Source organism: Hemiscyllium ocellatum, chromosome 27, assembly GCF_020745735.1.
Source record: "Hemiscyllium ocellatum isolate sHemOce1 chromosome 27, sHemOce1.pat.X.cur, whole genome shotgun sequence".
NCBI lineage: Eukaryota > Metazoa > Chordata > Chondrichthyes > Orectolobiformes > Hemiscylliidae > Hemiscyllium > Hemiscyllium ocellatum.
Genome location: NC_083427.1, coordinates 6,365,114 through 6,437,202, shown reverse-complemented (window position 1 = coordinate 6,437,202; position 72,089 = coordinate 6,365,114).

Below are 72,089 nucleotides of genomic sequence, written 5' to 3'. Positions count from 1 at the left end.
GACATTGACTGACTGGGAGGGGGAGTTGACGTGCTCGTCAATGGTGAGGTTGGAACTGGATCCAGGTAGCTGGCACTGTGAGGCAGCAGTGCTAACCACTGAGTCACAGCGTTGCTGCACTGTAACTCTGAATAGTAGATGGAAGAAAATTGGAATTTTACTGCAAGTTAACACACTGACTTTTGTAGTCATGCAACATTCTTTGATAATTTCTAAATTCACCCCTTAAGCAATAACTGATGACACCGTCATGTAATGATATTAATTGAGATTACATTAGAATACTTACAGTGTGGGAACAGGCCCTTCAGCGCAACAAGTCCACACTGACCCGCGGAAGCACAACCCAACCAGACCCACTCCCGTATATTTACTTCTTCACCTAACACTACGGGCAATTTAGCATGGCCAATTCACCTAACCTGCACATGTTTTGGATTGTGGGAGGAAACCGGACCATCTGGAGGAAACCCATGCAAACACAGGTGTGTCAGAAAAAATGTTGCCTTGATTACTCCCTATCAATATTTGAATATTTTAATGAATAAGTTCGAAGTAAATCTCACTCCATGCTTTAGCTCATCTCTAATTTTAGTCTGTTTCACAGCATGAATATATGGGTTAATACAGGAGCTCGGTAACTGGAGCATATGTCTGGTTTGTTCCAAATAAAATGTGGAATTTCATAAAGTGGATCCTGAGGAATAATGTACTATTCTCAGCTTGAACATAAAGAATATTTCGGAAAAGTAACAAATACAAAAGAATAAAACTGCCAGAGATGGCAAAGAGTAAAATAATGGACTTTTTCCGCATCTCTGGGACAAAGTGATTCTCTCCATTTTTCTGAAGCTGGAGTCTTTTACGGGCTCTATTGGCCAAGAAAATGTGTCTGATGGTCAGCACATATAGTAGTAAAATTAGAATGAAAGGGAGACATGGACTCAAAAGAGAACAGATCTAGTCACATGGAGGCAAGCAGGTGATGTATAATATATATCCTTCATGCTACAAAACCAGGGTGTATTGTTAATTATGTTCCTAGGTTCAAATTGAAAATATAAGACACTGTTTTTCATGCAGCACAGCACAGACACTATTCTTATCACCCACGCTGCCACTATCCTAGTGCAATATTTTAGTTTCAGGATCTGTCAATGTATAGCCACAAATCGATCAAAGGTAAATACAACAGTTAACCAGGCGGAGTTGTCAATAACTGCCAAATTTAATGCAGCACGAAAACTGTGCAATGGTGTGATAGAAAGGAAACTGGATGGGAAATAGATTCCAACAATCCGATTTACTATCACAGCTGTGATCATGACGAGGAGACCTGTTACTGCCATTGACACCAAGTAGTAAGTAACGTATCTGGAGGGATCACAGCTTCGTTGAGACATGATTTCAACCACTGCCAGATTCGTTGTAAGGAATATAGAGAATGTGTTTTGATAGGAACATTTGTGCTTCTGATCACAGCCACGTTTTACAGGATTTTCTCAGAGATTGTAGGATTTGAGAAGAAAGTCATAATTGGACATTATTTCTCAAATGAAGGATAATTAATATTCGATTTAAATATTGAAATACAGATGAAGTAAAAACAAAATTAATGATGCGGCAAAGAAAAATATATAGCTGCGGCCCATCACAGAGAGAGAATACGTCTTAAAAATGCTTTTAATACATCACAAGCGTATGAATAGCAAACTAAAGCACAATCATACCAACAACGAAACATCAAATATGTTAATGGAGGTAATTTACAAAGCACCAATAATAAGATTGAAAGCAGTAATATACATTATACAGAATTTCTGGGTCACAAGAATCTAAATTTTAATCAAGTATTGCAATTATATTCACTGCTAGAAAAGTGGAAATTCAACTTGTTGAATATTCTATTGGAAACAAACTGACAACGAGTTACTCTCAAACTTCATGGAGTATATACTGAGATGGAGTCAACAACACAGTTGTTCACGTAACAATCTGTGTGATGTTTGGTGTCAGTGTAAACCATTGGAACTGGCTGGTGATGAGAGCTTGCTCTTGTTAAAATTTCATACAATGCAAAAATTCATCGGTGTTCTATTTCATTGACAGAGTAAATAACGAATTCTTTCTCATTTTCATGTTTTTAAATTAAGCCTTAACAAGGAAATGCAACTGATGACGGCAGGTCTATGGATTCACTCAGTACGTGTAGAAAAGAAAAACGAAAAACGGTTTAAGGCATTGGAGATTTTGAAATCAGGTAGACATTCAAAATCAGCAGCCATCACGTTAGAAACAGTGAATACAGAATGAAAGTACAATCCTAAAACAGGGAGCACCGGTGACTGAAAATAGTAAACTATGCTCTCTGTATTTGTGTTAAATTCCTATCTTCCGTCAAAGGAAAATAAAATATTGTTATATGCCTGTGAACGTTTCGAAAACTAATTATTCCCCTTCAATAAAATCAGTCATTAAATGCCGATGGAAAATTTTCAATCATTCAAGCATTAACTCAGTCATAGTTATTAATACTTAGTTTCAAAGAAAATTGCACAATAAATCTGCATGCTCGTCAGAATAACAGCGGAAATAACACCCCCAAATTATTTAAAATGTGATAATAACGTAAGGAGTCACCTGAATAAATAGCAATGCCACAATGGACCTATCAGTTAATTGACGCAATATCATGTTGCCAGTTCTCCAATGGCATTGTGTTGAAAGTGTGACAATATTTGTAACTCATTTGCATTATTATTACCTTTAACACAGATGGAATGCAGTACAAAAACTGCATACCTTCAATATATCACAATGTTGAAGTAAAATATTATATGCAGTTTATACTTGCAACATTTAACCTTGAAGATCAATAGCTGCAAGGACTGGATAGTAAATGGCAAAGACCAATCCTTTTGGTATTTCATGCATTTCTGACAGATATTCTGAGCACTTTCCATGAATCATTGAATCGTGCCTATATTTATATAGGGTTAGATATGCATTGCAGACTCCAAGGAGCTAATTAGTTACATTTATTTTTTCTGTAATTATTTTTGTTGCAATATGAAGATCAGTGCAGGTTCTGCTGGGCTCCCCTGTTTTTGGATTGGATGCTCATTTCATGAGACCTAAAATTGATCTAAAGTGGGAGCTGCAGTGATTACATGAGGGTCAAGATTTTATTTCGGCATCAGTCCAAAGCAGTGAGTTCTTCAAACGAATTTTTAAACGGATGCACAGTCGGATTCAACCACTTTTCCGTCCTTCGGGCCATGTTCAAATGCAACATGAATCTAGCCAATATTGATCCAGTAAAATATTTCTCCTTACAGATGCGTTAAGATTCCTTCAACTTTGTTAGATTCACTGTTCTTTGATGTCATTTCACTACAATTAATTTTCGTACAGCGACATTGGGCTCAATGAATGTATAATCAATATGTTGAGATGTGATACATAGAACATAGAACAATACAGCACAGAACAGGCCCTTTGGCCCACGATGTTGTGCCGAACATTTGTCCTAGCTTAAGCACCTATCCATGTACCTATCCAATTGACGCTTAAAGGTCAACAATGATGCTGAGTCTGCCACTCCCAAAGGCAGCGCAGTCCATGCCCTCACCACACTCTGGGTAAACAACCTACCCCTGATATCCCCCCATACCTTCCACCCTTCACATTAAATTTATGTCCCCTTGTAACACTCTGTTGTACTCTGACTGTCTACTCTATCTATTCCCCTGATCATCTTATAAACCTCTATCAAGTCACCCCTCATCCTTCGCCATTCCAATGTGAAAAGGCCTAGCACTCTCAACCTATCCTCGTACGACCTATTCTCCATTCCAGGCAATATCCTGGTACATCTCCTCTGCACCGTCTCCAAAGTTTCCACATCTTTCCTAAAGTGAGGCGACCAGAACTGCACACAGTACTCCAAATGTGGCCTTACCAATGTCCTGTACAGCTGCAACATCACCTCACGACTTTTGAATTCAATCCCTCTGCTAATGAACGCTGATACACCATAGACCTTTTTAAAAGCTCTATCCACCCGAGTGGCAACTTTCAAAGAGCTATGAACATAGACCCCAAGATCCCTCTTCTCCTCCACCTTATTAAGAACCCTACCATTAACCCTGTATTCCGCATTCTTATTTGTCCTTCCAAAATGGACAGCCTCACACTTGACAGGATTGAACTCCATCTGTCAATCCTCAGCCTAGCTCTGCATCATATCGAAGTCCCTTTGCAGCCGACAACAACCCTCCTCACTATCCACAACTCCACCAATTTTCGTATTGTCTGCAAATTTACTGACCTACCCTGGCGTGTAATTCTCGGGGTTATCCCTATTCCTTTTTTGAACGGGGCACAACATTCACCACTCTCCAGTCTCCTTGTACCACCCCCGTTGACAGTGAAGACGAAACGATCATTGCCAACCGCTCTGCAATTTCCTCTCTTGCTTCCCACATAATCCGAGGATATATCCCCTTAGGCCTGGGGGACTTGTCTATCCTCACGTTTTTCAAAATGCCCAACACATCTTCCTTCCTAACAAGTATCTCCTCTAGTTTACCAGTCCGTTTCAAACTCTCCTCTTCAACATTACGGTCCCTCTCGTTTGTAAATACTGAAGAAAAGTACTCATTCAAGACCTCTCCTATCTCTTCTGACTCAATACACAGTCTCCCATTACTGTCCTTGATCGGACCTACCCTCGTTCTCGTCATTCTCATGTTTCTCACGTACGCATAAAAGGCTTTGGTGTTAGCCTTGATCCTACCCGCCAAAGATTTTTCATGCCCTCTCTTAGCTCTCCTAATCCCTTTCTTCAGCTCCCTCCTGGCTATCCCGTATCCTTCCAACGCTCTGTCTGAACGTCGTTTCCTCAACCTTATGTAAGCCTCCTTCTTCCTCTTTACTGGACGTTCAACCGCCCTCGTCAACCAAGGTTCCCTCACACGACCATCTCTTTCCTGCCTCACAGGTAGATACATATCAAGGACACGTCGTATCTGTTCCTTGAAAAAGTTCCGCATTTCAACGACATCCTTCCCTGACAGCCTATGGTTCCAACTTATGCTCCTCAGATCCTGTCTTGCAGCATCGTATTTACACTTCCCCCAATTGTAAAACCTACCCTGTTGCACGCACCTATCTCTCTCCAAAACTAAGGTGAAAGTCACAGAATTGTGGTCACCATCACCAAAATGCTCACCCACTAACAAGCCCATCACTTGTCCCAGTTCGTTACCAAGTACCAAATCCAATATGGCCTCCCTTCTGGTCGGACAATTTACATACTGACTTAGAAAAGCTTACTGGACACACTTCACAAACACCGCCCCGACCAGCTCTGCGCTCTGATTTCACTTCCGCCCGGCTCCCGCTGCTCTCAGCTGCAAAAAGACCGTTGGCGTCGAGGTAAGTTTTTAAATAACAATCACTTACCTTCCCGACCAGCTCTGGCTCCGACTTCACTTCCGCCGCTCTCTGATGCAACATGATTAAGTTTAGCCCGGCCTGCTCCAGCATTAAAGTTCAAGAAAAGTTTAATAAATCTGCAAAGTTACACCTATTTAAGACATCATCAGAAGAGCAAATCTACATTTAGACTTGACGTGCGCTTCAGTTCGACAGACTAACGTGAAATGTGATTCACTACAAGTCAGCCAGTTGACATTCAGTGTCGCAAATTCCATCAAAAAATGATTGCATTCGTTGGACATAGGCTAGTACTGTAAAAATATTTTGCTTTGACAAAATCCAACTCAGCACGTTTCATTTCAGCTTACTAAGGCCAGCTTAATCGGAATTCTACAAAAATGTATTGGCTAACATTTGTGAGGTTTTAAGGGTCATCTGAATAGATGCAAGAAGAGATTAATGAATAGAAGACCTGGACCATGTCAAGGCTGAAATTCCTTCATTGGGACTGTTATTCAATCACCAAGTCACTAGTCTCCCCGACGGTATTATCGCATCTGGTTCACTTCCTCTATTTCTGCCTCTGAAATTGGTAGGGTCTTCTCTCTGACATTGGCATTCCTGATGCTTTGTCAGCGTTCTGCCCCCACCAGTGTCTCCCACCCCCACCCTCTCCCCTCACACACCCCATTTCTGGGAAATCAGTTTTACAAGATGCAGTCTCTGCTCCACCAACAACTACTGTCCTTGTAGTTGCGTGAGGGGTCGGCTGATAATCAAACAAGAACTGGGGCAGTTTGGTTTCGAGTGAAACTGTTCCAAAAGCCTACCTTCAAAGGTTGGGATGGCCTTTCCAATACATTATTTGACGATGGATTGCATGGACCTTCATAAAATGCCATTCGACTTTATGAAATACTCGAATCCTCTGCTGGTGAAGGATGGTCTGCTATCACAGACCAGAACATCCAGGTGTCCGACGATTGCAAATGATGCTCACTGCTTTTCAATCGTCGTCCCCGTGATTGATGAATGAACTCTATGCACCTGCAAACACAATACCTAAGAACATTGAACCTATGAAAGCATTGACGCAGTCGATGTGTGACCATCCATTACCACGAATGTATGGATGTTTTGGGACCTTTTTAGTCCTTGGCGGCACTCCTGGCACTTCCCCACAAATGTAGCTATTTCAGCATCCAATCCTGGCCTTCAGACACAACCTTTTGCCAAATTCTTCATATCAGGTCACTGAATGACCCAGTCTCGGCCAGCAATCTTTGATCAGGACAATCTGTTGCTCCCCATAATCCAATCTCTATAGTCAACTGGTGTCACCAGGTTCAGCGAGGATTCAGTTCCGACTGCAATGGCCCTTTGGTTTTCTCCAGCGATTTTAGCTGTTTCAGTTTTGCCAGCGCAGGATCTTTTTGGTTCTGCAGTCTGCAATTGTCAGCAGTTACCAGAAGGATAGAATTCCTACAGTGTGGGAAAAGACTATTGGGCCCACTAAGTCCACACCAACACTCCAAGGAGTATCCCATCCAAACCCATTCCCTGACCGTATTACTTTGCGTTTCCACTGACTAATGCACCTAACCTACAGATTCCTGAACTTTATAGGCAATTTAGCGTATCAATTCACCTAAACGGCACAAGTTTAGAATGTGGGAGGAAACGGGAGCAGCCAGTGGAAACCAACGCCGACAAGGAGAGAATGTGCAAACTCCACCATGACAGTCAGTCGAGGCTGGATTCGAATGTGTGTCTCTGGTGCTGTGAGGCAGCAGTGCTAAGCAGGGAATTATCATGCCACTCAGATTTCCAGGACGTTTAAAAGTAGAGCAGACTCTTCTAGTGGCTGAACCACCAATCGTGTATCCACCAGTATGAAGCACTCAAAGCATCTGCATTTGCCACTTGGCCTTGCGGATGGCATTCCAATTGTTAACTGAATGCTGTCAGAATGACAGCCCGACGCTGAATTTGACCTGAAGCTATGGGCAGCACTGTCCTATAGAGCTCGAGTGGGGGTTGTGCGCCGTTGCTATTGCAAAATCACATCTGTAAAGTTACTGGTGGAACTTTCTCACATCAAAGAGAACCGTCAAACTTTCCTTTTCTACCTTGGTCTAATTTCATTTGGCATCAGCCAAAATTCGAAAAATATGCAGAATCGGGCATTCCTCTCTGCTGGGTCACCGGTGAGCCAGCACAATCTTGATACAACACGAGGACCAATCACATGCAATGCTGATCTGGGTGTGCCAACAATCGCTGCTTCTTTTTTCCCCTAAAGTTTATACCATGACTACGAGGCCATTTTCAAGGCTGTCCCTTTTTCAACGTTAAAAGTATGGTTTCCAGCATGGGGGCCAAGTAATACATGGATTTTCCATAATGATTCACTAACTCGAGGAAAGATGTAAATGCCGAGAAACCTAAGAGCCTGGCCAGCTTTAATCGCTCTCACTTTAACTTCCAAACATGGGAAGACGGTCCTGAGGTCTGTATAGCCCAAGCAGGTCACATGGAGTACCTGGAAAACCCATCTTTACTTCCAAATTCATACCCACTCCTTGTAGAAATGCTTAAGAATTCTGTCCAAGTTCTTTAAATTCTCTTTATTGGTCTTCTCGGTTATTAGCACAACATCCAGAATACTGGTGACCAGTGGATAAATATTCTCCATCATCTGCTGTCAATTCTCATAGTCTGATCACACCCCAAAAAGCCGTCATGCATATTAGAAGGAACCCTGATGGATATTAATTGTAGCATACTTTTAGATATCCTTATGCAACTACAATTACATATATGCAAGGCTCATTTCCCGCTTCGTGAAGAATGGACCGCCGGAAAGTTTGTGTATAAGTCCTCTATGCAAGGGATTGGGTATATATCCAGCTTCAAAAACAGGTTTTCCATTTGCCGACGGCACCGATTCTGAACAAAATTTTGACAGCTAGTCAAATACTTGGCTTTGTTTTGGTTTTCCTGTGGGCTGACCGTGAGTCCTTCTGTTCAGGATATATCCTGAGTGGGGCTATGCAATTACATTCACTCAAATGGTGTGCCCCAAAGTCAGGCGGACTGGCGAGGATGTCCAGTTCCATCGGAAGGCACTCCAAATCATGTGCCTCAATTGCTTCATTTTCCGATTTTAAAGCCAGGTGTAGTGACTGTTTGAAGTCCAGTTGCGTTTTGATTTGTCGATACTTTTGCATGACAAACTGCGCTCTGGGAAGGTATGTGAACTGACATATTTTGGCAGTGGCTGCAGTCGCAAATCGTGAAGAGGACTGTCAGAGAATGCAGCAGAATATAGAGAGAAGGTCTGGAGCAGCACAGGCTTCAAGGGACGAGTGGCTTGTTCCTGTGCAGCAATTTTCTTTGTTCATTCTTCTTTCCACATACTGACCCGAGCCCTCTATAGCAGGATTGAATGATTCAAGCTTCACAAACAACAGCCTATGCCAGAAATGCTTACCCCTAATAAATGTTTACTGTTGCGAATGAATGTCTTCAGCAGCATGCTTTTTTCTCTCTCTCATTGAACGGAAATAGCTCGGTGGAGGGGAATATCCCATCACCAGGTCAACCTTTATTTACACGCGGAGAGTTCTTGACACTGATCCAGCTATTCAAATCCATCTCTCAGAATGAACAGATCCTCTGACTTTTCTATTTATCTTTTCCTCATTTCATAAACAGAAATAAAACAATCACTACAAACAAAAAAAAGGAAACAACAAAATCAAAAGCCTACCTGAAACAAGGAGAGAGACAAAAAAAAGAAAACGATCACTTCTGTTTGTATCTGTCAGCCAAGTCCCCCTGATTAGACCAGATTAACAATCCCAATCAGGAAACTTCTATTCTATGTTGCCCACCTGACTAACCTCGTTACATTCATTGCAGTATGTGGACGGAAATGCAATTTCAAAGGCAAAGCACTACCCTGTTGAACGCTGGGTCTCGGAATCCCCATTACTAACTTATTGCTAATGAAATTAACGGAGCTAGGAGTCACTGAATAACAGTCTTTAAAAGAAAGGGAGGTATCACGAAAGTTTTAAATGCACAATAATTTGCCAGCACATAAAAATAATAAATTAGAAATAACTCAGTGGTCTAACTCAAATCAAATAATAGATAAACATTTTATTTAAGATTTTCATAAATTCTGAGTGTCCGTTCCTAAAATGCTTTTGTACTTCTCCTTCACATCTATTCAATGAAGTGAATGTCTTTACATTCTTCATTGCACAACTATGCAACTATAATCACAATATACGCAGTCCTAATAATTTGTTGTTCTTCAAATGTGGTTCTTCCTATGTACTTAAAATGCATGTTTTGCTTGACGATGAATTTTAAATACTGTTGTGTTACAAAGCTACTCCTTAAACAAAGTTATGCCGTCCTTGTCTTTTTTTCAGAGTTCGTAAAGACATAGACTCTGAAAGGTCAAAGATTGAAGGATTTCGGGGCCAATTTGATTATACCTAACAGGCAAATTTTTAAAAAAATCTTTGAATAAATTGTAGCATGAAAGTGGAGTGGCCAGATCTGCCAACTCAGCTTTACTCTCATTAGGTTAGCATGCAGTCAGGCAGTTGGTAAAGCTGCTGGACCCAAAGAAACAAGTCCATGCTGTTCTCTGTCTGACTTCACTCCTGTAAGAGCATGTTCGATTTTACCTTTTGTGCCAAGGGGTGTAAATGGGATTGTTGCAAGTATTGGGAACAGTATCATTAAGTTTGTATAATCAGATAGGTTAAGCTTTTCGGTATTCTGTTCTCTTTTGTTCATGCTTCATTCCGTAATCCTGGAAATAAATGCTGCTTTGTTTAAAACTAAGTGGTTTGACTCGCTGCATCCTGCCTGAAATATCTGCATTGCATTTGCTTCAAACAACTACCAAAGCTAAAGCCTGGGCTGCTTTCTTGAAATGTTTTGAGGAGGTCTGGCCTGGTCCAGAACATAAATTTACAAAGTCTGTAACAGCATTTTAATATTCAGATCGCAAACGAGGTTAATCCCGTTGCCTCAAGCCAATTCGTATCTTTCTGACAGCAAAGGAATAGCGACCCAAACCACATCATTCTCTCTTTCAGTAGGATTACAGTACAGTGATAGTATAACATTCAGCTTTGAAAAATTGTTCGATTATTCCGAATCAGACATTATAATTAACAGATTTTGTCAGAAAGTTTTCAACTTAAACGAAAGAAGAAGATACAACGTTTGCACAATACAAATAAACTGCAAGGCAATTTAATTAATATCTATGATACAGACTCAGATTTCTTTGAATATAAAACCCCACTCACACATCCACCTGATGAAAATCACAGCTTTTGTTTCTAAAAGTAATTCGAATTTTACGGTTAAATAACTATTACAACGATGAAGAACAGGCCTTCATGAAATCTTTTGATGATGGGTAGCATTCCGAGCCGTGCATTTTACTTGAATTCTGAAGTCACTTGATTGCACAGAGAGCTGCTGAAGATTGGAGTTCTATTGTTAGAGCTTCCAATAAGTCGATAATAGGAGAAAAACTACAGACAAATAAAGAAAAATAATGTTTGCCAGTATGGCAGCTTCCAAAGCAAAGCTGTCTCCTGCTCAAAGCCCAGTCAACACCTGTTCATTCTTCATTTTCTCTTCATTTGCCAACATTTTCTCGATTTGACTGTTCATTATCAGTCCTCCTTTCATTGACCAACTCAATATCTAATCAGCTCACTGTTCCTGAGATTCCGAATATCTCAGTGCGTTTTTTTCCACTCTCTTTGCTTCTGAAAAAAATGTCGTTGCTACTCCAAGTTCAGTTTTCAATTTTGGAATGCAACTCACAGTTCCAAACAAAATGAAAAGAAAAATGATGATGGTCTTTGAAACATAACATCATTTAAATTGGCTTCTCAAGGATATATCGGAGAAAGTGAGGACTGCAGATGCTGCAGCTCAGAATCGAGACTTTAGTGCTGGAAAAGCATGGCTAGTCTGGCAGCATCCGAGGAGCAGGAGAATCGGCGTTTCAGGCATAAGCAATTCATCAGGAATTGATGAAGCTGAAGTAAGATTCGATGAGATAAATATATCTGTCTAATTGGATCTAGAATTTTCTGAGTGGCAGAAAGCAGAGGAGCCCAGAAAATTCGAGAGTAATTTTGTGTTTGGAAGCATGTACACAGTGGGTTCTCCAGAATTCAGTGTTGGGGCCCTTTGTTTCTGTTTTCCATATAAGTGATTTTGACCTGAATGCAGGAGGATTGATTTGTAAGTTCAACGGTGATGTGAAAAGTGGTGAGATGATGAAAAGTGAGGAAGATACACTAGATAACTTAAGGATATAGACAGACTGGTCAGATGGGTTGATCAGTGGAACTCAATCAGGAAACGGGTGATGTGATTCAGTGAGGTATGAAAACAGAACAATTAACACATGATGAAGATACGATTCTGGGAAATATCAATGATCAGAATATATCCAGCATGCATTTTAAAGGTTCTGCCAAACCAGACAAGAATTTCCAATGCATCATATTAATTATAGGACACAATAGAAACTAAAACACGTGGACCAGCTCATTATGATAAATCTTCAAACGAAAAAGACAGTGTTGGCGAAAGTCAGAAGAGCTGGCCTCTCTGTGGATAGATTTTTAAAAAATGCATGTTTCGAAGTCAGCATCATCCTCCCTCTAAAGAATTACTGAATATTAGCCATTTGGTTTCGAAATGTTTACTCTTTTCCTCTCTCCACAAATATTCCCACTCCTATTCTGTTTCTAATTTAATTTTAGTTCTCTAGCATGCATAGCACGTTTTTTTAAAAAATGGAAGTGGCTGTGTTAATTTAATTGCGTTGGTGGGAACTTTGTCACCTTTGGACATAACTGGATGGATATCGATGTATCTACGCTGCATTTTAGAACTGTGAGATGAATATGTCAGCACTTAATCATTCTGAAATGCACTAGCCCGTGAAGAAAGTATCTTTATTAATTTAATTGACCCTTTTAAACCTGAAAACGCATTATTGAATGATTCTGTCCACAGCTGACAAAACCATACTGAGCCAACAAAGTACACATTGATGTTCAATTTATTGAACATGATTTATCCACACAGAACTTTACTGAGGTCAAATATTTTTCACTGCTCTGAAGATCAATATAATGATTTGACCTTGGATCTCATGGTAAATACAATCATATTAAAATGAACGGAAGTACACTAAGTGCGGCATCATTCATTGAATCATACAGTAAAGGAGATGCCGTTTGGCTTTCCCTCTGCACTGACAAAAATGTATATAAAACTTACTACTTAGTCCTATCTCACATCAGGCCCGCAGCCTTCAACTTTACGATAACTGAAGTGCAAAACTAAGTGCTGTCAAAAAGATTGTGAGGTTTCCTACCTCAACGATATTCCCACGAAGTGAGTGCCAGACCAATTCCGTCCCACCCGAGGATGGAAACGTCTTTCCTCAAATCCAAACTAAACCTCTTGACTTTCACTTTAAAATGGTGCCCACTTATCATTGACATTTCGATTCACAGGAAGACCTGCTTTGTATTCACCCTGTCTATGACCCTCATAATATTGTGCACTTCAGTCAGGTCCCCCATCAAATTCTCTGCTTCAAAGAAAAAAAAGACCTTATCTAGCTTTGCTTCATAGCTGAAACATTCCATCCCAAGTATTCTGATGAGCATCCTCTGCATCACCAACAATGCAATGCCGTGTTTCGTCTCTTGCGGTGATTGGAACTGTACAGAGTCCTGCAGCTGTGAAATAAGCAAAATGGTGTTCGACGTCAACATGTCTCCATGCTCATAAAATCTACTCCAAAACTCATAACGTCAAGTTTCCTTTATGTCTTCTTTTATATCATCTTAATCTGTCCTGTGGCCTTCAGGGATCTGTGGACAAATATCCCAAGCTTCCTTTGTTCGTCGATCTTCCTCCACGTTGAATGTGAAATGTCTGCAATTATTTGAACCTTTTTTTGCAATCAATTTTGTCCTCACTGAACGCAAGCACAAGGATCAAAACCTATATATACGTATATCATTAGCTAAAAAACAAATTTGCACATTAAATTTGCATGTACCGATTACGGTATATTGACACTGAACAAGACTGTGTTGTCATCTGTCACGGTGAGCTAGCACTCTCCACTTTGGTCATGAGGAGGCCCCAAGATAAAGGTCAAAGCGAATATGTTCATAAAGAACTGAGCCTTTCTGCATTAAACGTGATTGTTTTTGACTGTACCTATCTGCAATAATTGCCGATATGTTTGCATTAACATTTTTGGAAATGGCGGAAACATTGATCACGTGGGGGCATAATGTGTTTGGAGGAAGACTTAAGAGATATGTCAGAGGTAGGTACTTACACAGAGAGTGCTGGCTGCGTGGAATGCACTGCCAGCATTGGTAACAGAGTCAGATACATTAGTCATATTTAAGCGACTCTTTAGCAGGCACATGGAAGATAGCACAATGAGGGGCATATAGGTTCATCCCATCTTAAAGTAGGATAAACGGTCGGCACAACATTGCGGGCAAAAAGACCTGTACTGCTAGAAAAAATGGTCTGAGCAAGATCTGGAAACATGTTGAGTTTAGGCAGCAATTATTGCGACAGAGAACTGACCTGAAGTGAGAAACTATTTAAGTCTCCTTCAGAATGTATTTACTTATCAAATGTGGTCAACCGTGAAAACCACTGATTTGACGTTGAACCAGTACATGAAAAGTTTGTATATTGCTGCGGTAATTCAGTCGTTTCTGTACTTTTCATGATAGGGCCAAGCTGTCTTCTCATGAAATGTTTAGCATTCCATTCAATCAAATCTTAAAATCCGCCGAGCATCAGCTGCACCAACATGTTTGTTGCAATGTTTTTAACTCATGCAAGAAAATCGAACCAAGTCCTCACATCCGAGGAGTCTTTAATGAGCTATAAAAAGGACTATTCTAGAGTGAAAGGTGGAATGCATACATAGTTGTTGATAAAAATGCACCAAGTGCCATCAGGCTTGCTACTTGACATTTACTATCCTGTAATTGCAGTAATTGGAGTTCCAGGTAGAATGCTGTAGATATTTGTCAGCGAAAACAACTTTTTGTTTCCATTTTGCAAGTAGCATATTGCACTTTGCTGATATCCGTCCTTCCTTTAAACTGGATGCAATGTCCTATTCACAAGTTTAATATCCATACTTTAAATGGCATTTCTTTCTTTCCTCTCTTATCATATCATTTTCATTATTTCATTGCATCAGTTCTTTCTACAATCTTATGGTATCTTCAATATTTTGACGTATTTTGTGGCACTAGATGTCGAATTCATTTCACTAAACATTCTAATTTCAGACGCTGGCCAAAATAACTCGTTGTGTCTAATTTGTCGCCTTTTTGTTTCAGTATTAATTATCATTTTATCGCATTGATGATGTATTCTTGTCACATTTGCAATCTGATTAGATTTGTTGTATTATTGGCATGATAAAACAAAACACTTGTTCTCACAGATATTTTAATTCCGTTGTGTTATAAACTATATTGTTGTGGTTGAATGTTAAAAATATCTAATGATATGCATATGGTTCTGAAGTAGCAATCATAAATTACTTGCGACTGAGTTTTTATGACAATATATGGATGTCGTTCTATTGTCAGGTTGCAATGTCTTTGTTGGTGAATTTTCACACATTGCACTGTATGTCTAGTTCCATTGCAGCGTGCACATTAATCTTGCTGGTGAATGGTGCTGTGTTATTTGATTGCAAGTGTATGCAATGCAATTGCTGGCAGTGGTACTGGCAGAATAATTCTCACAAATTAACACATCATTGAAGAATACTGGATCATTTTTCACTGATAAGCCCATTCTTTTCCAAATATGAATAGATTTTATCCCTCAGAGCTTTCTTCAGCAACTTTCCCACCACTGACGTCAGGCTCACTGGTGTGTAGGAATATCTCTCCTACCCTTCTTGATCAGGGGGACAACATGAGCAGCCCTCCAGTCCTCCGGCCCCTAACCTAATTACGAATGCTGCAAGGATATCTGTCAGGGCCCCAGCTATTTCCTCTCTCATCTCCCTCAGCAACCTGGGATAGATCCCATTCAATCCTGTGGATTTGTCCGCATCAATAACCTTTACAATATCCAACACATCTTCCCTACTTATGTCAACGTGATGCAGTCATTAAACTTCTATCTCTAATCTCAACATTCATCACGTCCCTCTCCTCAATGAACATCGATGGAAAAGGATTTAGGCCAGAGGTCTACTATGATATAATTGAAAGGCAGAACACGTTTGAGGGATTGAATGGGGATAACTTGTTCTTGTGTTCCTATGATGCATTTTATCTCCCAGATGTTTAATCTGTGTTGCTATTTCAAATTGAGTATTGTAATTGATGTGACGGTAAGGTGTAATTGTCAACTTAGCGTAATGACGAAAAAGTGAAGCTGACAGAGAAGTTTGCAAAACATTTAATTATGTTGCATTTGAAATAACAATATTCCAGTTCTGCTTGATAATTTTTCTAATGCACCTCTCACCTACTGCTGTCTCACTCTCTGCCGCAGCTAACTTTGCTGTGATCGTGATTTTGTCTCGAAGCCAATGTGGTCTCACTGGGTGTATCACGTATTGGCTGGTTTCTATGGCTGCGACAGATCTTCTGGTTATGATAACAGCTGTAAAACTAAACTGGATTGCTGGGATTTACTTCTCATCCAGTTTCCTTTCTATCACACCCAGTGTGCAGTATCCGTTCCGCCCTAAATATTGAAGCAATTGACAGTTGTGTCTGGTTAACGGTAGTCTTCACTGTTGATCGATTTATATCTATTGCCTGTCAGAAACTGAAATTAAAATATTTCACTCAGAAAGTGGAATCACGCATTATGGGAATTGTGTGCATGCTCAGCTGCGTAAAAATGTATTTAACCATTTTCAGTTTGGACCGAGATATATAATTGACAATATACCTTGGTTCTGCAACATACAACAAACACTTTATACCTTTCATACATGGATCGCTTATGACTGGCTGCATTCCATATTTACCGCTTTCCTCCCACTCATTCTGATTTTGCTGCTCATTGCTTTGACTGTCAGAGACATTAGAAAGGCCAATCGAGCCCGTAGGAGACTTCGGACCAAGAGCAATGGCATGAGTCTGATTGACCCAGAGATGGAAAAGCGGACAAAGTCCATTGTCTAATTCTTTGCTATCTAAGCCAGTTCCACTATGTTATATTTGTTGCCTTTTGTGACGATGCTTTATGTCCGAATTGCAAACACAACGTATTCCTCAGGTTCTGGTAATCGCAATTATATGTTCATTCTCCAACAATATGGGCATATGCTTCAATTATTGAGCTCCTGCGTCAATCCTTTTATTTATGCTGGAACACAGAGAAAATTCAGAGACGAGTTAAAGAATGGGGTGAGATACATCCTCAGGTGCTTTGTGAAACTCTTCATTTTTTTGCAAATAGAATAATCCGGATGGTTTTGCACAATATTCCACTTGTCTTCGAACGTAATATCCTGCTTTCAAGGCGCACTTACTTTATTCAGTGCTTTATTTGAAGACTGTAAGTGAAGAGGAAAGTAGATTGGAAGCATGGCGTCTGAGCTTTAAATGTGTTCCATCATTCCATTCGATTATAGCTGATTTATCCCAATGCCATTCTCCTGCCCTATTAATAGACCTTTTGAGTTGATCAATGTCTAGAAATCTATCAAAGAAATTATTGGAGAAATTCAGCAGTTCTGGCAGTCTGGGTGGAGAGAAAACTGAATTAACATATTGAGTTCAGTTACCCTTCTTCTGACGGCTCTCCACAGATGCTACCAGACCTGTGAAGTTTTACCAAGGGCCTTCAGTTTTTCTATTGGTTCAGATTTTGAGTATCTGCAGTTGCTTGCTTTGCTTACAGATATCCATCAATCTCTGTCTTGAATGTACTGAATAGTTGGTACATACAATCCTGCGTTAACATGGAAAGGTAAGCATACACAAATGATCCTCAAAATCTGTGTTAACTGGTTGAGTTGTCCATGGTTTGAAACTTTTAAAGTTTCTATGAAACCAACCAGGAACTTGGGCAGATATGCGCTGGCATATTGCATAGAATAGGTACTTAATGTCCAGTATTAGAAACATGCTCGTTCTCTGAGCAGCAAAATTGTCTTATAAAGAAGGTTTTTAAAAAAAGTTTATTGCTTTTCTTATTTCTTCAGTTGCCTTGTGTTCTTGTGTGATAAAAAAAACACAGAGTTACATGGAAGAGGAAAAACATGCAAAAAGATAATGAGTCTCACTGTCTTTAATTAAGGCTAGCATCCTGAAGAATCATTCTTTCTCTTTGTTTCCCACTTCTAGATGATTTTCTTTCTGTTTCCTCCTCTCTTTCTTATTTATCTCCTTCTCCTTTTCTGTCACCTCCCCCTCATGCTCAACCTGTGTGATTTTGGCATAAAAGCAGAAGGTTGACAGGATACAGATCCTCAGACATCATTTGGGGGAATAAAAAGTATCTAACTGAAGCATGAAAGAGTCCTAAAGATCTGTACTAAAGAAAAAGACATTTGATCAATTGCTTCCACGCTCCTCCAAAGGAATAAAGAGAGAAAAGTGGCATGGAACTCGTCATCCGCATATTGTGAAGGGATGATACATGAATTTTCAACATCTGCTTTTGTAGTGTCATCTAATTGAGAAATAATTGATAAAAGCTTATCATTGTATATCGTTTATATTTATGCTGTCACGGATAGAAAGAACAAAGAAGAGTGCAGCTCAGGATGCCCCCAAAGCCAGTTACAACGCATTTCTTCCTTCCACAATAAAACTTTGTTCAATTACAGGATCTGGTTCCTTCTATTACCTTCCTAATCATGCATTCTTCCGGGTGTTTCTTGAACACTGCTATTGTATCTGCTTCCACCAGCTTTTCTGGAAGCTCTATGCAGGCGCTCAACTCCCTTTCGCTGAAAAACCGACCTCGCATATCTATTTAAAACTCACTTTATCGGTCTCCCATAATAATTCACCCGTCCACTCATAGTTTTCAAACTATCCATGCCACTTATAGTCGTTTAGTCATCTCTCACTTCGCCCACCAACTTCTGCATTCGAATGTAAACAATCCCAGTTTATCCAATTTTTCTTCAAAGCTAAAATCCTCCATTTCAGGCACCACACTGGTAAAGCTTTTCTGAACCGTATTCAACGCATCCACATCCTTCTGATAATGTGGTGAGCAGAGGTATATGCGACATGAGGAATAATTAGAATTCTATAAAGCTGCATTATATAATAAACTTGCCTATCCTGATACTCAATGTTACTTCTCATGAAGGTAAGCATGTCATATGCCTTTGCAAAAATAACGTATCAACCTGAGCTACCACCTTCAGTGATCTGTGGACCTGCACCTCAGATCCCTCAGTATATCACTGCATCTCAGCATTGAACACTCACTGCAGAGTTTTCACCTGTACTTGACCTTCCAACATGCATCACCTCACATTTCCCTGGATTAAACTCTTTCTGCCATTTCTCTGCCCACACTGAAAATTAATCTACACCCTGCTATATTCACTGATAATTCTACTAACTATCTGCATCTACACTAAATTTGGCATCTTCCACAAGCCTGCTAATTAGGCGAGCTACATTTTCCTATAAATAATTAATGTAGACCACGAACAGCAGAAGTCCCAGCAGTGATGCACGTGGAACTCGATGTGTCACAACACTTCATTCCAAAAAGCAGCTTTCTACTGTTACCTTTACCTCCTATGATTAAACCAGTTGTGTATCCGATACCATATGAGTTCACCTGCCAGTCTGTCATGAAGGCTTTTGTCAAAGGCTTTACTGAAGCCCATGTAGATAGCATCAAACATGCATCCCTCATCAAACATCTATTTCCCCTCCTCAATACAACCCGCCAAGTCAGTGAGGCACGCCGTACCTGACATAAAATCATGTTGCATATCCCACTGCTTCTAAATGCGGAATTACTTTAGCCGTAAGAACCTATTCCAATTATTTCCCGATGACAAAGGTGAGGCTTATAGACCTGTAATTTCCTGACTTATTCCTTCGACCTGATTTAAGCAATTGACTGTTCTCCAATCCTTTCTGACCTCACCCGTGGCAAAAGAGAGTACGAAGATATCTGTCAATGTTCCATCAAGTATTCCCTTGCCTCCATCAATATTCCTGGATGATCTTATTTGGACCCCGGGGGCGGGGTGTTGGGGGGTGCGGTGTGGTACGGACATCTCTACCTTGATGCATTTTAATGCGAATCGTCTCTTCCCTTTCAATAGCCACTTTATTTCGAACTTAGTCATTCATTTACCTGAGGTCATCCTCCGACAATTCCTGCTCTTTCATGAATGCAGACACAAAATACTTATTTAAGACCTCACCCATTTCATTCAACAAATAGCGACAGAGCATTTCGTATAGTTCTTTAACTCGACAAGTTTTATAACCTACACACACAAGTTAATCATAACTTCGAGTGAGTCTATATTTCAATTTTAACTCATTAAAACAGATAAGATGAGATTTTAAAAAATGATGGAGAATGCAAATGCATTCATTTCACCTTATATTGAGAAAAACATTTAGCAGTTCAGGAACGATAGTGTACGAATTCTCGCAATTTAAACAATTTACGAATATGTGTTTCAATTTAAACAACTCACTGTGTTTTCGCACTGCCATTATTGCTTTCAAATCTGTGATCAGTGTTGTATTTCTTGAAAATCCGAGAAGAATATTCAAAGCGAACTGAGCCTCATCTCCACTTGCTCAGAAAGAGCTGTTTTACTGGAAAGGGATGTTAATTTCAATACCATGAAGATTGATATTCAATTAAAAAAATGCGTAGATGTTGATTAAACATTGCGTTTGGCCAGCTGTTTGAATAGCAGAAATGATCTTCACCAAATTGTGACTTTGCAACTCAACAAAGTTATGGAAAATGTGTAAGTTGGGCCTTTCAGTGTTCCAAGCTCTAAATGCTTGGTGCGCACTGGACGACACATACTGTAGACCGTGCCCTGTGAAATAAAAGGAGAGGTGGATTTGATGTGATTGTTCTGAGTAAGTACTCTCCTAAATATTGCCAAGTCTCTGTAACTTGATCATCATAAATGCCAGTAACATTGATGCTGCGAGACCTGCTGAGTTTTGGTTTCTAAGTAATTTCCCTTTCTGTTTCGGATTTCCAGCATCCACATTCATTTCAGTGCCCAACTTCTCCTCTATCTCTTCTCCCTCTTTAACTTCACCACATGTAAGTTATACGGCCAAATGTCTGTTATACATAAAATATAGCAATGCATTTCAATCCCTTCAATAAATTGCCAGATATTGCAATATTTTCACATGTCTTTTCAAGGTCACAAATTAACACATAAGTGGTAGTGAACATGATAAAAAAATCATTGATAATTTTTGTCAAACTTATTGTTTGTTCAATAACAAGTGGGAATACGGTAACAGTGAAATCAAGGAATTTTGATAGGATCTGAGGAAAATATCCAATACCTACAGGGTGGTTGTTTTCTGGAATGAAGGAAGGTGAGACTGTTATAGGTTATGGCATCTTTTTACCAATATAGACACGGTGGGCAGACGGATATCTTCTGTATTGTATGATTCGATGGTTCTGTAATACAGCCTTTGACGTGGACACATAACGCTCCGGAATGCCACACCAGCACTGCCGACCTTCCTGAACAGCTCTGAAAAGAGCCATTTTTTACATGAAGCATCTCAGTCTTGTAATGGTCGTTGTTGCAGTGTTAGCTTTGTTGCCATCTCAGAAAATCCATTTATTTCTTTCCAGAAACAGACGTTTTCTTGATTCTTTCAATACTGACATGTACGGGAATTGTGATGGACAATTTTACAACGTCCACATCAAACCGATAAGAGCCACGTTTTCCTGTTTTGTCCCCCTGTGTTTCTGATGCAGAGGTGGAATTGGGCTTCTCTGGCGTTTTGGAGAATTGTGAAATATATTGAACATTTTGCAATGTTAAAAATCATCAGAGAATTCTTGACATTTAGTTTTCAGTTCGGCAGTTGATATATATGATGAGAAATTTCCAATTAATAAGGAAAAAAATTCATCCTATCACAGGGATGATTGAAATTCTTTTGACTGAGGAAGTAACACTATATACGTTTCTTTACGTTGTACTTTCTACCAACATCTCACCTGCAAAATCATGGATGGCAAATGATGTACTTTTGCAAATATGCTGTTTGTTCTAATTTCGTATAAGTCATAGCCACCATGTACGCAGTAAACTTAGACAAATCAGAAGGGATAATTGATGTGCAATACGTTCAGAGTGATTGTTGATTGCAGTCTAAGTATTGGCTGAGTGACCACTTGCTGCCCTCTCCTCTGATAATCTTCAGAACAGATTCCAGGCTATCTTTGGCATCCAGCTGAGTACAAAGATATAGGCACATATCAATGGGTCTTCATCCGAACATGACAGAGGCAGGTTTGGTTTTATTTCAACTGCGAATTGGCAGGTTCAGGTGACTTGAACTCAAGTGGACTCAAGTTATTTTCTTTTTCATTTCAGTTAAATTCTAAAGTATGTTTCAGAATGGGGCATCCTGTGGCAGATAATATTGCGGGAATTCATTCTCTGTCATTTCTAAATGCCTAATTGTTTACCTCAAAATAAGTTGCACTTGATTGTAATTCATCAGCATTTACATTGTTATTGAAATTATTATATTTGCATTCTCCATCTTCTTAAAATTTGATCTTGTCTGTTTTAATGAGTTTAATATGGAAATAAACAGAGTCCATTGAAAGTTTATTTTTCAAAAAAATCACGTAATTCACTTTCCAGTATGAATTAATGGACTCGCTATATCGGACAACATTCAGATGTTTTATCAAAGAAGCAGAGAAGAAATTCCATGTGCAATTCTTTTGCTTTCGCATAACCCTCGAAGTACGTTTTTAAAACTGGTCAAGTTAAAGAATTCTACGAAGTGCCCTGTCGCTATTTATTGAATGAAATGGGTGAGGACTTAAATGAATACTTTGTGTCAGTATTCACCAAAGAAACAGAATTGCTGGAGGATGATTTAAGGGAAAAAAATGACGAATTTCTAAAACAAATTGTTATTGAAAGGGAAGACATGTTGAACATTAAAGAAGTGTTAAGGTCGATAAGTCCTCGGGTCTTAATGGGATCTATCTCAGAATATTGATGGAGGCAACAAAATACTTGTTGGAACATTTACAGACACCTTCGTATTCTCTTTGGCCGCAGGTGAAATTCCAGACGACTGGACAATAGTAACTTGTTTAAGAAGGGCAGCAGGAACAATCCAGGAAATTATAGACCTGTAAGCCTCACGTCTGTGATCAGAAAATTAGTGGAAAAGGTTCTTAAGGACAATATCTTTCCACTTTTAGAAGCAGATGGACTTTTTCAGCGATAGAAAATAATATTTTGTGTGGGTGAGGTCGTGCCTCCTTAACTTGATGGAATGTTTTAATGAGGGGACGAAGATATTTGATGAGTGAAAAGGTGTTTGATGTCGTCTATGTCGACTTCAGTAAATCGTTTGACAATTTCCGTCATGGCAGACAGACAGAAGGCGAACTCATTTGCTATCGGAGTGAGCTGAGAAGATTAAGTCATAGAAAATTAAGTGTTGCAGTGGAAAAATGCTTCTTCGAATGAAGGGTTGTGTTCCACAAGCATCTATTCTGGGACTTTTCCTGTTCGTGGTCAACATAATTGATTTCCAGTAAAACGTAGATGGCCTAATTAGAAAGTTTCCGGTGAATGTCAAGATCTGTCTTATGCAGATAGTGAGAAGGATTATCAGAGGATACAGCAGGTTGTAGATCAGCTGGAGGTATCGGCAGGAAAATGGTAGATTGAGTTTAATCCAGAGAAATGTGAGGTGATGCATTTTGGAAGCTCAAGTACAGGTGCTACAGTGTACTACACTGTAATACTACACTGTACTACTACAGGTAATACACTGTACTACAGTGAATGGCAGAACGCTTAGGTATATTGATATGAGGAGAGATCTGCGGTGGTGTCCACAGATCACTGAAGGTGTCAGCTCAGGTTGCTAAGTTAGTTAAAACAAAAACGCCTGTGGCATGTTTGCATTCATGCGAAGTATCACTGCGTATCAGGATAGGCGATTTATAATGCAGCTTCATAGAACTATAATTTGGCCACACGTCAAATACTGCATAGCGTTCTGGTCTCCACACTTCCAGAGGGACACGAGTGCTTTGAAGAAGATACAGAAAAGGTTTACTAGCATGTTGCCTGGTATAACGGATTTTAGCTATGAAGACAATTGGGATAAATTGGGTTTGTTTTCATTTGAATGCAAGAGTTGTAGGGTGACCTGATAGGTGTTTATACAATTATAAATGGGTAGAGTGAACAGTATGCGTACTGTTTTCCACGCTGGCAGGATTAATAATTAGGGGACAATGACTCAAGGTTGTGGGAGAGGGTGGAGATGAGTTTAAAATACATGTGCGAGGTAAGTCTTTCAGACAAAGGGTGGTGAGTGCGTGCATTGAGCTTCCAGACGAGGTAGTGGAAGCAGACACAATAGCATTGTACTGTAAGAATCTGGACAAATACATGAACAGGAAGGAAATACAATGATACAGATTTTGTAAATGTAAAAAGTTTTATTGTGGAAGGAGAAAATCTGTTAACGCAGGCTCGGAGGGCATCCTGAGCTGCACTGTTCTTTGTTCGTTGAATCCAAGACTGCATTAATGTAGCTGATTTGCAATTGAAGGCTTACATGATAACACAAAAGCAGACGTTGAAAATTCATTCAATATCCATTCACAATACACGGAACTCGATTTGCAAGCGGCTTTTCTCTCACTATTGTTTTGCACCAACATGATTGCAATTGTTCAAAGGCCTCTTTGCTTTGGTGCAGACTTCTATGATCCTTTATTGCCCAGTTAGACTTTCTTTTATTTTCGTTTTTGATATGTTAGGAGCTGCATTCGATCAAACTGATGCTTTTATGCGAGAATCATACAGAATGAGGATGAAGGGGAGGTGGCAAAAAAAGAGAAGGAAATGGAGATAACTAAGGAGGAGGGACAGAAGCAGGAAGAAAATGACCAGAAATGGACGAAGAATGTTCAAAACAACACACTGAAGAACAAGAAGTGGGGAAAAAGAAACAAAGCACAAGAACGATTCTTTGGGATTCTACCCTTAATTAAAGGCAGTGAGACTCATTGTCGTTTTGTATATTGTTTTACGCTTCCTTTTATCTCTGTATTTTATAACACAAGAACACAAGTCAAACCAAGAAATCAAAAGCATAAATTAAACAGAAAAACTGCTTGAAAGACTATTTTGTTGCTCAGACAACGAGCATGTTTCCAACTCTGGACATGAAGAGGTTATCCCACACAATATGCCAGTTCATATCCACCTAAGTTCCCGATTGGTATCATGTCAATTTTAAAAGACTCAAACCAGAGATGACTCAATCCACTAACACAGATTTTGAGCATCACTAATGACGGCTTCAGTTCCCTGCCAAGACAATGTTGTATATCATCATCTACTCAGTATATTCAAGACAGGAATTGACGGGTTTCTATAAGTAAAACCAAGAACTCAGAAATTGAAAATCTGAAACAAACGAAAAACTGGAAGGCCAAGAGAAACTCAGCAGGTCTGGCGGCATCTATGGAGAGATTTCAGAAGAAGGATCACTGAATTCGAAATGTTAATTCTGTTTTGTCTCCACCTAGACTGCCAGACCTGCTGACTTTCTCCGGGAATTTCTGTTGATAGATTTCGAGGTATAGAACAATTCAAAACGCAGGGCAAGGGAATGGCATTGTGATAGATCAGGTATAATCTAATGGAATGACCGAGCACATTTAAAGTTCCGAATCCATGCTTCCTCCCTTCTTTCCTCTTTTCGTACATTCTCCAAATCAAGCACTGTATAAAGTAAGTGCACCTTGAAAGGAGGATATTACGATAGAAGGCAAGTATGGAGTATGGTGCAAACGCAACAGGAGTTAATTATGGATTATTCTATTTGCAAGAATGAAATAGTTTGACAAAGTGTCTCAGGATGTATCTAACTCCATTCTTTAACTCTTCTCTGAATTTTCTCTGTGTTCCAGCATAAATAAAAGGATTGATGCAAGAGCTCAGTAATTGTAACATATACCCACATTGTTGGAGAATAAATATATAATTACTATTACCTGAACCTGAGGAATACGTTGTGTTTGCAATTCGGACGTAAAGCATCGTTACAAAAGATAATAAATACAATACAATGAAGTTAGCTGAGATCGCAATTAGCAAAACAATGGACTTTCTCCGCTTTTCCATCTCTGGGTCAATCAGATTCACTCCACCTCTCTTGGTCCAAAGTCTCGTCCGTGCTTGATTGGCCACTCGAATGTGTTTGACAGTCAGAGCATTGAGCAGCAAAATCAGAATGAATGGGAGGAAAGGGGTTAATATGGAACGTATCCAGTCATAAGCGATCCATGCTGGAAAGATATAAATAATATCTTTTATGTTGCAGAACCAAGGTATGTTGTCCATTGTATATCTAGGTTCCAATTCGAAGTAGACGAAAATATTTTTTACGCAGCTGAGCATGCACACAGTTCCTATAATGCGTGATGCCATTTTCTTGGTGCAATATTTTATTTTCAGTTTCTGACAGGAAATAGATATAAATCGATCAACAGTAAAAACTACCGTTAACCATGCAGAACTGTCAATTGCTGCAATATTTAAGACGGAACGAATACTGCACACTGGTGTGATAGACAGGAAACTGGATGAGAAATAAATTCCAGCAATCCGATTTAATATTACAACTGTTATCATAACCAGAAGATCTGTCACAGCCATGGAAACCAGGTAATATGTGATACACCCAGAGAGACCACTTCTGCTTCGAGACAAAATCACGATCGCAGCAACGTTAGCTGTAATAATGAGGCAAAGAGAGAGCGGGGAATTGGAGCGAGGAGAGATAGAGAGAGTATGAATGGGAACTCGAATGTTACAACTTAAATTTTCATCATAATTACATGGTTTGCAAACTTCTATGTCAAAGTCAGAACCAAAAAGTACTGATTTTGAAACGGCAACAGAGATTAAAACTTAAATAGCTAAATGTCATATTTGGGACCTCAGAACACGTGTAGCCCATTCAGTCCCTCAAAAGTGTTCTGCATTTTAATGATATCATGGCAGATCGCTGGCCTAATTACAGTTAACTGTCTTTAGCCTGTATTCCTTCTAACATTTTTTTCATTTAAAAAAAAAGAAGTCGCTCTCAAACTTCAAATTAACAGTGTAATAATAAGGTAACACAGCCTAATAGCAACCAATAAAGGGCAAGATGAAATCATATTCACATCACAGCCAAAAGAGGGCATCACATATACAAAGAAAATAACACAATAACAGATAATTGTAGAGAGTATCACTGCAACCAAATAACGGAAATTGAAAAAAAATAGATATGATCTCAAAACACAGATTATATCTTACCGCGAACCCAATTGCTGTCCTTGAAATAAATTATTTTAATGTCAGTCACGGTCGGAAAAGTTGGCAATTATTTGCTCAAAACTTGCAAAACATCAGAAAGAGAATGAAGAATTTTATGTTCCTCTCAGTTCCCCGTTCAGATGTCGGTGACACTGTGTACTGATGACTTAAGGATCACTTGGGGTGTTATTAGCAGACCTGAATTGCAGAGTTTCATTAATGACGAAGTGTCCCTCTGACAAAACCTTTTTTTTTGAAGCAATGCAAAGCTTTATGTTACATTACACGCCGGGACGAACTGATCAATGTTGCCCCAATCGGATAATTGAGTAAAAAGATTCATATCGATTATAAGTTTCACTAGTTATGACGTCTGTCTTCATGTGAATAAAATAGTGAAGATGTGAACAACCTGAGACATAATCAGTTGAAAAAAGTAGAAAACAATCTCATAGACAGTCATATGAATGCAGGTGTAAAAAAAACTGTATCAGTATAGCAACAGGAAACGACTGCTGAGCCACATTAGCTTGCTCTGTTATTCAGGAGGGCCATGAGTAATCTGATTGTAGCATTAAACCCATTTTAAAATCCGCCATCGACCCCTGTGTCTCCTTTGTTACTCAAATTTTGAATATCATCAAACATCTTAAAGTTTCTAAGAGCATGTTTCCACCATTCGTTTGGACCCAGCCTTCAACGGATTCGTGGTCTTTATAAGAAATAACAAGCAACATTGTCAGAACTCTATCACAAATGTAAACCCCATTATTTTGAAATAGTATCCACGCTTCTCGAGGAAATATTCTTTTGCAATTCACCAGTCATGTCCGCTCAGTACCTTTTTATATTCAAGTCTGCAGCTGTGCAATCCTTCCTCATAACGCATTCACCAATTGCATTAGTCAGTATGTCTTAGCTGAACTGTTCTGATGAAATATTATCCTTTCTTAAATACGAAGACTAAAGTTTTACCAAACTCGGGATACCTTTTCACGTTTCCCCTGTGCAACAGCATCGATACAATAATATTCAGGTTTCATTTCGCGATTGGCATATTACCCCATTCGATATCTTGCGCTTTATTTCTGTATAAGGCACACAAATTTATTTGTATACGGTATTTTTGCATGTTGTCCTTTTTTTTTTTACATATCTTGCATTTCTATTTCTTCCTGTCAATGATATTATATCCACATCTTCTCACGTTCTCTCACGAGACATATCTTTGCCACTCATTTAACACATCTATTTATATCTGGGGACTCTATAAGTCCTCTCCACAATTATGGGCATTTACTCATCTTTGTACAATGAATAAAATGTGGAATCATATATTGGATCTATTCATATAATCATAGAACCATAAAATACAGAAGTAGTGATTCAGCCCATTGAGTCTGTACCACTATAAATGCACGGTTGCATAACCTAGCCCGTGTTCCCATACTATTCCAATAGACATCAATGTTGTGAAGTTCCTAATGCTCAACGAAGTCGTTTTCAAAGATGTGACTTTTGTCACTTCAATTACCCTTCTGGAGATGCATTCCGGATTCCCGCAACTGATTGGGTGCAAACGTTTATCCTTCAATCCAAGCGAAAGCTCACTCCTTTCAGTTCAGATAAATGACTTTTTCAGTGGCCTTCTGACGAAGATCTCTATTTGGCTTACCAATGACACTCATAATCTTATCGCCCTCCATTAGATCGCTCCTCAAACTTCTCTACTTCAACGAAAACAACCAAGACTTATCTGGCATCTTGTTAAAGCTGAAATGCTCCCCGTTGCCCGACTTCATAGTGGTGAACCTTCGATGCACGCCTCCAGTGCAATCCCAATTCATCAAAGTCATTTGAACAAATCACAAGTGAGGCCTCAGAGGTGACCTGTATGGAATTCTACGTGTCATATCTTGTTCATGAGGAAATCCATGTCTCCTCTACATTTCACATTATCTAAATGCAAAGACGTTCATGCTAATGAATTACACGAGAATTCGGAGATAATTTAATTGGCGAACTACAAGCATCAGCATTAGTTACATTTCAATGAAGCGAACTGCAAATATACCATGTTCCACAAGCTAAGAATAAAAACAACATAACTGTTAATTCTGGGCAAATACTGCCTGCCATGGAAGGGCAACTGTAATGTCAAAATTTAGGTGCAAATGGCGTGTGTTCACTAAATTTACTCAGTTGGTAATTATTTAATATTACCGAACTCTTCACTGATGTGTTAATTTGTGGGAATTATTCCGTCACTAAACCTGCCAGCAATTGCAATGCAAAAATCCATCCCTACATACACTTTCAATCAAATAACACAGCTCCATTCACCAGCAATATCAACGTGTATACTACAATGGAACTAGAATTACAGTGCAATCTATGAAAATTGACCAACAGAGACATTGCAACCTGACAATAGAAACACAATCATGTTGTACTTAAACCTCAGTCTCAAGAAATGTATGATTGCTACATCTGAACTGCATTCATATCATCAGATGTTTTCAGCATTTAACCACAACATCATAGTTTATAACACAATGAATTTATAATATCTGTGAGAAAAGTGCTGTTATCGTGCCAATAATCCAACAAAAATTCAAATTGCATTGCAAATGTGAGAAGAATACATCATCAATGCGATAATATAATAATTATAAAATGAAACAAAAAGCCGACAAATTAGATGCAAAGGGTTACTTTGGTAAGGGTCTGAAATTAGAATGTTTGTGGAACGAATTAGACATACAGTGCCATGCAAATATGTAAAAATATCGAAGAAATCATAATGATTTAAAAAAAACTGATGATATGAAATAACGAAAATGATATTATAAGAGCAGAAGAAAGAAACAACGTTTAAAACGTCAACATTAAACTGGTGACTAGCATATTACATCCTATTTAATGGAAGAAAGGATATCAGCAAATTGCAATGCACAACTGGCAAAATGGAAAATGGTTGCAGGTCACAAATATCGACAGCATTCTACCTGGAACTCCGATCACTGCAATTGCGGGGTAGTAAATAGCAAATAGCAGGCCTGATGGCACTTGGTGCATTTTTATCAACGATATTCTCTGCAATGTACAATTCATGCCAGAATAGTCCTTTTATAGCGTATTGAATGCTCCTGGGACTTAAGAACTTTGATTTTTTTTGCATGAAATTAAAGCAATTGCCACAAACAGGTACGTACAGCTGATGCTTGGCAGGATTTCTGATTTGATTGAAAGGAATGTTTATCGTTTCATGGGAACATAGAATGCCTTATCATGAAATATCCAGAAACGATTGAATTATCGTAGTAATATTGTGCGCAGATACACAAACTGTCCATATACTGTGCAACGTCAAAGCATTGGTTCTAACTGTTGACCACATTTAATAAGTAACAACAATCTTAAGGAGAATTAATCTGTTTTTCACTTCAAATCATTTCTTTGTCGACGTAATTGCTCATTAGCTGCAACATGTTTCCAGATCTCGCCCGCACCTTTTATTCCCTATCAGTACAGGCCATTCGGCCCTCGATGTTAAGCCGATATTTTATCCTACTTTAAGGTAAGACTAACCTAAATGCCCTTCATTCTACTATCTTACATTTGTCTATTAAAGAGTCGCTTAAATATCACCAGTGCATTTGACTCTGCTACCAATGCTGGCAGTGAATTACATGCACCTCCCACTCTCTGCGCAAAGAACCTACCCCGACATCACTCCCAAAACTTCTTTTAATCAAAATAAAGTTATGCCCCCCATGATCGATATTTTCGCCATTTACAATCATTTTAGTGCAATTATTGCAGATAGGACCAGTCTAATATAATTACATTTAACGTGTAAAGGCTCTGTTCCTTATTAACATATTCGATATGGCCTTTTCCACGGGTCCTTCCTAATGGTCAAAGTGGAATGTGCCAGCTCACCATGAACAGGTGACAACACTGTCATGTGCAGTGCCAATATGCCCTATGCGTGTAAATTCAATGCGCAAATTTGTTTTTTAGTTAATGACATATGAATGTACAGGTTTTGGTCCTTGTGGCTGCGTTCAGTGAGTACAAAATTGATTGTGGGGATTCAAATAATGGCAGACATATCACATTGAACGTATAGAAAGCTCTGGGGAGCAGCGGTACCTTGGGATGTTTGTCCATGTATTCCTGAAGGCAGCAGGACAGGCTAATAAGCGGAGATAAGAAGGCATAAAGGGCGCTTGCCTCTATTGGCTGTGGTGCAGATTATATGAGCATCGAGAATATGGTCGCGCTGAACGGCAATTTGGTTATGCCATAGCTGCAGTACTCTGCACACTTCGGGTCACCGCATGAGATGATGGGTGTCATTGCATTGTCAGCGATGCAAAGGATGTTCATCAGAATGCTTGGGATGGAGCCTTTCAGCTATGAAGAGAAGCTAGATATGCTCAGCCTATTTTCTTTGGAGTAGAGAGGTTGATGGGGGAACCCGAAGGAAGTGCAGAATATTATGAGGGTCATGGACAAGGTGAATAGAAAGCAATTCTTCCTCTGAGTCCAAAGTCAATGATACATGGGTATAATTTTAAAGTGAAAGCCATGCGTTTTACATTGGATTTGAGGAAAGACGTTTTCATCCTAGGGGAGGGAGGGATTGGCCTGACACTCACTTCCTGGGAATGTAATTGAGGTGGTAACCTGACAATACTTTTAAAATCATTTCCATGTGCATTTCAGTTAAACATATAAAATAATTGTCAATGCAGAGGGAAAGACCAAATGGCCTGTCCTGTAGTCTATAATTCAATGTATGATGCCACATTTAGGGTACTCTGGTTCATTTTAGTATGATTATATTCAGTATGTAATCGAAGGTTAAACCAGGGTGTTCATCCTCTGAGCAGGAATATTTGACAACAGTAAGTTCAATGTGAACCACTCCTGTTCAACAACCTTAAAATAAGTGTGCACTTCGATGGGTCAATATAGTTTTGTCAACTGCGAGGAGAATCATTCAATAATGCATTTAGAGATTTAACCCAAATTATATAAGGCCACTTTCCGAATGGGCTAGTGCAATCTCAGAATGGTTGCGTATGGATATATTCATCTGTAAGTGATTGAATGCAGCATTGGTGTATCCAAAGCCATCAAGCTACGTTCTGAGGTGACAAACTTGTTATCAACACATTTAAATTAACACAGCTACTTTCATAAAAGCATCGTACTCTGTACGCTGGAGAACTAAAACTAAATTAGAAATAGAGCAGGAGTGGGAATACTTGTGGAGAGAGAAAAAGGATTAACACTTCGAACACAAATGGCACAACAAAGAAAATTACAGCACGGAAACAGGCCCTTTGGTTCTCCAAGCTTGCGCTGATCCAGATCCTCCATCGAAACCTGCCAACTATTTTCGAAGGATCGTATCCCTCTGTTCCCTATCCATTCATGTGTCTGTCTGGATAGATCTTAGATGATGCTATCATGCCCGCCATACTACCGATGCTGGCTATGCATTCCAGGCACTCACCACCATCTGTGTAAAAAACATCTCAAGCATATTTCCCTGAAATGTTTCCACTCTCTGTTTCGAGTCGTGACAGCTCGTAATTGTGTCCCCCATTATGGGAAAAAGCTTCTTGCTATCCACCCTGTCGATCCCTTTCATAATTTTGCAGACCTCAATCAGGTCCCCATTCAGCCTTGTCTTTCTGATGAAAATATTCCTAATCTATTGACCCGCTCTTCATAACCAACGCCCTCCATACCAGGCAACATCTTGATGAACCTCCTCTGCACCCTCTCCAAAGCACCCTCATCCTTTTGCTGATGTAGTGACAGAAGCAGTACGCAGTATTGCAAACGTGGCCGAGCCTTGTACAACTGTAACATGATCTGCCAACTCTTGTACTCAGTACCCCGCCTGCTGAAGGTCAGTATGTTGTATGCCTTGTGACCACTCTATTGGCCTGCCTGGCCACTTTCAGGGTACAATTGACCAGAACACCCAGATCTCTTTTTGCGTCAATTTTCCTCAGGACTTTTCCGTTTACTGTATAGTTCACTCTTGAATTGGATCGTCCAAAATGCATCACCTTACAGTTTCTCAGAATGAACTCCATCTGCTATCTCTCAATCCAACTCTCCAATCTATTTTTATTCTGCTGGATTCTCTGACAAACCCCTTCATTACCGCTACTCCAACAATCTGAGTGTTGTCTGCAAGTTTGCTAATTAGACCACATATTCCTTCCACCACATCATTTATGTCTATCGCAAAAACCATTTGTCCCAGCACGGATGACTGTCGAACAACACCGGTAACAGTTCTCCATTTTGAGAAACTACCTTCCATTATGACTCTTTGTCTCCTGTTGCCCAGCCAGTTCTTTATTCATCAAGCGAGCACACCCTGGGCCGCCTGCGACTTCTCTTTCTCAATCTGTCTACCAAGGGGAACCTTTAAAAAAGTCACACTTCAGTCCATGTATATGACATCTACAGTCCTCCCCTCCACAAACAACTTTGTCGCTTCATCAAATAATTCCATTAAGTTGGTAAGACATGACCTTCCCTGTACAAAACCATACAGCCTATCATTGATAAACCCATTTTCTTCCAAATGGGAATAGATATTTTCCCTTCGTACCTTCTCCAGCAGTTCCCTACCACTGGCGTCAGGTTCACAGGCCTATCATTACATTGATTATGCCTGCCACCCTTCTTAAACAAGAGGACAACATTAGCAATTCCCACATTTTCTCACCCCTTTTCGAGGATGCTGCAAAGATATCTGAAAGGCGTCAGCGTTTTCTTTTCTCACTTTCCTCAGTAAGATCCGATCTGGACCTGGGGACTTCAGGCATTTTAGAATACCCAACACTTCCTCCCTCCTTATGCCGACGTTCACTACAGTAATCAAACATCGATCCTCGAAATCCGTCATAATTTCTCCGATGCAAAGTGCTCCCTAAGAATCTCACCCATTTTATCTGACTTAACGCTTCACTTTTCTCCCTTATCCTTGAGTGGGCCAACCCTTTCTCTAGTTACCCTCTTGTTTCTTACATATGAATAAAAGACTTTGGGATTTTCCTTAACCTTGTTTGTGCAATGTATTTTATGAATACTTTTAGCTCTCTTAATTCCTCTTTCCAGATTGGTTTTACATTTCCGATATTGTTTCAAAGCCTCGTCTGTCTTCAGTCGACTAGACAGTAGGTATGCTTCTTTTATACTTTAAACTGGTTTCAAAATTTCAACTGTCATTCATAATTCCCTAACATTGCCTTTTCTGTTCGTCATTTTGACAGGAACATGTCTCTCCTGCACTCTGATCAATCTCTCTTTCAAAGGTTCTCACAAATCAAATGCGGATTTACAAAGAAAATATAACATCGATAAGAACAGCACAGAACAGGCCCTTTTACCCACGATGTTGTGCGGTGGGATATGTAAAATAAAATAACTTAAACTACGCATTCCTCAACTCACTGCTATCCATGTCCCTAATGTCCCGAATGACTCTGCTTCCACCACCACCACTGGTAGTACATTCCATGCATTCACAAATCTCTGCGTAAAGAACCTTCCTCTGACGTCCACTCTATATCTTTCTCCTTACATCTTAAAACTATGACCCTCCTCGTACCAGTCAATTCTGTCCTGTGGAAAAGTCTCTGGCTATTGACTCTATCTATTCCTCTCATTATTTTGTACACCTAGATCAGGTCACTTCTCTCCTCCTTCTCTCCTGAGAGAAAATTCCGAGCTTATTCAACCTTTCTTCGTAGGACAAGCACTCTAGTCCAGGCAGCATTCTGGTAAAGCTTCTTTTCACCCTCTCCAAAGCCTCTGTATCTTTCCTATAGTAGGGCGACCAGAACTGGGTGGCACGGTGGCACAGTGGTTAGCACTGCTGCCTCACAGCGCCAGGGACCTGGGTTCAATTCCCGACTCAGGCGACTGACTGTGTGGAGTTTGCACGTTCTCCCCGTGTCTGCGTGGGTTTCCTCCGGGTGCTCCGGTTTCCTCCCACAGTCCAAAGATGTGCGGGTCAGGTGAATTGGCCATGCTAAATTGCCCGTAGTGTTAGGTAAGGGGTAAATGTAGGGTATGGGTGGGTTGCGCTTCGGTGGGTCGGTGTGGACTTGTTGGGCCGAAGGGCCTGTTTCCACACTGTAAGTAATCTAAACTGGATACAATATTCGAAGTGTGATCTCACCAGGGACTTGTAGAACTGTATCAAAACCTCGCGGCCATTAATCACAACCCCCCGTTAATGAAAGCTAAAACACCATATGCTTTCTTAACAACCCTATCCACTTAGATGGCGACTTTGAAGGATCAATGTACTTGCACACCAAGAACCCCCTGTTCCTCTACACTGCCAAGAATCCTGTCTTTAATCCTCTATTCAGCTTTCGAGTTCGACTTTCCAAAATGCATCACTTCACATTTATCCTGGATGAACTCCATCTGCCATTTCCCAGCCCAGTTCTGCATCCTGTCTCTGTCGCGCTGCCGCCTGCAATAGCCTCGATACTATCGACGACACCTCCAACCTTTGTATCATCTGCAAATTTACTAACCCACCCCTCAACCACCTCGTCCAAATTATGTATAAAAACTACAAAGAACAGAGACCCAAGAACAGAACCCTGCGGACCCCACTCAACACTGATCTTCTGGCAGAATACTTACCATCTACAACCACTCTCTGCTTTCTGTCAGCTAGCCAGTTCTGAATCCAGATAGCCAAATCGCCCTGCACTCCATATTTCCTGATTTTATGAATGGGCCTATCATGGGGAACCTTATCAAATGCCTTTTTGAAGTCCATATACATTGCATTCACTGCTCGACCTTTGTCGACCTGTCTTGTCATCTCCTGAAATAATCAATGAGATTAGTGAGGCATGACCTGCCCCTCACAAAGCCATGCCGACTGCCTTTAATCACGCTATGCTTTGCTAAATAGCAAAAAATCCTATCCCTCAGAATTCTTTCCAAAACTTTACTGATCACAGACGTAAGACTGACTGGTCTGTAATTGCCAGGGATTTCTCTATTACCCTTCTTGAAAAGAGAAGCAACACTCGCCTCCTTCCAATCCTCCGGTATGACTCCCGTGGAGAGTGAGGAGGCAAAGATCTTCACCAGTGGCTTTCTCAATTCCCGGAGCAGCATAGGATAAATCTGGTTTGGCCCTGGGGACTGATCAATCTTAATGTTTTCCAAATTTTCAAGCACATCAACCCATCGATCTTCATCTGGTCAAGCTTATATTCCAGCTCCTCAAAATTCTCATTCACAACGGTTTCCTCTTTCCTTAGTGAAACCCGAATCAAGAAACTCATTAAGACTTCTCCAATCTGCTCAGACTCCACACACATGTTCACTACACTATCCCTGACCGGCCCTACCTTCTCCCTGATCATTCTCTTATTCCTCACGTATGGGTAAAATGCTCTTGGGCTCTCCGTCATCCTTCCTGCCAAGCCTTTCTTGTGCCCCCTCCTGGCTGTCCTCAGTCCTTTCTAGCACGGCTCTTACCATCGAAAGATGTGCTAGATCCTTTCTTCCTCCACCTTACGTGTGCTGCCTTCTTCCTTTTGACAAGAAGCTCATCTGTTCTCGTCATCCAAGATTCCTTAATCTTACCCCTTCGTACCTGTCTTGAGAAACAAATTTATGCATCACTCGCAACAACTGCTTCTTAAATACTCTTCACATGTATGCTGTGCTGTTTCTGTGGAACAACTGATCCCAGTCTGTACTTCCCTACTCCTGTCTGATAGCGTCATAAGTTCCTTTTCCACAGTTAAATATCTTCCCTAGGTAACTGCCACTTTCCCTCTCCAAAGCTACAGTAAATGTGAGACGATTGTGAGTGTCACCAAAGTGTTCTTCCACCGCGAGATTTAACACCTGTCCTGGCTCATTGCTGAACTCCAAATCCAAAATGGCCTCTCCCCTCGCTACATAACAGTAAGGAAACCCTACTGAATACACCGTACATGAACGGTTCCATCCAAACCATCTGCACTTAGGAAGTTACAGTCTTTATTGGGAAGGTTGAAATAGCCCATTACAACAACCCTGCTACATTTGCATTTTTCCAGAATCTGACGCCTGTGTGTTCCTCAATCTCTCTATTGATATTAGGGAGTCTGTAGAAAACACCCAATGAGGTATCTGTTCCCTTGCTGCTCCTAACTGCCATCCATAATGGTTCAGCAGACAAACCTTCCTCAACACCCTTCGTTTCTGTAGCTGTGATGCACTCTCTGCCATGCTAAACGCTCTCCTCTTTTTCTACTCTCCCTGTTCCTTTTAAATGTTATAATTCCTGGAAAATCAAGTAACCATTCGCGCCAATGCGAGACCCACGTCTCCGATATAGCCACAACATCGTAGCCCAAGTACTGATCCATGCTCTAATTTCATCACTCTTATTTCTGAGACACTCCTTGCATTCAAGCAGACGCACTTTAACTGATCCCTTTGTTTCATGGCGTGAGAAACCTTCTCGATAGATTCATGACATCCTGCCACTGCCCTGTCTGCAACTGCCCTCCACCCTCAGATGTGTGGCTCTGATTACCATCACCCTGCCAAACTAGTTTAAACCCTCCCGAATTACCATTGCAAAATAATCCCTTACTGAAACGTCAATCATCTGCTCAGCTTCATTCCACAACATGTCCCCTTTCCAAGTTTTTGTATTTACATGCTGCTGTATAAAATTCTTCTGGATGCTACATATTGACTTCTAACACTAACTGAATCCCAGTCGATGCTGAGAAAATTAAAATATCCTATCACCACCACCCTGTTGCTCCTGAGCCTTTCCATAATCTGTTTACATAATTGTACCTTTATTTCATGCTCACCGTTGGGAGACCTGTAATACGGCACCAAAATTGGTCCTGCACACTTCCTATTTTTAAACTCTGTCCATATTGCCTCACTGCGATAGTCCTCCATAGTGCTTTCCTTTAGTGCTGCTATGATATCTGCTCTGACCAGTAAAGCAACTCCTCCACCCCTTCTACTTCCCTCTGTATCTCGTCCGAATCATCGGTATCCAGTCAAATCATGCCTTTACCTCAAGCAAGTTTCAGTAATTGCAATAACGTTATACACCCTGCTACCAAACCAAGCTCTAAGTTCATCTACCTTACCTCCTACACTTTATGCATTAAAACAAATGCACCTTAGGCCACCTGTCCCTTTGCGTTCATCATCTGCTCCGTACCTACTCACACCCTAGGTCAAGCTGATTTCATTATCTGTTTCCTTACAGGCTTTAGTTACCACTTTTTTACTGTCCACTAGCCTCCTCGTTTGGTTCCCCGGCCCTGCCACATGAGTTACACCTCCCAAAAAGCGTTAGAAAATGCAAACCCTAAAATATTGGTACTGTCCAGCCCAGGTGTAGATCGTCCTTTTTTTTATAAAATAGGACCACATCCCCGAGAAACAGTCCCAATGTCGCAGAAATCTGGACCCTTCCTTCTGGCACCCTCTCACAAGCCACTCACTCACTCTACCTATTCCTTCATTTCTGCTCTGACTACAACGTGGCACTGGTAGCAATCACGAGATTATTCCATCTGATGCCTTGCATTTTAACTTGGCTTCTAACTCACTAAATTCCGTTTGTAAGACCTCATCCTGTTTATTGTCTATATCATTGGTGCCTCTATGCACAAAGACTAATGGCTGCTCACCCTCCCCCTTCAGAATGTCCTACAGCTGATCGGAGACATCCCTGACCCGTGTACCTGGGAGGCAACATACCATTCGGGAGTCTCACTTTCGACTGCAGAATCGCCTTTTTACTCACATTACAATTGATATCCCTATGACCATAGCCCTTTCATCATTTTTCCCGCCCTCTGTACATCAGAGAAAGCCACGATGCCATTGACCTGCATACTACTGCCTTCCCCTGTTCAGCCATCTCCCCCAATAATATCCAAAAGAGTGGACGTATTTAGAGGACGATGACTGCAGGGAATACTGCGCTGCCTTCCTGCTCTTTGTCTGCCATTTAGTTATCCATGTAGTTTCTCCCTCAGCAATCTTAACCTGTGGCATGACCAATTTATGAAACGCGCTACCCTCGTCCTCAACGAATCATCTTCAGAAATCTTTTCGATGGAAAATGAGATTTGACTCGAAATATTCATTTTATGGATTTATCCTCAGAGGCGGCCATATCTGCTGACCTTGACGAAAACTTTGTGTTTTATTTGAAGACTTATCACAATGAGCTGGCCCCGGTGTTGGGGGTTACATTGTGTTCTAAATTAAATATGATACATTGGACATTCTTTTCTGGTCAGGCAGAACCTTCAACATTCATTATGAACATCATATGAGATGTGAACATCAAAGTACATCAGATCCTTAATGCTACCCAGTCTTACTGTTCACCATGTATTTCCTGTCCTTGTTTCGTGCGGCAGTGAATTACCTCACACTTATTCTGATTGAGTTCCACTGATCAACCACTTGACCAGCCTGTCGATATCCTGAAGTTTGTCCGAATAACTCCCTCACTTTTTTTATCAACTCATCACTTTTTATATCGTCTGTCAACTGATAAATCAATTCTCCTGCATTCGGATCTAAATCATTTATATGTAAAACAAAACAAAACAGAAAGGCCCCATCACTGAATCCAGCTGATTCCCCACTGTACATGAGGTTCCAAACACAAAATCACCCTCGAATTGACTGGGCACCTCTGCTTCCTGCCACTCAGAAAATTATGGATCGTATAGACTAACTTCTGTATCCCGTAGAATCTTAGCTTAGCTACCAGTCTCCCATACTGGACCATATAGAACATAGAACATTACACTGCAGTACAGACCCCTCAGCCCTCAATGTTGCGTTGTTCAGTGAAATCAGTCGGAAGCCCATCGAACGGACACTATTCGTTTCTCGTCCATATGCCTATCCAATGACCATTCAAATGGCCTTAAAGTAGGCGAGTTTACTACTGTTGCAGGCAGTGCGTTCCATGTCCCTATTCCTCCCTGATTACAGATATGACCTCTGGCATGTGCCTTATATCTATCACCCCTCAATTTAAAGGTGCGTCCCTTTGTGCTAACCATCACCATCCGAGGAAACAGCTCTCACTGTCCACCCTATCAAAACATCTGATTATCTCATATGTCTCAATTAAGTCACCTCTCAATCTTCTTCTCTCTAACGAAAACAGCTTCAAGTCCCTCAGCCTTTCCTCGTAAATCCTACTCTCCATACCAGGCTACATCCTGGTAAATCTCTTCTGAACCTCTTCCAAAGTTTTCACATCCTTCCTCTAATATGGTGACCAGAACTGAAAGCAATACTCCAAGCGCGGTTGCAGTAGAATTTTGTACAGCTGCACAATAACCTCATCGTTCCAAAATTTAATCACACTTTCAATAAAAGTTGACACGCAGGAAGCCTTCTTAACAACCCTCACAACCTGTGTGGTAATTTTCAAGGATCTATGCACCTGGACACCATAATCTCTCTGCTCATCTACAGCACCGAGTATCTACCAAAAAATCAGTGCCCTTTATTCATGTTATTCCTTCCAAAGTGAATCACCTCGCACTTTTCCGCATTAAATTCCATTTGCCACGTCTCAGCCCAGTTTATCTATGTCCCTCTGTAACCTACAACATGTTTCGTCACTATCCACAGCTATACCGACTTTGATCTCATCCGCAAATTTACTAACCCATCCTTCTACACTCTCATCCAGGTCATTTATAAAAATGGCAAATAGCAGTGGACCCAAAACAGATCCTTGCAGTACACCACTGGTAACTGAATTCCAGGACAAATGTTTCCCATCAACCACCACTGTCTGTCTTCTTTCAGCTTGCCAATTTCTGATCCAAAGCACTCAATCCCATGCCTCCATATTTTGAGAAATACCCTATCATGTGAAACATTAACAAACTCCTTTCTGAAAAAACTATATACACTTGGACATCTCTTCAAAAAATCATTCAAGTTATTCAGACATGATTTCACTTTAGCAAACTTATACTGACTATTCTTGTTTATTCCCTTCCAAGTTCTCATGAATTCTACATGTCAAATTTCCTACAGTAACTTGCATACTACCAAGATAGGATATATTGCACTATTTCCAGCTTTATACTTAATAATGCTTCCTCCCACTGTCTAAAGTTGTGAAGTTTAGGTAAATTGGCAAGGCTAAATTGCCTCGAGTGTTCAGTGATGTGTAGATTATCTACATTACTCAGTACATTAGTCAGAAAATGTAAGGTAACAGGGTAAGTGAATGAGTCTGTGTGGGATAGTATTGAAGGGTTGATGTGGACATACTGGGACATAAAGCCTTTTTTCCACACTGTAGGGATTCTTGCCTTCTGGTCACTTCCAAAAAAATCAAACTACGGAAACATAAAAATGCCGTACTGGAAAAACTGAAACAGTTGGGGAGAACAAAAGGCAATTACAATCGGAGCTGAAACCTCTCTGGACCCCGTGCCACCAGCTCACTATTAAGATTGGCATATGGGAAGCAGCAGATTGCCTGATCAAAGATTGCTGCCCGAGACTGGGCCATTCAGAGATTTCAAAATGAAAATATTGACAAGACGTTGTCTGATGGCCAGGATTGGATGATGAAATAGTAACACTTCTGGAGAACTGCCGCGAGTGCTAACAAGGATAAAAATTACAGCCGTCAGCTTCCAGACATTCGTGGTAATGGACGGTCACACATCTGCTGTGGAAAACGTCTCATAGGCTCAATGTTCTTAGTTATTATGGTTGCACCTGTGTAGAGTTAATTCATCAAACACGGGGACGATGACTGAAAAGCAGCGAGCATCAATTGCACTCGTCGGAACTTGGATGTAATGGTTACTGTCAGCGGATCATTCTTCACTAGCAGGGAATTCGAGTATTTCCTAAAGTTGAATGCCATTTTATAAAGTGGGAATGACAGCTCCATATAATCCAGCGTCCAATAATCTGGTGGAAAGACCATCCCAGACTTTGAAGGCAAGCTTATAGAAACAGTTCACAGTTTCTGATTGTCTATCAGTCTTTCCCTCACGCAACTACAACGACAGTTCCAGTAGAGTCGCTCATGGGGTGAAGACTCGGCGTCGGGTAAAACCTGATCTTCCCAGACCTGGGGGTAGGGAGGGGCGAGTAACGCTGACAACACATCAGGAACGCCAATGTCGGACAGAGAACACCTCTGAATGAGAGAGGGACTTTCCTTTTTGGTGAAGACTTCTGCTATTGAAATCACGTAAATGGCCCTGGGTGGTAAGTGGCATATTCGACTTGAGGTTATTTATTTATGCTGTGACGCAGTGCAAAATTAGAGACAAGTTAAAGCATGGAGTGAGATTTGCTTTGAACGTCTTTATTAAAATATTCAAATATTGATAGGGAGTAATCAAGAATCTTTTGCATAATACAAGGCAACTTTTTTTCTGACACATTGTATCACGTAAGCATGTAATCAGTCATTGCTTGAGGGGTGAATTTAGAAATGGGCAAAAAATGTTGTATGACGACAAAAGTCATTGTGGTAACTTGCAGTAAATTTTCTATTTTCTTGTACCTACGTATTCAGAGTTACAACAGAGCGAAGGTGTGGTTCAGTGTTGAGCACTGCTGCCTCACAGCGTCAGGGCCCTGGGTTTAGCTTCAACCTCAGTCCGCTGGCAGTGTAGAGATCACATGTTCTCCCTGTGTCTTTGTGGGTTGTTGTCGGTTCTCCAGTTTCCTCGCATGCTTCAAGGATGTGCAATTTTGGTGGATTGGCCATGCTAAATAACCCATAGTGCTCAGAGTGTTTCAGGTGGGGCGCAATTGGCATGGGAAATGCAGGAGTAGGTAAGTGGTTATGGGTGAGGTACTCTAAATATGGTCCGTTGCGCCTGTTGGACCAAATGGTAAGTTACACATTTTCAGGATTCAATAATTTATTCAGAAAACTGATGGCAAGAGTTGTATTCATCATGTAAGTAAGTCAGGAAGGATTACTTGAAATTATTGTCGCATATTTGTTCCCATTATATGACTGTTCCTCAACTCTCATGCCTCTTTCAGATCAGAGACGTGGGTTCAATTCTGGTCATCTCGGCTTCGCCTTTGTTCATGTCTTCACAGGTCCTTGAAACTATGTCAAATATTTGCAGACCTCTACCACAGTAGCTATGCCTTCAGTTTTTTGAGGACTCACAAAACCTGGGACCGCTGTGACACTGAATATCACCCGATATTGCCATTGCATTTTAAATGATAGACTCAGTAACCTTCACTGATCAGCTGATTCTGGAATATCGAGAAGAAGTAGACCAATACTACCATCGAGGCCCTGTCCCCTCCTTTCACAACATACCCTTGATCCCTTTAGCCATAATAATTCTACCTGACTCCTTCTTGAAAACATTCAACATTTTGGCGATAACTGGCAAAGAATTTCATTTGGTCATCCAGCTCTCCAAGTAACATAATTTCTCCTCATTTGAGACTGAACTGGTATATTCTGTATCCGTGATTGGTGATACTCTTTCTGGATTCCCCATTAAAAACATTCCATCGAATTTTCTGTGTGTATATTCCTGCTAGAACTTTATAGGCATCTATAAGTTATCACCCTCCTTATTCAATTTTGCCAAATGTATGAGAGTTATAATCCGTCCAATCTGTCTTCGTATGGCAGTCCTGCCAGCCTAGAAATCAATTTACTCAGCTCCCTCTTTAGTCAGAACATCCTTCCTCAGAAAAGGAGATCAAAACTGCACACAGTATTTCGGATGTGGTTTTACCTCGGAACAGTACTATTGCAGCAAGATATCTCCTTTCCAACAGTCACATTCTGTCACTATAAACGCCATCACAACAACTTTTCTCATCGGGTCTGCATGATTGCATTCAGCGATTCGAAACAGTATCTCTTTTCGAGAAAGAAGTTGAGGGTACTAAATTAAAACAACCAAAATCAGGCGTCTATTTCCTGTAATTGGGATATTTTACTTACTTCCCAAATCTGACTTTGATTCCCCAAACTGAACTTAGAACATGTATCCAACTGAGATTCCACTTTGAGTAAAATTTCAGTCAGTAATTCCCTCGGCCTTGGTCACTTTGTTTAGCAGTTTCTCTCTGCTGGATTCCGCCAGTGTTGCATTTGTTCACAATGACTCACTAACTCGCGGAATACACGAATGTTCTCGGAGGTTTCCTGAGTGGAATGTACTCCCCTGAGCTTGTGCTCAATGTTTGGGGAGATTTGACCCGGGATGGAGGATCTTGCATTTCAGATATCGGAAGGAAGGCACTGTTTGAAGCCTAATCACCAGTTTCTGCTGGCACTGGTGTTTGCAGAACATGGCATAAAATCCTGCTCCTTGTCCCTGTCTCATTCAGTTGGAATTGAAGAAGACAAAACCATAGATGTGTTTCGTTAAACTGGATCTCTTCATAAAGCTGTATATATAAGTGTATATTCTGTCTAATTGTTTGATTATTTCTGTGGAAACATTCATGCAATAAAAGCTGATTGTTGGAATAATAATGCTAACACCAGAGAAATAATCTTGCAGCCACAAATCCTAGTTGACTATATAAAAAATGAATTCAGATATGGAAAAAGCAACAGGGTTACGGGTCCTAGGAGCTCCGGACAAACAACCATTCAGTTAACAGCCAGATGAGTTGACCAGTTAAGACAATGATTAAGTCGAAATAGATTGCAACATCCTCTAAAGTAGTGTGGTTTCCTGTTAATGCCTCTTGCTGCTCTTTGGAAAGGCATCTGCCATCGATCAGTTTTAACTTCTAAAGAAAAGGTTAGAGCATTCATTCTGAAAATATTGGAGCAGTCCAATCCCGTTTACTGCAGAGACATTCTTGACTCCAGCTGTTCAGTATCTCCCACACCGGGGTAGGTCAATTTTGAGGCTTTCACTTGCGTTTCTGCTTCCAAATTCGGAATATTTAAAGCTGAGGTAAGGTTTAAAATGTTAAGAGCAGGAATGAGAATTCTTTCATTGTTTCAGATCAGTTAATACCACCAATAACATCAGAGTCAATAAGTCAGTGTCTGAAAGGAACTTGACTGTTCGTTGACTGTTTGTGTACATTAGCACAGCTGTTCTCGGTTTCAGATTCCCGGAGAGTTTCGAAAGATTCACAATAAGCAAACTGGAAATCTTGTTTTCTTTCTTGCAAATTTCACATTCTGAAAATTGACATTATTTTCCGAAACACTGTTGCTTTGAACACCTCGCATCACGTCTAGGAAAGAGGAATTTTGGTGAAATTCCAGAGGCTCTGATTGTTATTATTCCAGCAAAAGAAAACGTCAAATGGAGATTCATGCAGTTGTTTATAATGATTGAGGGCGTCGAGAGGTTAATAGGCACTTCGATCGAGTTCAACGACCCAAAGCCTTCCAAATCCTGTAGAGTTTTACCTGCACTTCCACAAATGTCATTTACTGTATCCGTTACTCAAGATATGGTCTCCTTTACATTGATCAGACAGCACGCCTACTTGTAGAATGCTTCAGGGAACATCTCAGGTAAATCCACACCAACCAACGCCACCGCCTCATTGCCGAGCACATCAGCTCCCCCTCACACTCAGCCAAAGACATGCAGGTGCTGGGCCTATTCCATAGCCACACCCTAACTACCCGATGCATGGTGGAAGAATGCCACATCTTCCACCTCGGTACCGTTCAAGGACATGGCATTAATGTGATTTCACAAGTTTACTCATATCCCCTCCCTCCACCTGAGCCACGTTCACACCTTCCCACTCGGTAACACCCTCATAACCTATCCCAACTGCCTATCTTCCTTCCTAGGTATCGCTCCACCCACTTCTCCGACCTGTCACTAATACAACAAGAGCAGAATATGCCCTTCGCTTAATTGGCCAGAGGAAGTGACTGAAGTGATAGTGGGGTCCATTCTGCGTTCAGTGATGATAATTTTAATAATATAAAAATACTTAAAGGAGGTGTAAAATATCCACTTGGTCAAATTAATAAATTGTGTGCATGTGTTGCACATTGTAATTGATTCTTTATTTTCTTTGTCCATAGCATATACCCATTGACGCATATAGTGTTTCACACATACTTTGATAATGGCACGCTGAATTAAGTCAAGGATGTGTAATGTACAGTCGTGTCCCCTATTCTGAGTGGGCTTTCGCTTCCAGTATTCATACTTACTTACTCCATGTGCATTCCACTGACCCACAGATCAGTCATGTGCAGGAACGCTGTTGTGACGTCTCGACCCACTAGTGAGGAATTCAAAGACACAGGCAGATCATGACATCTCACTTTTGTGCTGCTCAGTGACACAAGTTGGTAATTGAATAGAAAACAATAAGATGTTTTGCAATGTGTAGATTAGTATTCCATATTAACATACAGCCCTAAAATACTAATTCATATTTGCTGCTAACAATTTTCTTCTAAATCTACATTAATTTACAGAAAGTTCTAGTTCAAACGTTTATATTTGGTTTCACATGCAATGGTAGATGGCGGGCATTTCAACTTAAATTCAAAATTTAAAGAAGTTTCATTCGAATGAATTATCAATTTGGCAAAGTAAAATATTTCACTTATCAAAACTATTGATAAAATCATCACAGTACAATATCGTTCACGGAGTTTTGAGCAGTCCAGCAGAGTGGGATCATGTTAAAGGCAATAATAGTAGAAATGAGATCCAAGGGTAATCCAATTCCAATTATAGTATTGGCAACAATATATTAGTTAAATTACCGAGCAATGAACATCTTGTAAACTCGCTCCATTGAGGCACTGATACTTATTCAACTGAATTTTCATGACATCATTACAATTTTGCATTTTTTCCACCATCGTTCGAGTATACATATAGACTTATTGTGCAATTTTCTTTGAAAAAAGCGAGTAATACGTATGAATGTATTGTTGCTTGAGTAATTTGAACTGTTGAATAATTCCCATCTGCATTTAATGACTGATTTCATTTTTGAGAAATAGTTGGATTTCGAAATGTTCAAAGATAAATATCCAAATTTCAAACATAGAGTGGGACTGCCATTGTGTTAACGGTTTAGATGGAAAGGAATTTGTTAAGTGCATACAAGAAAAAAATATGATTCAGTATGATGATGTACCGAGCAGACAAGATGCAAAACTTGACCTACTCTTTGGAAATAAGGCAGGGCAGGTCACTGAGGTGTCAGTGGGGGCGCACTTTGGGACCAGCGACCATAATTCTCTTCGATTTAAAATAGTGATGGAAAAGAATAAACCAGATCTAAAAGTTGAAGTTCTAAATTGGAGAAAGGTCAGTTTTGATGGTATTAGGCAAGAACTTTCGAAAGCTGGTAGGGGCTAGACGTTCGCACATAAAGTTACTGCTGGAAAATGGGAAGCCTTTAGAAATGAGATAACTAGAATCCAGAATAGGTATATTCCTATCAGGGTGAAAGCAAAGCCTTGTAGGTATAGTGAATGCTGGATGACTAAAGAAATTGAGGGTTTCTGCGTGGGAAATCATGTCTCACAGACTTGATTGAGATTTTTGAGTAAGGAACAAAGAGGATTGATGTGTGCAGAGTGGTAGATGTGACCTATATAGACTTCAGTAAGGCGTTCAGAAAGATTCCCCATGAGTGACTGATTAGAAAGGTTAGATCTCATGGAATACAGGGAGAACTACCGGTTTGGATACAGAACTGGCTCAAAGATAAAAGGTAAAAGAAAGAGGTTGGCGTTGGAGGGTGTTTTGTCAAACTGGACGCCTGTGAAGAGTAGAATGTCATACAGATTGGTGCTGGAACCTTTTCAGATGACACCAAAATTGGAAATGTAGTGGACAGCGAAGAGGGTGACCTCAGATTACAACAGGATCTTGACCAGATGGGCCAATGGGCTGAGAAGTGGTAGAAGGAGTTTAATTCAGATAAATGCGAGGTGTTGCAATTTGGGAATGCAAATCTTAGTAGGACTTGTACACTTAACGGTAAGGTCCTAGGGAGTGTTGCTGAACAAAGAGACCTTGAAGTATAGGTTCATAGCTCCTTGGATGTGGAGTCGGAGGTAGATAGAATAGTGAAGAAGGCGTTTGGTATACATTCTTTTATTTGTCAGAGTATTGAGTACAGGAGTTGGGAGGTCAGGTTGGAGCTAACCAGGACATTGGTTAGGCCACTGTTGGAATATTGCTTGAAATTCTGGTCCCTTTTCTATTGGAAAGATATGAAACTTGAAAGAGTTCAGAAAAGATTTACAAGGATGTCACCAAGGTTGGATAATTTGAGCTACTGGGAGATGCTGAACAGGCTGGGGCTGTTTCGCTGGAGCGTTGTAGACTGAGTGGTGACCTTATATATGTTTACAAAATTATGAGAGTCATGGATAGTGGAAGTAGGCAAAGTCTTTTCCCTGGCTTCTAAGAGTCCAGAATTAGAGGGCATAGGTTTTAATGTAAGTGGGGAAATATATAAAAGAGACCTAAGGTGCAGCTTTTTCACACAGAGGGCGGTGCGTGTGTGGATTGAGCTGCCAGAGGAAGTGGTGGAGGCTGGTAAAATTGCAACATTTAAGTGGCATTTGGATGGGTATGTGAATAGCAAGGGATTTGGACGGAGAGGGGCCGGGTGCTGGCAGTTGGGACTAGATTGGTTTGGGATATCTGGTCGGCATGGACGGATTGGACCGAAGGATCTGTTTCCATGCTGTACATCTCTATAACTCTATGACTCGATAAATAACAATATTCTGTTTGTCCTTGAAGTGATTATTGGAATTTGCAACCAATGCACAGAGCATTGTCATTTTTCTTACAGTCACTGCTGCTTGTGCTCTCATCCTGCATTGATTGTTCCTGATGGCTCAGATATGATGATTGCTGATGTCGGATTTCCACCTGACTCCTAAATTGGCAATGTCTGAAACGTATTCTAGATTTGTTGTTCTCCCAATATTAACTGAATCTCTGGACATATTGGCATCTGTCGGATTTCATTTCAAAGGTGTAATTTTGCAAGTGCAAATGAGGAAAAAAACATTATTTACCCTGACGGTGCAATGTACCACTGATGAAATGCTACAATGCAGCAAGGTATTTCTCTGAACAAATTCACATCAGCAGACAGCTCCAATGGTTTATATCGACAGCAGAAATTACAGGTGATTCTCACATGATCAGCCCTATCATTGAATCCATCCCAAAATTAACTCCGTGACGTTGGTGAGTTGCATCTTGCCAGTTTGACTCCAACGTAATATTCAAAGGTTCAATGTCTACTTTTCCTGCAGTGAAAATAATTACATGGCTTCATTGAAACAGCCATTTTGATCCCAAATTAGACATAATCCATGTTTTTGTTCGTTGCCAAGTTATTGTTGGTATTTTGCAGCCGACCACTTTCATCATATTCTTTGATTCGTCGTCAGCATGATTTTACATTATTTCAGTACTTATAAATTTGTAATACATCAACTGCATAAAAAAAAAGTCTTGCCCTGAGTTGGGTCACAAATGAATAGTGTTGTATTGTTGCTGGGTGAACTGTTGTTGTCTGTGAAGTTTTCTAAACAATTTTCCTCGTTACATCATGAATTTGGTTTCTACTTCAGCTATGCTTCCATATTTAATTCAAACATCAATTTTTCCTCATGTAAGGAATGTCGTCCCAATTATGATTACCTTCTCAAATCTTACATCTTCGCAAAATTGCCGTAAAATGAGAAACTTGATTGTGATTAGAACCACAATTTTTCTGATTTTAAATCACTCTGTCTTTCTTAAAGCTAATCTAGCAGAGATTCCAATCGAGTCTCGAGGAACCTGTGATCAGTCTAGATGCATCGCTTACAACCTGCTATCTATTGCAGTGACAGATCTCCTGGCCATGGTCACAGGTGTGAGTTAAAATCGGACTACTCGGATTTGTTTCCCAACCAGGCTCCTTTCTATCTCGCTAGTGGGCAGTTTTCGTGCTGCATCAAATATGGCGGTTTTTGACAACTCTGCATGGTTAACTTTGTGGTGAATGTATTTACGCTGCAAGTTATCAACGTATGTATTCAAGATGTTCATGCTCAATTGTAAATTGTGCAATGATCATTGAGTTCATCCTGAGGAGCTTAAAGTAATAGTTCTTTGATTCCAAATTTGACTTTCACGATATATCTCTTACTTTTAATTTAATATTTTGCTTGTGGAGAGCAAAGAAAAAGCGTGACTAGCTTTTCATTGTCTCCATTTGTTTCAAAATTGGAAAAACTGCGGTTGCAAAAATATCCATTTGATCAGAATACCTGGGTAAGAACAGTGACAACTTTACAACTTTGTGCTACTTTTCCATCTTTCAATTCGTGCTATGGATGTAACAGGCAAAATCAAATAATTTTCTCAATGGAGAAAGACACGAAGAGTAAACGTTACCATCTCTGAACTTAGTGAAGGACATGCTCAGAAATTTGAACAGAAATGTATTCATTACCAAAGGCTTAGTGTTTGTCATTTACTAACCCTTTCTTTCAATAACTGGGCTTCCAGATATAGATTCTGAGCCAACTGCAAGTTATGGGATTCTTTGCATACCTCTCAATTTCGCATTTTCATCTTGTACTTCGTCATGGTGGTGATGTTATTTCCATATCTCAGAGGATCCCTTGTCTATTAATAGAACAAACTTTTTTTAACCTTTAACAGGTATATCCGTCACCCACGACGAGCATCATTTCTTCCAACTATCCATTTCAACACTCCATTTATTCTTTACTACCATAATGAGTCTTCATTACTGTTGTATGTTTCATCTTCCTCATAGTGATATTAAAACGTTTTGAGATACAGTGTGTTCATATTCAAGGTTTTCCTTATCGATAGGCTAACATGCAAAGAGTAAAGTCATGTCCCCTCGACATTTTCCACTGCTTGCTCACATCTCATTCTTCAATATAATTCTGATCTGTTAATTATGCTTAGAGTGTGCATATACTTTCATTCAAAATCATGTTGGAAATTTGGTTCCAGGTTCTCTTCACTAATCAATCTGTTCTGAAATATGATAAACGTCCTTAGCAATGGGGATTCAAGCCTCTGAGATATGGACTCTGGCAGAGTTTTTGGTAGTGTGCCACAGTTAGAGGGGCATCATTAGGCCACAGTAACCTCTTCTTGTTTCTTCCTTCGGTTGTCACAGTTTATTATGCGGAAAATTTGGTTGATTTGTGTTATGGATTCTCTTACTGTGGGAGTACTATCATTCCTTGTCATGATATAAACTGAACTGTGTTGTGTATTGATGCTTTTTGTTGTGTACATCATCACACACAAAGCACAAATCTAGTTATTCAAGACTCTCATCATTGTGTTGCTTAAATTTTGACCTGTATGCATGTTGTTCATTGTCCTGGAATGTGAAAGACAGCTCTCCAATAAATTGGTGCTGATTCCGTACACACACTGTATTTCGATTTTGCTTCAGTTTAGCAACCTATGTGAAAAGATATACCTCAAGCGTTACCGTGGTACTCCTGTCTTAGAATGGCACTATAAACAACAATGTTTTGACTCAGGAGTAAAAGAGCTACCTTTCAAACCTGGGAACGCTACGTACATGACTTGCTTTAAATGTTACCGTCAGCATTTTGCAATACTATCAAATGATTATCTGGAGTCATGCCTCTCATAATTTCCATGCAGGTCAATTTCCTTCCGTTTTGCAATTGCCCTTTTCCTTATTACTCTCCGAATGGAAAACATTTTGTCTGTTCCGCATGAAATATAAGCTGTTCCCTCAGTGTCAACTCCACTCCTTACGTTTGTCAACCTCTCAGGCTGTTCTTGTTTTACATGTTGAATAAGGATATTGATGATTGTATTTTCTCTAACTACGTCGCCAAACTGTATATAAGGCTTGAAATTTCCTGCCAGCTCTTGACTGTACGAGATAAACTGCTGTACGCAGTGTTAAATATCTATAGCAGAATCAAAAAATTGAATAAAACAAGCAGAATGCAATGAGCAAGTGACGTGACAATTTACAACAGTTTATGTTATTCAAGTAACCTATTTTGAGCACTTCTAACCTCATGTCTAGAATCATAGCATGCTTATCGTGTGGAAGCAGCTCATGTGGCCCATTGAGTCCTCACCGAACCTGACGGGAATCCTTCCCATACCCACACTCTCACACTTTCCCCTTCCTCCCACTCGATCTCTGTGACCTTTCATTTCCCATCGTTAATTAGCCTCAAACCTGCTAATTTGGCAGTGATTATGATCCTGGCCCAGTGAATCTGAGCCATCTCCAGATATGCCGCGGTACATTGGGTCTCCATGGTTTCAACATATCTGGGCATTTTCATAGGCTGTTTTGTGCTCAATTGCTGCCAAACAATTCCAGAGTTATCGGAGCTGCACTCAGACAAATGAGTGGTGAATATTCTGTCAGACTTCTGACTTGTGCCTTGTCAATGATTTTGTAGATTGCCAGGCTTTGGGGAGACATAAGGTGATTTCCATTCTACAGTAATTCCCATTTCTGTTCTGGCGTTGAAAACAGTTTCATCTGAGTAATGATCGGAAAATAGAATTCGATATGTTAACTTTCTCTCTGAAAAGATATTTTCTGTCCGTCTGAGTTTCTCGAGCATTTACTGTTTTTTTTCATATTTTCAGCATCCAAGGTAATTAGACTTTTAAAAATTCTTTTGTGGAATTTGAACGTCGCTGGCTGACCAGCATTGATAGCCCATCCACAATTGTAAATGCAAAGGTGTAGGTGAGCTGCCTTCTTGAATCGCTGCAGTCCACATACTGTGTGTTGACCCATAATGCCAGTAGTGAGAACGGCAGTGTTCTTTCAAGTAAGGCTGGCGAGCGGCTTGGAGGGGAATTTGCATGAAGTCGTGTCCTCAAGAACCTGCAGCCCTTGTCCTTTTGGATGGAAGTGGCCGTGGGGTTGGAAGGTGTTGCGTTCTTTGATGAATTTCTGCATAGATAGACCACTGTATTTTCAACTGAATTAGAAGAATTAAACAATCAAGTTTTCAATTTATTTGGAAGAGATCATGGGGTCATCAGAAAGTATATCACTTCCTTTGAACTAAAAAATTGATACGAATAAGATTGTTTTCGACCAGCCAGGCAATTATGGGACGTGACCTTTCCCAGATTTGACCTCTTCGCTGGGCTGCACCGAAGCGTTATTTGGCTAACAATACATCAGACAGAAATTGAAATTAATTGTAGTGACAACGAACTAGGGGAATTCGCAACTTTAAGCTTTACCATGAGAGAGCCACATTCTTTCAAACATGAACTGAAGCCCCAGGCGGTGGACTTTGAAAAAGAAACGCAGTTAAGGCTTTCTGCAATCCATGGACATTTCTCATTTTAGTTCCAGACCATCAAAATATGGAGAATTGCAGCTGCAGTTATCTGTTTTGTTTTGATAAACATGGTAATTTCTGTCAAAGCTTCAACCAACTAATTAAACCCCTTGAGCCTGACTTGTATATAACTGTTGGAAAGTACAGTGTAACCAGCAATGTGCTTAAAACTTCTGATAGAAATGCACATATCACCAAAAGGCCCGTTGTTTTCCATTTATGATAATTTTCTTGCAGCTATTGGGATATCAGGTAAAGATTTCTCATTATTTCCTAACGTGTTGATTTGTTGAATTGACCTTCTTTGTTTAACATTAGTTGCCCATTTACATATTGCAAATATTTCATCTCCAACTGAAAGTACTCTATTTTTCTTTGATAGCTATCTAAAGAGAGCATTTTAAAAATCTTCTTTCAGAATATTCTCCACATTTATTGAACGACCTTCTTGACTTGGTGACTTTGCTTTTCATTATAAATCGCCTATATTCTCACTTTTATGAATATGCTTTATCTTCATTCCTAGTTAAGTTTCTTTCGGATGTTTCCACATTAACCTCATACGTGTATTTGATAGCTGTACTCTACCTTCTCTTTACTGAATTACAATAATAGCCCAGCGCTGAAGGAGGGTATTCTACCAATCTTATGAGCACTTCTCCCATTTTCTCCCAGTAAAACTGCACAATCTTCAATTCAATTTTGAATGTTGCCTCCGTCAATCAACGGGGCAGCATTTCCCAGCCCTGTGTGAAAATTTTGCACATAACTATTGCATATTGTTACTCAAATGGAAACAAATGTTCCATTCTAATTTACTTCAGATCCTTTTAATATCACTTGTGCCTGTACCACTATCATCTGGATATGTGTTTTTTTTTCAGTTGTGCTGATAAAAAGGCTTCTGTGAGTGAAATTTGTAAAGTTATTATGGTGCAAATGTCAAAATGTGGCAGTCTTGTCTATATTGCTTTCGCCATATATTCATTCAGATGTAGCTTTGTTGATTGATGTCTATTCTGCTTTGGGCACTGTCACTGTGAGTGAATTCGTAGACAGCCGTTCTGCTAAATGGAAGCATTCCATGTTGTTGACTGTCTTGTTGCCTGAGGTCGTTGCATTTTAGAGCCGATGTAAACGTCGACCACTTCTGTTGTTCTTTTTTTGTTTTGGAGGGGGTCAATCACATTATTATCATGTTGCAAGTTTGAATATGTTGGATAACTGACACTGAAACGAAGAGATGACGATTGATTATTTGTTGTGTTTGAAGAATTGAGCACTACACAGCAGAAGTTATTGTAGGCAGTTTTAAAATCAGATTCCCTAAAGTGTGGAAATAGGCCTTTAACCCAACAAGTCCACACTGACCCTGCAAAGAGTAAGTAACCCAGACCCATTTCCCTCTAACTAAAGCACCAACATTGTGGGCAATATAGAATGGCCAATTCACCTGACCTGCACCTCTTTGAACTGTGGGAGGGAACCGGATCACCTTGAGGAAACCCATGCAGACTTGCAGACCAGTGTAAACTCTACACGGTGGATCTGTGGTTAGCATTAGTACCGCATAGCAACAGAGTTGCAGGTTCCATTCCAGTTCATAAGCCAACCATTATAAGCACTGAGTCACTAATAAAACCATTAATAATGCCGTAGCATCCGATCACTGAAGCAACTAACACACGCCATTATTTTCCACCAGAAAACTCGCTCTTCAAGCCTGTTTCTCCTTTCTCAGATTAATTGCTGCTGCTTCTGTATTCGCGACTGAAAAAGCTAGGGTTTCATGAATTAAGATGAGAAAGCAAATATCTTCCACCATCAGAAGTAATCATTAATTATAAGGGTGAATTGAAGCATCGAGAGTTGTGGCATGGTTGGAGATGTTATCCAGATTAAACCATGTCACAGTTCGACAGGTTCATTTGAAATCACAAGTTTTTAGATCATTAATCCTTTGTCAGGTCAAGTGGGAGAAACAAAAGCTCATCACAAGTGTTTGGCTTTCACAGGGATTTCTGAAAACTGGAAGATTTTGCCGAAATTTGGACAAATGACTTTTTTGCTCTTCCTGTCCCGGGCAGAATTCTCACTAATCCCTCTTTATTCTCTCTGTTACAGCTAACTTGGCAGTGATCATAATCCTATACCGAAGAAGATGTGGTCTCGCTGGATGCATCATTTACTATGTGGTATCCATGGCTCTAGCAGATCTCTTGGTCATGATAGTTCATGTGGTTATAAACCGGACTGCTGGCATTTATTTCCCATTCAGCTTCTTATTCATCACACCAATATGCAGTCTCCGCGTTGTCCTAATTTATTCGGTCGTAGATATTTCTGCCTGGTTAACTGTTGCTTTCACCTTTGATCGATTTGTGGCCATTTGTTGCCAGAAGCTGAAAATCAAATACTGCTCAGAAATAACAGCGAAGTGGGTGATAGGAAGCGTCTGCGTGCTGAGCTGTTTTAAGAATGTGTTTTCATATTTTATATTTGAACCATTGTACATAATTAATAAGGTACCCTGGTTCTGTGTTATAAAGTTAATATTTAGTACCTCACAGGCCTGGGCTGCATATGATTTGGTTCGTTCCATTCTGGCCCCCTGTCTTCCATTCATTCTGATTTTACTGCACAATGCTCTGACAATCAGACATATTTTAGCGGCCAATCGAGCACGCAGAAGACTTTGTGTCCGGAGCAATGGAGAGGATCAGATTGATCCAGAGTTGGAAAAGCGGAAGAAGTCCATTATCTTACTCTTCGGCATTTCAGGCAGTTTTATTCTGTTTTATTCAGTATATTTTGCAACAGCGCTCTATGTCCGAATTGCGAAAGTTACTTATTACTCAGTTACTGACTTTAGCAATGCATCCTTTATCCTGGAGGAAACCGGGTATATGCTTCAGTTTCTGAGTTCCTGTATAAATCCGTTTATTTATGCGGGGACCCAGAATAAATTCAGAGACGAGTTAAAGAATGGTTTAAGATATCCACAGAGATTGCTTGTAAAACTTTTAAAGTGCTGATACTGCAGGCACAATGGCTGAAAACTTCCAATTGTTTCTCCTCATTTAGCCACGCAGCCAGGTGCCACCAAACGGTTATTCAGCTCCAAATCTTTCTCCACACAAGGCTGTCTAATTTGACCAGAAATTCACCTGGTGTTTTATCGAGAGAGAAAAAAAAGAGTCTGCTAAACCCCGCCAAGTTCGAATTATGTGCAGATTTAGTAAAGCTTTTCTTCTGCCTTCTGCAAAGTCTCATATGTCAATGTCTCTTTCCGGATATTCATGCCTTCGAATGGAAATCTGGCTGATTGTGTAGCATAGCAGAGCCAACGCCACTGGTGTTTCGTCAGAGACTCTGACCTTCTCATTTGCCCGGAGAGAACTTAATGAACCAATCTTTTCAATAGTGAATTCCATATTAAAGTGCTATGATCAGGCAAACTTCAATGAAACCGAACATCGGGATTTGCTGTGGAGTAATCACGCACCAAAATACTTGATCACCACGTACTCGACTGGTAATAAAAAAATTGATAATTCTGATGTAAATGTAATTATGCCCTACTTCCGTGCTGCTCAGTGACACAAGTTGGTAACTGAGTCAAAAAGAATAAGATGTTTAGAGATGTGAAAATTAGCATTCTATATTAACAGACAATCTTGAAATACAATTTCACATTGTTGCTGTTAATTATCTTCTAAATCTACGGTTAATTTACCCAAAGTGATAGTTCAAGGCATCTATATTTGTTTTCACGTGCAATGAAGATAGCTGGCATTTCAATTTAAATTCAAAATTTAGCCAAGATACATCAGACTGAATTCTCAGTTTAGCAGAGTAAAATATGCCATTAATTAAATCTATTGATAAAATCATCACAGTACAATATCGTTCAACAGAGCTTTGAGCAGTTCAGCAGAGTGGGAAGATATGGTTCATGTGTGGGGCCTTGCAATGACATGGATAATGAAAGAAAGTTTAGAAGGGTATATCACTTTGTTCTGACATTGTTACAGATGATGTAAGCAGATTACATGTGGGAAGGGGAAGTGGAAGAGGAAGAAGTATAAACTGTCGTGCATTCACAAAAGTCGGTTTCTTTAACTTGTGGAATGTACATAAATCAGTTCACACAGTTCTCTAGCCCACCGAGATTCCAGTTTTCCAGGAGGTCAAGGCTGTGTTCGGCTTTCTTGTTTTGCATAGAACTTCATTCACACTTTCAACTTGCCAAATCACAGTGTTATAAGGGAAGGCGAGTGCTTCATGCTATTACCACTTGACTGTTAATCTTGAGACCCGGGTAATGCTCTGTGTACATTGGTTCGAAATCTTGCAGGACATTCACCGCACATATTGTAATTTGAATTCAACATTTTCTGTCATTAAGAGTCTATTGACAACGAAACCGTTGCAGATTGCTCAAGTAAAAACAAAAACGCCATCTTGATGACTTTAGAGAAAGAAACGTTCGTCCTTCACTGGTCTTGCACACATGTAGCTATTAACTGCCTTCTGGACTATTTTGGTTTAGCAATAAATCCTGGCCGAGGCAGAGACTTCCTCATCCCATGAATGATTTGTTTTAAATCTTCAATATTCCAATATTCAAGACCTCCTCGATAGTAGTGATGCGCATACATGTTGATAGTGTGGGGAAGTAATTTCATAAGGAGAGGTGATGGCTTGTTAATGTGGAGGCGCAGACAATGTTCTGGGGACTTGGGTTACAGGCTGATCATCGACGCTGTTCAATTGAATGTACCTCATTTGGTGAGACTTTCAGTCCGCTTGTTAAACGCTGGTTCCTACCAACCTCCCTTTGTGGTTGTAAAGTAGTCCTTTGGAAATTTCCTCGAAAGCCTTTTCCGAAACGGGCTTTGCCCTAACGCATTCAAATAGATCATTAAAACCACAAAGGCATCAGGAATACTGAATGCTTCCTGCATGATGGTCTTGCGCAGGTCCTGAACGCAACTCGAAAAGGAACATCAGTCCTTGGAAAAGTGCCTAAAATAACATTTGATCAACATTACTAAAAATAATTGAGCGTGCACAGATGCAATACTAATTTATTGCCTTCAATTACTTGATTTCCTTTTAAAAATAGTTACTTGCTTCAGAAAATGCACAGCTAAACTAAATAGATATGTTCAAACAATTACTGCTCATGTCCTTTCACAAGTTGAGGATCCCCCATCACCACGGCAATGGAGCTCTGCATTAATTTCCATGATTTCAGTCACAAACTCGGCCCGAATGTTAAGCCTGATTAAAGTCCAAACACTTCTTTGTTCTTGGTGGTCAAAAATAATTCAAAGTATCTTCGGAAAATATTCTGCTCTCACGCCAAACAGCCTGGTATCTCTACATTTTCATTCTTCAGCAATTGCTTACATTTATGCCTATTTAATGACTTAATGATATGGTTTGAAGGTATCATTTTTGATTTCATGCATTACTACAACTTGGCAAATCGTATATTTGTTGAGAGATGCACAGGGCAGAAAGGCAACTGCTGCCAATCTCGGCAAGTTTTCAGTATTGGTCATCAGTCAATCCATATGACAACGGTTCAGCAGCAAGATGATTCCACACCATTCTGAGACTGTACATTTACTTTAGTACAATTGCTTACAGTGTGCCAATTCCAGTTGAATACAGATGTGTGGTGTCAGCTTAGAGCAACATACCCCCATCTACGTTCAGTGCGAGTTTATCCAGGTCTCTGATTTCATATCCAAACACGGTGGGTCTGCATATGTTTCTGATGTAAAAGAAGGGAATGTAAAGGAGGTTGGGGAGTTGCATTAATGGTAAAGGAGCATCTGAAGGCTGTTCTGATGAGCACATATCAAAGCACCAGATAGCGAGGCAATATGGGTAGAACTCAGGAATAGAAAATATGAAATCACAATGCTGCGCCTCCCAACAGTCAGTGAGACATGCAGGAGAGATTACATAGATATATTTTGGAAAGATATGAAAACAGCATGGTTATTGTAGAGAGTGATATTAACTTCCCCTATCTTAACGAGGACTCACTTTGAGCTCATAGCTTGATTGCCACTGAATTTGTGAGGAGCATTCAGGAGGGTTTCTTGACACAGTATGTCAACAGTACAACCAGGTAAGGGGTTATGCTCGCCTGGTTTTTGGGAAATAAGCCCGGCCAGGTGAGTGACGTTTCAGTGTGGGAGAATTTCTTCCAGTGTAAACATAATACCATGAGATTTAAGGTACGCATAGGTAGGTAAATCAGGAGTTATCCGGTGAAAGTGTTAAATTGGCGAAGGTGAGCTGCAACAGCATTTGGCAGGAATTGGAAAATGTTGATTGACATCTGTTGTTTGAAGGTAAATCCACTTCTGACATGTTGGAGTATTCGAAACGCAAGGAGTGGCACATTCTTGAGAGAATGAAAGATTGGTATGGCAAGTGACGTGAACCTTGCATGATGAGGCCTGTCATGATCTTGGTCAAAAAGGAAAAGGAAGCAGACATAAAGTCCCGGAGGATGCGAACAGATGGAACTGTTGAATTACATCAGAAAAGAGGGAAAGAACTGACATAAAATAATTGGAAGGGCTAAAAGGGTCATGAAAAGTCGTGATCAAACAGGATTAAGCAGAATCCCAAATCTACCTGTACATGTATGAAAAGCAACAGGGTAGTCGGCAAAGTGTTGGCCCACTCAAGAACAAAGGAGGGAATCTACTTGTGGAGCCAGAAGAGGTAGCTGAGATCCTAAACAAATAGGCTGTCTTGGTAATCACGAAAGAGAAGGACTTGTTGAGCATGATCTCAGGGAAGGGAGTGTCGAATTTCTAAGCCAACTCGCTCTTAATAAGAAAAAGTTATTGTGCATCTTTAAAAATTATTAAACTAGATGGGTGCCCGGGTCTTTTTTGAGAGCTATCCCAGAATATTGAGGGAGGCGAGACAACACGTTTCTGGAACATTGATTGACATATTTGGCCACGGATGATCTCCCAGGGGACTGAAGAGCAGTAATGAAGGCACATGATTTCATCAGGATAGAAGGAATAATCGAAAAAAAAACTACAGTCCTATGAGTCTCTTGTGATTAAATTAGCAATGCATCTGCGGTTTACCCACTCCCAAAAATAATTTCAACTTCACTGTAAGAATCCAATTTCTACATACGTTTTTCTTTTCCACACTGCAGGGAAATATAGACCCCTCACTTTTACAATGGTGTTGAATTCTTCATGGTCCTTTATTAGATTGGAAATCACAGAAGATCCCAAACAAATGCATTCATCTGTGACGTTGCTTCCAAAGTGTGAATTCTGAGTAGAAGGGGAAATATCGACTTGCCGAAAGACAAACATTGAGTTCTCGAGAAATGCTGCATATCGAGCGGTCACCTGGCATTATGTCAAACAGTAAAATAATGCCACAAATCACAGTGTGATAGGAGTTCAGGGAAAATCAACTAGTTTGAGAGTGATCTCAATGAATTAGCAATGACTCTGAGATTCTATGACAATGGGAAGGTGATTGGGGAAATGACAAGAATCGATTGCAGTTTTCATGATAGAACTTGGAGTCCTAATTGGTTTTTTGGCAACTCTTGCTGATGCACACACATGTTCCCAGTGAAGAACAACGTTTGTGATTTCCGTGTACAGAGGCACCTCGATTACCCGAAAACCAATTATCCGAACATCAGGTTATCCGTAGATCTCCAGTTCCTGATAGAAACATTAAATCAAAGACGTGTTTCCAACAGTGATCTCGCCTTTTCTTGACAGTGATTAAATAGGTACCAACTCCAAATGACTGACCTCCCACTCTTTCTCACTCCACGCACTTTCTCTGGAGTTCTACAGAGGGGATTACTATAACCATCCGTCCCCAGCATAACTCACCACCATTGTCCTGTACAGGGCAAATGTGGAACGTGTCTAAACGTTACAGTAAAACATTGCTTTGGTTTTGTGCGCGTGTGTGTGCGTGTGTACGCGCGCATGTGTGTACTATTTGGAAAGTTACCTCACAAAGGCAGCTGCAGCAGAAGCACTCTTGTACTTGATGTACAGTCCGACTGCCCCGGAGAGGGGTTGGGGACAGACGAGGGGCGGTGTTGGACGGGGTTGGGCTAGGTTGGGGCAAGGGCCTGTGTTGGACAGGATTGGGGGCGGGGCAGGCGGTGGTGGTGTTGGACACGGTTAGGGGAGGGGCGGATTTCGACTGGGTTGGGGGTGGGGTGGTGAGGCTAGACGGTGTTTTGGGACAGGCAGGGACAGGGTGTTGGAAGGAGTTTGAGGGCGGGTAGTGTCGGTGTTGGATGAGGCAGGGGGAGTATTCAATGGTGTTGGGAGAAGGCAGTGCGTGCTATGTGTTGGACAGGGATGGGGGTGGGGATGAGGTTGTACGAGTTTGGGATGTGCGGTGCCTCGGACGGGGTTCTGGATGAGGACTGAAGCGATGTTCGGGGTGGGGTCTCCTGAATGGAGAGCAGATATTAAAAACTCCGTGCTCCAAAGGAAAGGCATTTAATTGATTAACTGAATAATCGATTATCCAAACGAAATAGTGCCTGCCCATCTCGTTCAGATAATCAAGGTTTCCCTATATGTGTTCACACTCACTTCCACCTCGAAAAGTGAGAACGTGTGTTAAAGTCACAATGGGAGAAGGCTATTTTAGGTTTAGTGCACATGTTAGAGGATTATCTTATTGCCCATCAATATTAAAAACAACTTTTTCATTCTAGTCAGAAACATTTCAATGGTTTTGGCATGTCGAATGGTTGAAATGTATGAATTTCTGTTGAAGAACCAAGTCAATCACTTTGATGAAAGTGCCCTGTCTTGAGAAGGGAACTCATACTTTCTGTAGACATCCGAGAGACAAGGAGTAGAGGGAACATTGCAAATTATGCCAAAAACCACTTGAAAACGTGGATTTATTTCTGCTTAGTCTGCATTTAATAACCACATCCAGTAATAAACTCTTAATTCTGACCATTCATTATGGGAGGATGCTCAGTTTTCAAGACAGGAATACAGTCAATCTGCTTTATTATATTCAGGAGTTTCACAGTGGACACTTCATGTTTTTTTCAATGGATACTTCTACAATTTTAATCTGTTACCCGTCTTGATACAATTGAGCTGCACAACATCAAAGAGGTATTGATAATCTAGATTAAACTGGTATATAGGGCTGGTGAAACTAAGTGGAAGCCAGAGAATTTAACTTCAGCAAAGTCTGCAGCCTTATGCGGTATTGCTATTGCTTTCATTACACAAGCGATGGCACTATCAAGAACATTGTTTTCGCACCTCGAACTCTTGTCATATCTTGGGTTGGTGATTATTTCGCAGTGATTTGATGCAAAGTATTAAACATGCTGAAATCTAAAGAAAACAGTAGTCATGTTCGAACTGAGAACTTTACTTTCGTCAGTAAGTCATACAGATATACATCACGGAAACAGAACCTTAGGTCCATACAGACCACGCCAACTATCATCCCGAACAAAATGAGTCCCATCCGCCTGCACTTTGTAACAGTCTCTGTTGTAAAGTAGGTCACTTTGTAACCTGTCCTACTCAATTACTTAACTAAATGACTTTTAAAAATTGCAATTGTATCCGTATCCTACACTTTCTCTCCAAACATTGACCATGCTCTGATTTTTTTAAAAAACATGCCCCTCTGCCTCTAACGTCTCTTTAATATTTTTCTCTGTTTCATCATAAAAATATGTCTACAGTCATTGAAATCTGCTGCGTAGGGAACAGACGCCTACCTTATGTATACGCCTCATGATTTTGCAAAATTTATAAAGTCCACTCTCAACCAGTGCAAAACAGTCCCAGCCTATCCAGCCTCTATTGAGTCCTGCCTCTCATAATTTCCGTGCAGTCCAATTCCTTTCCATTTTGTAATTGGCCTTTTCCTTATTTCACTCCGAATGGAAAGCATTTTGTCTGTTCTGCATGAAATATAAGCTGTTCCCTCAGTGTCAAACTCCGCTCCTTACATTTGTCAACCTCTCAGGCTGTTCTTGTGATCACTCGTTTTACATGTTGAATAAGGATATTGATGATTGTATTTTCTCTTACTACGTCTCCAAACTGTATATAAGCCTTGAAATTTCCTGCCAGCTCTTTACTGTACGAGATAAACTGCTGTACTCAGAGATATATATCTGTACCAGAATCAAAGAAAATGAATAAATCAAGCAGAATGCAATGAGCAAGTGACGTGACAGTTTACAACAGTTTATATTATTCAAATAAGCTATTTTGTGCACTTATAACCTCATGTCTAGAATCATAGCATGTTTATCGTGTGGAAGCAGCTCATGTGGCCCATTGAGTCCTCACTGAACAGAGCGGGAATCCTTCCCATACCCATACTCTCACGTTTTCCCTTCCTCCCACTCAATCTCTGTGACCTCTCATTTCCCATCGTCAATTCACCGAGCCTTAAACCCGCTAATTAGTCAGTGATTATGATTCTGTCCCAGTGAATGTGAGCCATCTCCAGATATGCCGCGGTATATTGGGTCTCCATGGTTTCAATAGATCTGGGTATTTTCATAGCTGTGATAGAAACGCGTATTTTATATGTTTATCGTCCATTAACGTTTTTATCATTCAATTCTACTGTAGTTTGGATTTGCAACTGATAAAAGCATTCATAGATTGTTCTGTCTGATGGTAGCTCTTTTCACTTTTGATGGTTCGATAGCTGCATGCTTCCAAAACAAGAAGTCAAAGCCCTTGTGGTGCAGTGGTAGCGACTCTACTATTAAGCTAGGAGACCCGAGTTCAAATCACACTTGCTGTGGGCTGTTTCGTCCTCAATTGCTGCCAAACGATTCCAGTGTTATCGGAGCTGCACTCGTACAAATCAGTGGTGAATATTCTGTCAGACTTATGACTTGTACCTTGTGAATGATTTTGTAGATTGCCAGGCTTTGGGGAAGACATAAAGTGATTTCCATTCTACAGTAATTCCCATTTCTGTTCTGGCGCTGAAAGCAATTTCATCTGATTAATGATAGGAAAATAGAATTGGAAATGTTAACTTCCTCTCTGAAAAGATTTTTCCTGGCCATCTGGGTTTCTCGAGCAATTACTGTTTACTTTTTCACATTTGTAGCATCCAATGTAATTAGACTTTTAAAAATTCATTTGTGGGATTTGAACGTCGCTGGCTGACCAGCATTGATAGCCCATCCACAGTTGCAAATGCAAAGGTGTTGGTAAGCTGCCTTCTTGAATCGCTGCAGCCCACATGCTGTGTGTTGACCCATAATGCCAGGAGTGAGAACGGCAGTGTACTTCCAAGTCAGGGTGGTGAGCTGCTTGGAGGGGAATTTGCATGAAGTAGTGTTCCCAAGAACCTGCAGCCCTTGTCCTTCTGGATGGAAGTGGCCGTGCGGTTGGAAGGTGTTGCCTTCTTTGATGAATTTTACATAGATAGACCACTATATTTTCAACTGAATTAGAAGAATGAAACAATCGAGTTTCCAGTTTATTTGAAAGAGGTCATGGGGTCATCAGAAAGTACATCGCTTCCTTTGAAATAAAAAAAACGGATACGAATAAGATTGTTTTCGACCAGCCAGGCTATTATGGGACGTGACTTTTCCCAGATTTGACCTCTTCGCTGGGCTGCACCGAAGCGTTATTTGGCTAACAATACATCAGACAGAGATTTAAATTAATTGTAGTGACAACGAAAAAAGGGAATTCGCAACTTTAAGCTTTACCATGAGACAACCACATTCTTTCAAACATGAACTGAAGACCCAGGGCGTGGACTTTGAAAAAGAAACGCAGTTAAGGCGTTCTGCAATCCCTGGACATTTCCCATTCTAGTTCCAGGCCATCAAAGTATGGAGAATTGCAGCTGCACTTATCTGTTTTGTTTTGTTATACATGGTAGTTGCTGTAAACGTTTCAACCAACTAATTAAACCCCTTGAGCCTGACTCGTATATAACTGTGGGAAAATATAGTGTAACAAGCAATTTGCATAAAACTTCTGTTAGAAATGCACATATCACCAAAAGGTCTGTTGTTTTCCATTTATTATAATTTTCTTGCAGCTATTGGGATATCAGGTAAATGTTTCTTATTATTTCTTAACTCGTTGATTTGTTGAATTGACCTTCTTTGTTTTACATTAGTTCCCCATTTACACATTGCAAATATTTAATCTCCAACTTAAAGTACTCTGTTTTTCTTCAATTTCGAGTCTCTTCTATCTTCAGATGATGGCATTTAAAAAATCTTCCATTCAGAATATTCTCCACATTTATTGAACTACTGACTTGACTTGTTGACATTGTTTTTCATTATCAATCGCCGATGTTCTGACTTTTAGGAATATGCTTTATCTTTATTCCTAATTAAGTTTCTTTGGGATGTTTCCATATTAACTTTATACGTGTATTTGATAGCTGTACTGTGCCTTCTTTTTACAGTAATAACCCAGCGCTGAAGGAGGGTATTCGACCAATCTTATGTGCATCCGCTCAGCAGATGCTCTTCTCTCATTTTCTCCCAGTAAAGCTGCACAATCTTTAATTCAATTTTGAATGTTGCCTCCGTCAAACACTGTTCCCAGCCCTGTGTGAACATTTTAGACATAACTATTGTATATTGTTACTCAAACGGAAACAAATGTTCCATTCTAATTAACTTCTGATCCTTTTAATGTCATTTGTGCCTGTACCACTATCATCTTGATATTTTTTTTCTGTTGTTCTAATAAAAAAGGCTGCTGTGAATGAAAATTGTGAAGTTATTATGGTGTAAATGTCAAAATGTGGCAGTCTTGTTGATTTTCTATCGCCATTTACTCATTCAGATGCAGCTTTGTTGATTGATGTATATTCTGCTTTGGACAATGTTACTGTGAGTGAATTAGTAGAGAGCCATTCTGCAAAATGGAAACATACCATGTTGTTGACTGTCTTGTTGCCTGGGATCATTGCATTTTTGAGCCTATGTAAACGTCGACCACCTCTGTTGTTTTTTTTTGTTTTGGGGAAGGTCTATCACATTGTTATCATGTTGCAAGTTTGAATATGTTGGATGACTGGCATTGAAACTAAGAAATGACAATATATTATTTGTAGTGTTTGAAGAATCGAGCACTTCACAACAGAAGTTATTGTAGGCAGTTTTACCCAACAAGTCCGCACTGACCGTGCAAAGTGTAACTCACCCAGACCCATTTCCCTCTGACTCATGCAACTAACACTGTGGGCAATATAGAATGGCCAATTCACCTGACCTGCACATCGTTGAACTGTGGGAGCAAACCGGATCACCCAGAGGAAACCACTCGACATGGTGGCTCTGTGGTTAGCATCTTTGCCTCAGAGCAACGGGGTCACAGGTCCAATTCCAGTTTATACACCAATCATTGTAAGCACTGCGCCACTAATAAAGCCATTAATAATGCAGCAGCGTCCAATCACTGAAGCAACTAACTCGTGCTGAGCCACTATTTTCCACCAGAAAACTCGCTCTTTAAGCCTGTTTCTCCTCTCTCAGATTACTTGCTGTTGCTTCTGTACTCTCGACTGAAAAAGCTTATGTTTCATGAATGAAGATGAGAAAACAAATATCTACCACCATCAGAAGAAATCATTAATTCTGAGGGTGTGCTGCAGCATCGAGGTTTGTGGCGTTGTTGGAGATGTTGTCCAGATTAAACCATGTCACATTTCATCAGGTTCATTTGAAATCACAAGCTTTTAGATCATCAATACTTTGTCAGGTCAAGTGGGTGAAACAAAAGATTATCACAAGTGTTTGGCTTTCACAGGGATTTCTGGAAAATGGAAGATTTTGCCTAAATTTGGACAAATGAATTTTTTGCTCTCCCTATCCCGGGCATAATTCCCACTAATCCCTCTTTATTCTCTCTGTTACAGCTAACTTAGCAGTAATCATAATCCTATACCGAAGAAGATGTGGTCTCGTTGGATGCATCATTTACTATGTGGTATCCATGGCGTTAGCCGATCTCTTCGTCATTATTGTTAATGTGATTATCAACCGGACTGCTGGTATTTATTTCCCATTCAGCTTCTTATTCATCACACCGATATGCAGTCTCCGCGTTGTCCTAATTTATTCGGTCGTAGATATTTCTGCCTGGTTAACTGTTGCTTTCACCTTTGATCGATTTGTGGCCATTTGTTGCCAGAAGCTGAAAATCAAATACTGCTCAGAAATAACAGCGAAGTGGGTTATAGGGGGTGTCTGCACGTTGAGCTGTTTTAAAAATACGTTTGTGTATTTTATATTTGAACCACTGTACGTAATTAATAACGTACCCTGGTTCTGTGTTATAAAATTAATATTTAGTACCTCACAGACCTGGGCTGCATATGATTTGATTCGTTCCATTCTGGCCCCCTGCCTTCCATACATTCTGATTTTACTGCTCAATGCTCTGACAGTCAGACATATTTTAGCGGCCAATCGAGCACGCAGAAGACTTTGTGTCCGGAGCAATGGAGAGGATCAGACTGATCCAGAGTTGGAAAAACGGAAGAAGTCCATTATCTTACTCTTTGGCATTTCAGGCAGTTTTGTTCTGTTGTGTTCAGTATATTTTGCAACAGTGCTCTATGTCCGAATTGCGAAAGTTACTTATTACTCAGTTAATAATTACAGCAAGTCGTCCTTTATCCTGGATGAAACCGGGTATATGCTTCAGTTTCTGAGTTCCTGTATAAATCCGTTTATTTATGCGGGGACCCAGAATAAATTTAGAGAAGAGTTAAAGAATGGTTTAAGATATCCACAGAGATTGCTTGTAAAACTTTTAAAGTGCTGATACTGCAGGCACAATGGCTGAAAACTTCCAATTGTTTATCCTCATTCAGCCACGCAGTCAGGTGACACCAAATGGCTATTCAGTTCCGAATCTTGCTCCACACAAGGCTGTCTAATTTGGCCAGAATTTCATCTGGTGCTTTACCGAGAGTGAAAAAAATGTATCTGGTAAACCCCGCCAAGTTCGAATTACGTGTAGATTTAGGAACAGCGTTTCTTCTGCCTTCTGCAAAATCTCATTTGTCAATGTCCCTTTCCGGATATTCATGCCTTCGAATGGAAATCTGGCTGATTGTGTAGCAGAACAGCGCCAACGCCACTGGTGTTTTTTCAGAGACTCTGACCTGCTCATTTGCCCGGAGAGAACTTAATTAACCAATCTTTTCAACAGTGAATTCCATATTTAAGTGGTAAGATCATGCAAACTTCAATGGAACTGAACATCGGGATTTGCTGTGGAGTAAGAACGCACCAAAATACTTGTTCACCATGTACTCTACTCGTAATAAAAAAAGATAATTCTGATGTAAATGTAATTATGTCCTACTTCCGTGCTGCTCAGTGACACAGGTTGGTAACTCAGTCGAAAAGACTAAGATGTTAGAGATGTGAAAATTAGCATTCCATATTAACATAAAATCTTGAAATACAATTTCACATTGTTGCTGTTAATTATCTTCTAAATCTACCAGAAATTTACACAGAGTGATAGTTCAAGCCATCGATATTTGCTTTCACGTGCAATGTAGATAGCTGGCATTTCAATTTAAATTCAAAATTTAACCAAGATACATCAGAATGAATTCTCAGTTTAGCTTACTAAAATATGCCATTAATCAAAACTATTGATAAAATTGTCACAGTACAATATCGTTCAACAGAGCTTTGAGCAGTCCAGCAGAGTGGGAAGATATAGTTCATGTGTGGGGCCGCGCAATGACATGGATAATGAAAGAAAGTTTAGAAGGGTATATCACATTGTTCTGACATTGTTACAGATGATGTAAGCAGATTCCATGTGGGAAGGGGAAGAGGAAGATATATAAACGGTTGTGCATTCACAAAAGTCGGTTTCTTTAACTTGTGGAATGTATATAAATCAGTTCACACAGTTCTCTAGCCCACCGAGATAGCAGACTGCCAGTAGGACAAGGCTGTGTTTGGCTTTACTGTTTTGCATAGAACTTCATTCACACATTGAACTTGCCAAATCAGAGTGTTATAAGGGAAGGCGAGTGCCTCATACTATTTCCACTTGACTGTTAATCTAGAGACCCGGGTAATTCACTGAGTACATTGGTTCGAAATTTTGCATGAAATTCACCGCACATGCTGTAATTTGAATTTAACACATTTTTTTTCTGGCATTAAGAGTCTATTGACAACGAATCCATTGCAGATTGCTCAATTAAAAACAAAAACTCTACCTTGATGACTTTAGAGAAAGAAAAGTTCTTCCTTCACTGCTCTTGCACACATGTGGCTATTAATTGCCTTCTGGAAAATTTTGGTTGAGCAATAAATGCTGGCCAAGGCAGCGACGTCCTCATCCCATGAATGATTTGTTTAAAATCTTCAATATTCCAAGATTTAAGACCTCCTCGATAGTAGTGACCCGCACATGTGTTGATAGTGTGGAGAAGTAATTTCATAAGGAGAGGCGATGGCTTGTTAATCTGGAGACCCAGATAATGTTCTGGGTTCTTGGGTTAGAGGCTGGTCACCGACGCTGTTCAATTGAATATACCACATTTGGTGAGACTTTCAGTCCGTTTGGTAAAGGCTGGTTCCTACCAACCTCCCTTTGTGGTTGTAAAGTAGTCCTTTAGAAATTTCCTCGAAAGCCTTATTTTAAACTAGCTTTGCCCTAACTCATTCAACTAGATCATTAAAAGCCCAAAGTCATTCAGGAATACTGAATGCTTCCTGCGTGATGGTCTTGCGCAGGTCCTGAACGCAACTCGAAAAGGAACATCAGTCCTTGGAGAAGTGCCTAAAATAACATTTGATCAAAATTACTCCAAATAATAAAGCGTGCACAGATGCAATACTAATTCATTACTTTCAATTACTTGATTTCCATTAAAAATAGTTACTTGCTTCAGAAAATGCACAGCTAAACTAATTAGATATGTTCAAACAATTACCATTCATGTCCTTTCACAAGTTGAGGATCCCATCACCACGGCAATGGAGCTCTGCATTAATTTCCATGACAGCAGTCACAAACTACGCCCGAATGTTAAGCCTAATTAAAATCCAAACACTTCTTTGTTCTTGGTGGTCAAAAATAATTCAAAGTATCTTCAGAAAGTAGTCTGTTCTCACGCCAAATAGCCTGGTATCACGTACATTTTCATTCTTCAGCAATTGCTTATTTTTATGCCTATTTAATGCCTAAATGATATGCTTTTAAAGGTATCATTTTTGATGTCATGCATTACTACAACTTGGCAAATCGTATACTTGTTGAGAGATGCACAGGGCAGAAAGGCAACTGCGGCCAATCTCGGCAAGCTTTCAGTATTGATCATTAGTCAATCCATATGACAACAGCTCAGCGGCAATATGATTCCATACCATTCTGAGACTGTAAATTTACTTTAGTACAATTGCTTGCAGTGTGCCAATTCCAGTTGAATACAGGTGTGTGCTGTCGGCTTAGAGCAACATTCTCACATCTACGTTCAGTGCGAGTTTATCCATGTCACTGGGTTCATATCCAAACACGGTGGGTCGACATATGTTTCTGATGTAAAAGAAGGAAATGTAAAAGAGGTTGGGGAGTTGCATTAATGGTAAAGGAGCATCTGAAGGCTGCACTGAGGGAGCATATATCAGAGCACCAGATAACGAGGCAATAGGGGTCGAACTCAGGAATAGTAAATATGAGATCGCAATGCTGCGCCTCCCAACAGTCAGTGAGACATGGAGGAGAGACTACATAGATATATTTTGGAAAGATGTGAAAACAGAATGGTTGATGCAGAGAGTGATATTAACTTCCCCTTTCGTAACTAGGACTCACTTTGTGCTCATAGCTAGATTGCGACTGAATTTGTGAGGACCATTCAGGAGGGTCTCTTGACAGAGTATGTCAACAGCACAACCAGATAAGGGGTTATGCTCGCCTGAAATAAGCCCGGTCAGGTGACTGAAGTTTCAGTGGGGGAGAAGTTCTTGCAGTGTGAACATAATACCGTGAGATTTAAGGTAATCATAGGTAGGTAAAACAGCAGTTATCGGGTGAAAGTGTTAAATTGGCGAAGGTGAGCTACAACAACATTCGGCAGGAACTGGAAAATGTTGATTGACATCTGTTGTTTGAAGGTAAATCCACTTCTGACATGTTGGAGTATTCCAAATGCCAGGAGTGGCGCATTCTTGAGAGAATGAAAGATTGGAATGGCAAGTGACGTGAACCTTAGATGATAAGGCATATCATGATCTTGGTCAAAAAGGAAAAGGAAGTAGACATAAGATCCCGGAGGATGGGAATAGATGGAACTGTCGAATTACATCAGAAAAGTGGGAAACAACTTACATAAAAAAATTGAAAGGGCTAAAAGGGTCATGAAAAGTCGTTATCAAACAGGATTAAGCAGAATCCCAAATCTACCTGTACATGTATGAAAAGCAAGAGGATGGTTGGCAAAATGTTGGCCCACTCAAGA